Here is a 72,089-nt window from a genome sequence, read left to right on the forward strand (position 1 = left end):
TAAACATGGATGTAAACAGGGCTGATGAATCAGCATTTGAAAGGATTGATGATGGCAGTGTGCTCTTCAGAAGGAGTAATTGAATGGAGCTGTAATGAATGGGTGACACCTTGATGACCTGTTATGACTCCACAGAAAGTGTATATACAGTTTACACTGAACACTGGATGGTTACACATCACGTCACTGAGTGAAGGCATGGATGTGGCTTGTTATAGAGTGTGTATGAGCAGGGTGGGGGGTGGAGCTGGCAGACTGGTGGAGCCTCAGGCTTCCTACTGCATTAATGCTCACACTACTACAACTGCACTCATTGACCCACATCATGCAAAGATAGAGAGGAACGAGGGGGTGGAGCTACAGATGAAGGAAACAAAGATCACCTGATAATGCCATGTTTTCAAAAGGGGAATGTTTTCAGTGAGTCAACATGTCACTCCTCACTGATTAGTGATAAAAGCAGAGTGTGGATTTGTTTCATTTTTATCATGCAAACAGAGTCCTGAGCCACAAACGTCAGAAATGTAATCAAACCATTACTGTGGACTGTTTGCTTCAGATTCTCTGCTCATTTCATGCGTCACTGTGTTTGTTTCTGGATGTGTGCTTTGGTCTATGTCGTGTTTTATGTTGTACTTTTGGTTATATGGTTATGTCATTGTTTTGTTCATAGTGCTTATGTCCTGTCGTTTTTGTTTATGTGCCTTGTAATGTGCTTTTGTCTATGGTTATATGCTGATCTGTGCTTATGTGCCCTTCTGTGAACATGCCATCAATCTGCTTTTATCTGTGCTTCTGAGCTTTTGCATGTTATTTTAATGTCTTTTTCTTATAAACAACTTTACCATGAGCCTGTATGGCTAAATCTGGCACAGAGATCATGTTAATTAATGTGCACTGTCCCTTTCTAAATACAATAAACATAAACGTACAGACCAAACAATAACTTGATATTTGCTTATGCAGATGGATGATAATTTGATGCACTTAAAAATTAGAGCAAATAATGGTTATTAGTCCACATTGAGTCTTTACATAAATTTGGTCATTTAACATGATCAACTTTTGCTGGTTTAATAACATTTCAACACCTCAGTAAATATACCAAGGCTACAGGAAGAACAGAAGACCCAGTATTAACCGTTAGACATAAAAAAATTGGTCATATGATGCATCCTGACCCAGTGTTGATTCAGACCTCTTTTACTATCTCTACAAAATAAACTGAACTGAAATTGCCTCCTAATTTAAATACAAAAACAATGTGTTAGGCTTTTAGAATTAAAACGGTAAGTGTAAGATTACTGAGCATGGAGTAATTCAACACAACATATACAGTGAAATACGGACAAACACCAAGTCAAAGAGAAGACCACAATAAGAACAGTTGGCAGTAACAGTCCAGTCCCCTCCTGCCATGGTGGAAACTTAACAAAATACTGTTATTAGCTGAGAACAGTTTTGAGGTTGGTGTTCTTGAGTATTTTAAATTTTATGCAAACCCCGAACTGTTTTAGCTGCACTACATTTTAGAGGGAAGTAACCTAAATACATGAATGTGTTGAGTGATAATACACACTGGTTATACCAGCATGACCAGCATATCAAGGGGCAGTGTATTGACTTTGTGGCAAGTTCAGTTTGTGCAAGATGTGATATCTATCTATCTATCTATCTATCTATCTATCTATCTAAATTTATTTCATATTTATGTATAGTTGAACATCTTTAGTGATGGTAAAACTGATTCTAATTAGATATTACTGTTCAAAAATCTTTCCCAGTTTTAAGCTTATTTATTGTCAGTGCATTTGTATGGAAATTAAGTCTTTGTTTGTAAAGTATGTGCTGTATTTCAGGCAGGTGTTTCAAAGAAGTGAATTTAATCCTCTTGCACTCAAAGATGTTGTTAACTTAATTTTCATTTCAGTTCTCTTATACTTAAATAATTCATTCAAGGGAGTTACAACTTCTAAGACAATGTATTTAAAGCACTGGCTGCAAGACCATGCTGGTGGACCAGCTTCACCAACACTAGACCAGTATAAACCAGACCCAGACCTAAGTACTAACCGTTTTAGCCAGTTTTGCCATGATGCATAACAACACCACTATTTAACCTCTTCTTTTATACCTTTTTAAAGTTCTTTTGGTCAAATACAAAATTAAAAGACATGTGACTTCCCTAAAAACCTGACTTTTTAATCACAGTTTTCAAAAAACAAGTGTTACCCAAACAAATGGGACACTGACTTACGTGTACAGGCAGGTGGCAACATCGAGCATAAAAAGGGAAATACTGCCACTGAAAGTCACGAAGAAGAAACAGCAATCATTTCCGGTTCCGGGTTTTGCCTCAGAAACGTCGTGTGAACGGCGCGACTAAACAAGAAAGTTTTGCAGACAACCTAGCAGTTTATAGTGTTTCACAAGTCTTTAACTTGGTCGTTTGTATTTGACTTATAACACGTTAGCGGTGTGATACAGGATAAAAGCAGAATCTCAAGGTTTGTAGATTTATTAGGCGGTTATTCGCTTTTGTTGGTAGCTCGCGGACAGCAGTGTGCTAACGGTAACTAGCAGGTAGCCGGGGAGTTTTGGCGGATGTAATTGATTTTAGCTTGTGTGTTGCTCCTGGTTAGCACATTTGTCCGCCAGTCTAACATTACAGCTGTGAAATGACTAACTATACCAAGTTCCGGAGTGACTGTGTGAATGGGATTTTATTAGTAAATAATATGACGGCTGTGTGCGTGTGTCTGTCAGTGGCTGTGAGTGAGACAGCAGTGGGTTTGTGCTCATGTAGCTCATGTGTTTGGGACCGTCACGTCATAATTCATGGAGATATATAGTTAATAAAATCATCAGCGTATGTGAATGATGATGCTACATGTTGTAAATGTCATGATTTTCCGCAGGGTTGGAGGATGTCTCTTCCAAAACGGGAGGTGGAGGAGCTGAGGCCATGGGTGGAGCGCACTGTGAAGAAGGTGCTGGGTTTCTCGGAGCCCACAGTGGTTACTGCTGCTTTGCACTGTGTTGGAAAGGGATTGGACAAAAGGAAGACCATAGGTAACTACTGACCATTTGAAACCTGCTGTGCTTTATTTATATACAGGTTTGAATGAAGCTTTAGTTACATGCCTTTTGCACAACACCAGCTATCAAGCTCTCAAGCAACCACTTGTGATCAGTGAACGTCACAACCATCCATCCATCCATCCATCCATCCATTCATCCATTTTCATCCACTTATCTGGGGCTGGGTAGCTGGGGCAGCAGGCCAAGCAAAGCACCCTAGATGTCCCTCTCTCCAGTGACGCTTTCCAGCTCCTCCTGGGGGACCCCAAGGCGTTCCAGGGCCAGATTAGATATGTAAACCCTCCAGTGTGTTATGGGTCTGCCCCGGGGCCTCCTACTAGTGGAACGTGCCTGAAACACCTCCAGCAGGAGGTGCCTAGCTAGGACATAACCATAATTCATTTTATTTATATGGAAGATGCAGTAATGGCTAAACAGAAAAAGACCAAGAGTGCGGGAAAGATTCACTCTGTGACCTACAGGAAGTTATCCAAATGATTTGGGTAAACTATGCTCACCACAGAGTTGATCACATAGCTTTTCAACTGGATCAGGGACAAATTAATACTTACCAAATCATTATTATTGTTGATACTAATATCCTTTCAAACTGATTTTGGCCATCAGTATTATGGCTAGGTATCATCTGAAAAATTAAGATACCAGTACTGTTACCCTTCAAGTAATACTGATATTAATAATGTGCTTCTTTTAATACCTTTTTCTGCATTATTCGGTGCTCATCATGTAAATGGAAACATTCAGTTGCGTAAAACTTCACCAGGTGCCACAGGCATATAGTATAGCCATACTTTCAAATTCTTGGTGGCATCTCTTGTCATGCTGAACTGCCAACTCTGTCAAATACACAGTGTTTGACTTCACCACACCACAGACTGTATGGTTTGTAGCTGCTGCTGCAGTGGGCCAGTCACATGTGCATTGAATTGAGGAATGCCTGCAGTGATTGGCTGCAAGCAAAACATATGAATCATAATTTTGATCCAGGTCTGGTTACAAAATGGATCAAATGGCTGGTATAATTTGACTTTTGATACTGCTTGGTTCTGGGTTATTTCACTACCTGGCCATAATCATTAGTCATTTTTTTAATCTGATTTAATTTTGATTTGCTTTCGCTTTATTATCAGGAAAAAAATCTGAAATTTGTCCTGCACCTCAGGAGGTCAGCTGTTTTACATAAATACAAAAATAAAAATCCATAATACTACAAAAACATCACATCAGACATTATGAAAAGTGGATGCAGTGTTACAAATGAATCATTCAGTGTTGACTGAGGTTACTTAGAAGTCATATTCTGATATAATATATATATATATAAAAGGTCCCTGTTTCTCTTATTTATTCATATTTATTTGATCAGAGAATGTTCTAGCTGTAGTGTACTACACACCCTTCTACAAATTGAGACAGTGATCAAAGGAGTCCTGGAGTTGTGCTAATTATTGGACACTCATTTCCACCACAGACCAGCTGCGTCCCTTCCTCGATGACTCTGCTGGAGGTTTTGTGGAGCGTCTTTTTGAAGCTTTGGAGGAAAGCCGCAATGCACGTGGCAACAAAGGAGCAGGAGAAAAGAACCGCAAGAGAGAACTCAAGGTAAGCAAACACCCTCGCAAACTAGAACCAGCCATCTCTGTATTATCACTACATACTGGGGCTGCATGATATTAGGAAAAATATCATTTCTGATATTTTTTCTACAATACACATTGTGATTTGAAAACATACAGAAATTTTCACCAGATAATTTAATAGCTTCTATCATGATTGGAGGGATTTTTGTAGGGGTGCGTATCTTTATTAGAAATTGAAGTATGATAAAAGCTTGAAAAGTGCTTTTTACTTTGAAGACTTTTTGGGTGGTGGTGGAGGATTGATACTCTTTCATCAATCCAGGCTAAAGTTAATGATCCAAAGTGTCACATTAATAATGCATGTTACTTATAGCAAATTTAGGGGCTTCATTATGTTGCTCCCCTCCTGTTTGTTGCTCATTTTCAGGTTGCGGTTGACTACTGGCAGGGCTCGCTTTTGTTGTTTATCAGACAGACTCTGGTAGATTAATGTCACAGCTTTTAACTTGCTTTTACAGTCCGACAACTCTGTGGTGAAGAATGGCCAGGAGACGTCTTGATAATGTTGCATTAAACAGACGCTTTATTTCTTCTGTGAAGCAAAACAAAACGCAGCCGTTTTTACTGCCATTATACTGGAATGTGAATTTCTCTGGACACTTTCTGCTGATGACTGTAGCTTCAGAAAAGCATGAGTTAAACTGTCTACAGCACTTACCAGTCCAGTTACATTGCTTCTCTACACACATGCAGAAGAGTGCCTCCGCTCATAAGAAACGCCACCAGACTACGTCACATACACACATGATCAAGCAGCAAAGAAAGTTGTAGCATGACGTGTTTAAATCAGTTTGCTTTGCTTGACATTGAATGTCGTGACTATTGCACGTGCGCACACTGCAGTGTTGATGCTAAAACGATAACATTGTGCAGCTTGATTGCATATCTGAATATTTAGACCAGTAGGTAACAGCGACCAAATTTATATGAATAAAAATCTAGTTTACTCATTGTGTGAAGACTGACAATTATTTAATCATACTGTTTGACGAAGTGTAAACACACTCATGTTTGACCTAATGCATGGCGATGTGAATTTGATGTTTCTGTTTTGGCTGGTTGGTCTCAGGATGTGTTTGGTGATGAGGCTGAAACGGGTGCGATGCGAGAAGCTCCAGAGACAGGAGATGGGACAGTTGCAAAGAGGAAAAGGGTGCCTCGCTTCGAGGAGGTGGAGGAGCCTGAGGTCATACCTGGACCTCCATCTGAGAGCCCTGGCATGCTCACCAAAATGCAGGTAATCTTAGTGACGGTTAAGATTGTACTTCAATAAATTGTTCTGAGTTTTTCCCATGATAAACTTCCTGCATCTACTAACCTCTTCTTTGTATTATCAGATAAAACAGATGATGGAAGCAGCTACCAAACAGATAGAAGAGAGGAAGAAGCAGCTGAGCTTTGCCTCTTCAGTCCCTGCCTCACAGGTAAAGAAACAACTATACTTTAAGACATAACACACTGAAAAACAAGTTATAGTAATTTCAAGGCGATGCACTCAGTATGACAGCATTTTTACTCCTCACTAACTTTAGCCGTTGCTTCTCCCACCACAGTCACAGCTGGAATCCCCTCCAGTTTCACGGCTTCTTGGCACATCCGCTGCTGCAGCTGCGGGTGGTGCCTCATCTATCGCCCCCTCCCAGGCTGCCAGCTTCATGAACGATGCTATTGAGAAGGCCCGCAAGGCTGCCGAGCTCCAGGCCCGCATCCAGTCCCAATTAGCCATGAAGCCTGGCATCCTCGGAGCCCTGGGAAACACCGGGCCTCACAACATAGTGGCACTAGCTAATCTACACGCTATGGGAATTGCCCCACCGTGAGTAATGTCACAGTATTACGGATTTAAAAATCTAAAGAGGAGAAAACTCAAGGGGGCGGTGACTATTCTTTGATGTGACAGTTTGAAATTAGACTTCTTTCTCTGTGTTTCCCTTTTATAGGAAAGTAGAAGTCAAAGAGGTGAACAAGCCAACACCTCTCATTCTGGATGACAAGGGAAGAACTGTGGACGCTAGTGGCAAAGAGGTTGAACTCACACACCGCATGCCCACACTCAAAGGTACGTGTACTGTGGTTTATTACCTGCACACTCACACACTGAGGATGTTGGGATGAATCGGTTTTCCTACAGCTGCAGTTACATAACGTAATGGTTTCATACAGGGTTCATATGGTCGTGAAAACCTGGAAAAGGCATGGAAAAGTTTCAGAACAATAAATAAACCCAGTACCTCAGAGTTGAGTTTTGCGCTGGCTGAATATGGGTTTCTGCAACTGCTGACTGTGGTTTGTCATCGGAGCTGCTGTCCTCTCTCGTCACAACGATGTATTTTGTAGCTGCAGGGAGTAAGGCAGAGGACACAAGGTAATTCCAGGCTATAGCTACTGATAGCTACATAGATGTGAACTTGAAGCTGCAGCTGTGAGTTTTGGCTCCGGTTAGTAGAAGACTATTGGCAACATTTTCTCTCCGTCTCTGAAAGGCTTCACCAATATTGACACGTGTTTTATTCGTCGTCATTGCCAATTCTCTGATGGCAACTTTCTCTGCAGGATTCTCTGCCACTGAATCAGGCTTTTACCAAAGGGACCTAGATTTGCCTCTGTATTTGTATATCAGCCAATAGGCCTCTGGTCACTTGCTAGATTTTCTAAAGCCTGAAAGCAGAGCCAAGAGGAGGTGCAGACATCTAGTGTTCCTTCAGACCACTTGAATTACAATATACTCAAAGGTTATTATGGGATTTTTGCCCAGTGATGCCAAAATTCAACTGCCTACCCCAGCTTTAATCATTGCAACAGATTTTTAAGTAGCCAAACGTTACACTATAACAACCAACTGGATATAGTTGATGATGATAATGAATGAAATATATTGTTTTTGTGACACTTGCATGTCAGTTACAGCAGCATAACAAAATAATAAGAGCTAATGAAACAAAAACTGCTCAGGTAAATATACATTTTTACACCCTTAAGGATTAGTGTTTCTATTGATTATTATTATTCCAGTACAGTGTCGTCTTTTTGAGTCTTGTATAGAGTCCATTTTTCTCATTTTATTTCCAGTTATGCTTCTTGTAATCTCAGTATGTGTGTCAGTTTCTTCTTCGGTTGTTAGCCATAGGTCCTTCATCAGTGGTGTTTCTTTACCCCAGTTCTTAATGATAACTGTCTTGCTTGCTACTAGCAATATTTCAATCAAATAACTATCACTCCTAGTATGTACTTAAGCTCTTTACATACCATTTCCCAAAATACAGTTATTTTCTGACATTTCCAAAAAACATGAGCATGGTCTACATCAAAAGACTCTTGCCAACATTTCTGGCAACTATAGAGATGCTCATGTTCCAGTTTTGGTGTAATAAAGAAACTAATCAGATTCTTCTATGAGAATTCCTTCCAGGTTCGCAAATTAGTGGTCGAATGGTACAGGCACAATCTTAATTACTTGTTTTTGCTTCTCTCAGTTCATTTTCTTCTGTCTTTGTAGCAAACATTCGAGCGGTAAAGAGGGAGCAGTTCCGTCAGCAGCTGAAGGAGAAGCCTGGGGAGGACTTGGAGTCCACGTCTTACTTTGACCAGCGGGTGTTTATTACACCGGCTCAGCGCCCTCGCCGGGCCTTCAAATTCCACGACCAGGGGCGGTTCGAGAAGATTGCTCAGAGAATCAGAACCAAGGTTGGATTTCACTCCTGAACTGTCACGTGTCAGCAGTTGTCTCAGACATTTTTTGACATAGATGTAAAATTACACAATGGTTCAAAACAACTTGTCTTTTGTCCCCTCCTGTGTTGTTCTTCACCATAATCAGGCCCAGCTGGAGAGATTGCAGAATGAGATCGCCCAGGCAGCAAAGAAGACAGGAATCCAAGCATCCACCAAGCTGGCACTGATTGCCCCGAAGAAAGAGCTGGGAGAAGGGGAGGTTCCCCACATGGAGTGGTGGGACTCCTACATCCTGGCCAACAACATGGACATGTAAGAAACTACAAATAAGCCAGGAACTCAAACACTTAGCATCTCATTTTCACTGCCACAGTGAAGCTGTAGAATAATGCAGTCTGAATGATCAACTCTCTGTAGTTAACTGTCAAGTTTTTTTTCTCTTATTTTATGAAGATCATCCAAAACAGACTTTGACAATGTGGAGTTGTTTGGTGTGACCAACCTGGTTGAACATCCTGCCCAAATGAGCCCTCCAGGTAAGTGTATGGAAGATAAGAAGTCTGCCAACTGTTAAAGGTGCTCCCAAAGTATGCATGTTTAAAAAAAGATGAACTTTTCACTCATAGAGAGAAACCCTTTGGTGTTGAAATTAACATAAACCTGGTGAGTTAATAAGTATTATACAGGGCTTGACTCTAACTTTTTTCCCAAGGAGCACATGTGCTCCTAAGTTGAAAAAGTAAGGAGCGCGCAAAGAACTTTAGGGGCACAATGTAAATTGATCAAATAATGTGTTTTCCATAATAAACGTGATGCAAATAGACATTTACAAGCAAAATTATTTAATGAATTTGTATACAAAATGTACAGAAAGGTAAAATCATCAAGTTTTGAAAAAGTAGGCCGATTGCAATTTAATTTTGTCTTTAATGTTATTATCTTATTATCTTTGTAATATGATTATCTTATATAATGTTATTACTATCCTAAAACATTCTCCAGGTCCTCTGAAACTCTGCAGGACTTAAGCCTCTTTCACACAGAGTGCGATTTTCGCGGCGCCCACCGAGGGGTAGGGCGCAGAGGACATGATTTGGGGGAGTACAGGCTCGTTCAGGAGCTACAGCTCCATGGTGACCGCTTCCGGGTCTACTTCAGGCTCTTCTCTGCTATTGGACGCGTGGCGGCGAGGTGTCGTCACAGCGCGCAGACGCCGCGACATGCGCCCTCTTGCGCGCCGCTCAGCTCGGTGGCAGAGCGGTGCGCACTTGCGCCAAGGTAGCACATACACAATGAATGGGTTCGTCGGCGGAGGTATGCGCTTTGCGCGCTCTGTGTGAAAAGGGCTTCATTTCCACTCTGCCCAGCAGCGGTACCGTGGCAAACGGTCCCTAAAGGCCTCTACACATGATCAGCTGTAAAACCGCTTTGCGCTGGCTGTCCCATTGTTTGTCTATGGAGAGGACAGCAACGCCTGACAAAGCGGCACCGCTACCCTTGGCGTCGCGCACCGCTCTGATTTTCTGCCCGAGCGCTGCGCTCAGAGTTGAAATTATTTGAACTACGGGGAGAACGGAGCAGGCTTCCCCGGAGATCCGCCGCTTAACCCAGTCCATCTCCTCCACACTTTGACTTATTTCCACGCTGCCGACAGTGGGACTTAAGCCCTTTTCACACAGAGCGCGCAAAGCGCAGACCTCCGCCGACGAACCCATTCATTGTGTATGTGCTGCTGCGGCGCAAGAGCGCATTGTGCCGACAGTGGCTTGGAAAAACGCCCATAACCGTGTCACACGGGGAAGAGGGAAGGCGGCTGGAGTTCCTCCAACATTTGTGGTTAGATTATCATATTTTTTTATTGACAAAAATATAGGCTGCTTCGGCTGAATTTTTTATGCGCACATGTGCCCCTAAATATTTTTTACAGTTCGCACACATCTATTTTTAGTCGCAGATGCGAGTGAAACACTCGCACTGTCGAGCCCTGTTATAGTTAAAGCTCCAGTGTGAAGGATTTAGGGGGATATATTGGTAGAAATGTAATATAAATATGTTTTCTTTGGTGTGTAATCGCCTGAAAAAAGAATTGTTGTGTGAGCTGTTTATATGTAAATACAGAGCAGGTCCTCATCCATGGAGATAGCCGTGTTGAGATGGAGAAAAAGGAGTATTTGTCCTCAGTAGGTTTGTGGGCTTACAAGATACTGAGCATTGGAACTGATTATCCCCCAAAACAAACTAATAGGAGGATCTTTGTAGTGAACAGCTTAGTCTGATTCTAAAGCCCAGTCCAGACCAAAGATTCATGATGAGACAAGGTTAGTTGGAAAAGGCAGCTGCTCGCAATGTGCCGTCCTGCAGCGTTCTAAAAACCTGCCAGTTCACACCAATGCAACTAGATGAGACGGTGCATCATCTCTATGCAACAACTCTCTGTACCTCTGTTCTAACGTCCAGCTTTTCAGGCTGATTTTATGGCTGGCTGAAGCTAATTTGTAGCTTCTTAAAATATGAATGAGGATAGTGATAGTGAGATACTGGCTACAGTGAAGAACAAAACGAGCATCAAATGGACTGTGTTCATAATAAATACACCACAATAATAGCAGCAGCAGCGACCCACCGTCCAACACTGGCACACCGTGAGAACGGAAACAGAGGGCTTGGCAGGGACAGAGCACCTGCTGCAGCGAGCAAACAAGCTGTGTGCAGTCATTTTGACTTGACCGAACAGGTGACAAGCTTTACGGTGTAAAACCAGTTGCCGATGATTTGACCAGCTAAGTTGCAGGTGACATCATCAGCCAGCTTGAGTTGAGCTCAGACGGCCAGTTCACAATGCCGCAGCTTTTCTATGCAATGTTCGAAAATGGTTTGTCTTGTCGTCAATCTTTGTTCTGAACTGGGTTTAACAAAAAAATTGATTCTCAGTTGATACAGATAAGCCCGTGACGCTGGGTGTATACCTGACAAAGAAAGAACAGAAGAAACTGAGGAGACAGACACGAAGAGAGGGACAAAAAGAACTTCAGGAGAAGGTTCGTTTGGGATTGATGCCGCCACCAGAACCCAAAGGTACCCACACACCAGATACTGTTATCACAAATTACTACATTTAAGATTGAACAGAAGGTAACTGATGTTTGTTTTCATTGTCTCAGTACGCATCTCCAATTTGATGAGAGTGCTGGGGACGGAGGCGGTTCAGGACCCGACAAAGGTGGAGGCTCATGTTAGAGCACAGATGGCCAAGAGACAGAAGTTAGTAACACTTTACTAATTTCTTGCACTGTGATGAAATTTACATTTAACATTGTTTGATAATCAGTGAAGAACAAATACTTTCTATGAGGTTTTTCTGATCGTGTCCCCGTCTGTGCAGAGCTCACGAGGAGGCCAACGCAGCCCGCAAGCTCACAGCAGAGCAGAGGAAAGAGAAGAAGGTCAAGAAGTTAAAAGAAGACCTCACTGATGGCGTTCATATCGCAGTATACAGGTGTGCATTTGTAGTAAAAGAGCATCTACTGTAGTTCAGATATACAGTGCAGCATGTGTGTGTGTGTTACAGTGTAGAAGTGTGTCTAATTTAAGCACCTTACCTTCCCTGTACAGGATCCGTAACCTGCAAAATCCTGCTAAGAAGTTTAAAGTGGAAGCCAATGCCAACCAGCTGTACCTGACAGGCACAGTAGTTTTGCACAAAGACGTCAACCTTGTTGTGGTGGAGGGAGGTAAGGGGTGATACTGACAACGTTAACATGCACACTAACATTTCACTATTATTCTGAATATGATGTGGGTCATGTAAACAGCATATTTCATGTGAATGTTTATAATTAGGCCTCATTTTGAATGTATCTTTTTCCAATAAAGATATGTGGTATTATTTGGGTTTTAGGGGCATTCGTTGGACATGTATGGAGCGCATTTTGAATATCAACATTAATAACTTAATAATAGTTTCCTCCTGCATGTGATAACGTTAGCGAGTGGATTTCAGGAGACAGGATAGGTCTGTGGGTTATCTCGAGTAACTTGGTTGTGACTTATGGAACGAGACATTGCTTTCAAGTTTTAGTATTTTTTTGGCACAAGCAAAGTGTCCTCTAGTCCTATTATGGTGGAGAGAAGGCAGACATCTCTATGACTAATATCTGCAACACGCAGCAACTCACACCAAAACAATCTAGATTGTTAAATAGCACTACAAGTAATAGGAAAAAAAATATTTATTTGATTAGAGATGCACCATCACGAGCATCACCAGCACGTCATCGGTATCGGCCATTCTTGGCTTTAAAATGAAATAGTGGAATCAGCCAACATGCGTTTTCTTAATTTGCTCAATGAATGAATAATTTTCCCACGTTTCCACCAAACACTTTCAGTATGGTACCTTTTTAGAAGCAGAAAATAACCCTTCAGATATGGTACCTAGACCCTAGGTCCGTTTAGCGTTTCCACCGCAAACAGTACCCTTAAATGTGGGGGGAGTTGTTGTCACTCACTGCTCCGTCCAGCACTCACTGTATTTCCTTATCTCTGGTGAAACAGAGGGAAGTCTGCACCTTGTTTATCGTCCACAGAACGAGTCTGCACACTGACATTTTCAGAGCAAAATAAAACAGGCTGCAGTGAGAGTCTCTCTCCATGGGATTAAAAGTAGCGGTTTTGTGCATTTAGTCCTTCTCAGGCAAGATCAGGGTTTAGTGTTGCTGGAGCCCACAGGAACGGTGCTCAATGATACTTTTTTTTTCCTCCAAGTGAGGATTAGATTATATGCAGTTCACATGACCCAGTAGAAATTAATAAATTTAAACGCTTAAAGATCCACTCGTTACTAAAAGTGTATGTCATATAAAAACTAAAGTAATGGTCAAAGTTGTCACAGTTAAGTTTCAGCTGATGGTTTCACGTCGTCAACTCATGCATTAAGTAACATCACAAGTAAACATTCCACCTTAAAAGTTGCCGGCAGTTGGCCCTGTGAATCAAGTTATTTTTTCTCCGACTACAGCTGCTGCAAGACGCAACAAAACATCCTTTCATCTGATAGTGACAGTAATAGAACTCTCCACGGTATGAACAGTGGTTACATGAGCCTCAAAACCAGCCACAACTCAGCCCTGAGCAGAGTGACCGTCCTCTACTGACCAATCAACAGACTGCAGTGTTCACAGCTCCACCTTTTAGTACCAGATCTGTGTGCTAGGTACCCCAACAGAGGAGGGACCAAAAATGGGGACAGTACAGAACGGTTCCATTGGTACCATCCACAACTTTTCACAGTGGAAAAAGAAAAAAAGCATACTGAACTGTACCGTACTGCGCAGTGGAAACGGGGCTTTACATACATTGTATGTAGTGTATTTCATGTCTCCATCTGTTGGTTGGCCATCACAATAAGAGTATGCATGTATTATACGATGTTAATTCCACTACAGAAGAGACATGATGGTCACTAACATTATGTAGGAATAAAAATGGATATATTATTGGTATAGCTTATCGATCAAATGAGTTGTCATGTATCGGCATATCAGATATGGGCAAAAAATCCATTATCATGCATCCCTATTTTTGATTTTGGGGTTACTGTCCCTTTAAGTCAGCATAAATCGTTAAAGGGTTTTTTTGGGGGAGTTTTTCCTTATCCGCTGTGAGGGTCCAAAGGACAGAGGGATGTCGTATGCTGTAAAGCCCTGTGAGGCAAATTGTGATTTGTGATATTGGGCTTTATGAATAAAATTGATTGATTGATTACATTAAGGCTAGCCCTGTCTGTAAATATATACTCGTTTAATTCATGGAGATGTTGCATTCCATTGTAAACTACTGACAACATCATGAATGGCTACATGATGCTTGGACATGTTAAAAAAAAGAATTTATAGCTGTACTTAAATTAGGCTTGAAAGGCTTTTATTTTCTCTGCTACCCCTTAAGATATTAAAGAAGTGGGATACTCAAAGTCATACCTAAAATCTAAAATTATCCCTCTTTTTTAGGCCCTAAATCCCAGAAAAAGTTCAAGAGGCTGATGTTACACAGAATCAAATGGGAGGAGCACAACAGTAAAAGAGATGGTAAGAGTGGCTTGATTCTTGTGTCTGTTGTCATGCCTGTTTGCTCATTTTTGTGATACTAAACTCTCATTACCTTTGATTCTCAATTAGATCCAGATGGTGATGACGACACAAAGAGGAACAACAAGTGCTGGTTGATTTGGAACGTGAGTATTCTCACACACACACTGGGTTTCTTAAATTTCTCTTTGTGTGATCTCATTCAAGTCTAATGATTCCTCTTGGTTCCCCAGGGCACAGCCAAAGAGCGCAGTTTTGGGGAGATGAAGTTCAAGCAGTGCCCGACAGAGAACATGGCCAGAGAACACTTTAAGAAACACGGCACAGAACACTACTGGGATCTAGCGCTCAGCCAGAGTGTGTTGGACAGCACAGACGACTGAAACCTCACTCGACGCGCCCCCTCTCCAAGCCCACCAGACCCACAGCCCTCACAGCCAGTTGGCCCTCACTGCCGACCGGCTGCCTTTAACTGAGGACAGACAAATTTAAATCAAGAGACTTGAACATAGAAAAGGAGGAACAATAAACTTGTGTGGATGTTTTTGCAAGAATGTGTGACAGACGATTGCGTGTGTAGGACGGTATGTGTGTATGCCTGCATCAGTGTTCATCTTTTGTTGGTAGGCTACTCTGTCAGATATTGTGTTGTCTACTGTTGAATACGCTCTGACAGATTGCACTGTGATGTACATCACTTACCCAAGGCTTTTTGTGATGACGAGAAATGTCAGATTCTGTTATGACTCAACATTTGTGATGAAATCCCCATGTATGCCGACAACAATCCCTGTTTGGATCAAAGCAGTTGATAAGAGCCACCCCAATGATAAATGACTGCACTGCTACTGTGCGAACACATTCAAAGCAAACCTGTGAGGACTCCTGGGTGATGTTACAATACTGTTATAAGAGTTATTGTAGTCATTAAAGGTACATTTCACAGAAGTTAAAGTTCCCAAATGCATTTTTTCTGTTAGAGAAACAAGCAAATCTTTGACTGACCTGTAGCTTTATTACTCTATAACATTACAGTAACTTAAATTGACAAAATGAAGCCAACTTTATGTACGTTGTACTCCACTTCCGTTGATATTCAACTTGCTTTAACAATAAACATCAACTATTACTGTTTTTATTCGGTTTATTCAGTGTTTTTATTGTACTTACTTGCATTTATTTATATAGTTATGTCTCTATAATACAGTATAACATGGGGGCGTGTTTCCAGTCGTCCTCATTATGTTAGCTCCTTCATCCGCACCAGCAGCGAGCGATCAGCAGACATAGCTGGAAAGATGGCGGCCGGTTCAGGGGCTGCAAGCGGGCACGGAGCCCGCAGCTCCAACGCTGGTCTGGAAGCGTCTTTGGACCGACGGTTTCAAGGAGTATCCAACACAATGGAGTCAATACAGGGACTTTCAACCTGGTGCATTGAAAACAAAAAGCACCACGGCCTTATCGTGCGCCACTGGATGAAGTGGCTCAAGAAATGTGAGTAGTTAGCTCGCCGCTGTGAGGCTAACCCGCTAGCTAGCTCACTTACGCTAATTCAAATGCATATTCTGCGTTCATCGCGATTAGCTTGCCAGATTAAGCTAGTTTTGCACGGAGTACAAGGCAGTTCAATGCATCATGTAACAATTATTAATAAAGTAAATCATAAATGTGTAATTGATTGTACTTTTGAAAAGCTGGCGTTGTAATCGCTACTTAAAATTAGCCGCTAATAGCAGCTAAGCTAACGCTAGCATTTCGCTGCTAGCTCCAACCTAGCAGTGTTTACAGTTGGGCCTCCAGGGGTTCATGATCTGGATTAGACCAACTGTATTTTCACGAAGAATTGCCATGCACTACACTGCTTATCTTAAAGAATAGACACTCGAGATAAAGGTGGCTACAGTGTGTTTAGTTAGATTTAGTTACATGTCAGCTTTAGTCGGTGTTTTGTAGTTTGATGTGTGTGCAAGTTCAGTTGTGGCTGACGGGGAGTGCTTCGTCTAACATGCATGATTGTTGATGCGGTACAGTGGCTAGTGTTTTTGTAGGGTGCATATTTGATCAAGACAAATAGAGATCCACCTCTAACTGAATTATATTGTCAGTTTTCTATAGAGGAGTAACACGCAGAGTTAAAGCTCCACAGTCATTGTGAATTATTGATGCACTTTACAGAAGCTCCATCAACACTGCCCACTAATATGCAATTGCTCCATGTTGCTTTCTTACCAATCTGCTGCATATTCCTGAAATACCACACTGATGGCAGGTAAACTTCTTAAGTGAATGTAATTGTTATAGTTGTTCAAGCTTAAGTTGATCAAGCAGGTCTGCACATTCAAGCAAAGTTGGTGTTGCTGTGTGGTTGTGTCAAACTTCAAAGTTTCTGATAAATGTCCCTTGTCAGTGAAGTAGACTGTCAACAGATGGTCCGTACAACCTTTTGCTATTACTGGAGTCTGACACGTTTGGTCTCTTTTTTTAGTTCAGAGCAGTTGTTCATTCCTCATTAATCTGCATTTATCTGCATCTACATTATTTTTGCTTCATGCTTTTAATCACAGTCTGTCTGCATAGTATTGACAGGCAGCATCACTGTAGCAGTCCTGCATTATAACTACTGAAATGTAGGGCTGCAACGATTAGTCCACTAATCTATGACTAATCAACTATTAAAATAATTGGTGACTATTTCAGTAGTCGACTAATCAGTTTGAGTCATTTTTCTTAGAGAAGTACTATGAAAGTACCCCAAAATACTCTTATTGCAACTTCTTACGTTCAAATATTGGCAGCTTTACACACTCTCCCATGACGGTGAACCAAAACTCTTTGGCATGAGTACAAAACAAGACATTACATGACATAATTTTGGGGTTTGGGAGAGATAGACCGACATTTTTCAACATTTTAACACATTTTTCGATAAAATGCTTCGTCGACTAATCGAAGAAATAATCGACAGATTAGTCGACAATGAAAATAATTGTTAGTTGCAGCCCTACTGAAATGTTTATAGATAATACAACACAGTCCCCTGGCCCCATCTTACAACAGTGCCAACACATTTCCTCCTTGTAGCTCCGTCTTGTGAGGCTTTGTAAGTCCTGCATGCAGCATTTGAAGTACCACAGTGGTGATAAGACATCCAATTTGGGATGAGATGTAATCCCAAAATTACTTTCTGCAGTCTACATAACACCTGTGCAGCATCTAACTTCATTCATACAGATGTACAAGTATGTGGCCTATTGAGGTAGCACAGTGATAAAAGCCACCATACTGCTCTTACTTTAGACCACAGAATCATCAGTTTATTGGATATGTCTTCACTTGTTTTGTGAAATCAGAGGCTATTTTGTCCGTTGCTCTGATCTCCATCCACTCTAAGAATCTGTCTTCTTGATAATATTTCTGATGTCACTTGTTAGTCTGAATGATGATATCATCATTTAATTTGTAACTACAGTATGCGTTTAGCTGTCCGACATGTGCATGGTCTCTAACTAACACCATTTGGAAGAAAACAAGAAACATCTGTATAGGAGTTATTCTGTTTTTAAGATGACAATGTCGATTTTTCAAACCTGGGAGTGATGAATGCTTCAGTAGATTTACAGATTTTATCAGCTTGTCAGCTGAGTGTGGGCAGGAGAAGGAGATAGCAGAGTACCTCACATATTTTGTGCTTTGGCTGTCGATGTTGGTGAATGCAGGGAGGAGATATGATGGATGTCGCGACTGCTCGGTGGAAGCATAATTTATCATTTGAGCTTTTGTGTTGTTTTTGCTAGAGTGAGAAACTGGAGACAAATCAAAAGGTGAAAATTGTTGTCTTTGGGTTGACTGCTTGTTATTTTTCTGTTCTGTGGAGAATAAGTTTTTGTTCACTGTTAAGGCTCGGGCTCACTGACGGTGTCATGAAAGTAATCTTTCTATTTTTACTCACAAGTGGATTTTGGAAAGTTAAGCTTTCTGGAAAGAATTGCAAGCTGGTACATAGTTTAATTTGTGTGAAGATGAATGGAATCAAGAAGTAGATATCAAAAAGTTTTTATATACCAAATTAAATATTTGTTGTTTAAGTTAGTTTAAAGCAGGAGTCAACAGATTGTAGGATTGCATTTGCTTGAATTGTGTTACATGATGCTAATTTGGATATGTAGGCCTATGAAAGACAGTGTTTGTGCACATGATAAACATTATGATCATAACATCCCATAGGAACATGCACATGGAAACAAGGTGCAAGGAATTGTTTTAATGACAGTGTCTTCAAAATACATTTTGTCAGTACCTGTGGTTGAACTTTATTGCATCCTGAAAAACTCGCTGCAGAGATTTGGGGAATTATACATCAAGGAGTTTCATTTAAAATTGCCAGTGTCGCAGACAAATCATCATGTAGGCGTTTTTTTTTATCTCCCCTGCATCACTGCACATGGCGTGATAAAGCTTATGCTGACAGCACATGGTGAGCTGCTGTGTGCCGGCAGAGCCATTGTTTTCTGATTCAGAGCAGTGCCAACTAAGAGTCAATCTACCGATCATCCTTTACTGATGGCTGTAGACCACGACATGTTTGGTTTGTCTCTTAAAAGTCTGCAAATGTCTTTAAAGGAATTAAGTGGATGCATTTTAATCAAGACAATCCATGCTAGCTAGTTTACAAAGCAGACAACAGTTTCTATGTTTTTCCTACCGTGCAAAGATCCATTACTTTGCATTAACTTCAGTATGGTATGCCATCTTTTATGATTTATGAATGGTGCTGCAGTTGAGAAAAGAGACTCTCTGTGATGAAGAAGCTCTTCAGATGTGTGGGGGAGTGTTGGAAATTATCTAAATGCCTGCAGCGTATCTCTGAGCACCACTGCCGGCAAGCTGTTTCTGGAATATTTGTAGCATAAGTTGTGTTTTGTGTACTCAAGTCTAAACTGTAGTATCAGTATCAGTGCTTGGGGCTAATGAACCTGCTTGTTTAATACTCTATTAAAGTGCTGAGATGTTTATTACATGGGATAATAAACATGTTCCAGTGTTAGTGGAGAAAAGTGTGGTGTAAAGATTCTTTATTTTCAGTGAGGGTGATTAAAAATGCAGGATGCAACCTTTTAAGGTGCAGTATAGTTTTATTTGTAGTGTGCATTAGTGCATAAGCACAGTGTTAGTTTAGGATAAACTGACCATACATGTATAGCATTTACTTCACATCCACAAAAATGAACAGTAGAATAGAGTGTACCAGTAAACCCGGAACTCCGTTAACGCTTTTAGCACTTCCGTTTCTCTTGTCTAAAAGTTAATACGTTTATTGAATGGGATTTTGGTAAAATGCCTCAAATAAGCTCTGTGGTTAACAAAAGCTTAAGCGAGTTTCAGGTTTTGTTCTACGACATTAAACACGTCAGTAAATACCCTACTTGTGAATTTTGAAGCTTTTACGTGTCGTAAAAAAGGCGGTTGCTAACAAGTTGCTCAGTACAACTACAAACCCTGTCGGGGACATTAAACGTCATCACCCCCGAACAGGCGAGAGTGCTGGCAGTCCGCCATTACAGCTTCTTATTTAGCTTAAACAGTCCGATTTCCCCATTATACAATGTTTTTAAAATAAAGTGGCCGAAATCTGTTGAAAGCTTAGTGGCGGTGACGTCAAGAGTCACGCGACCGTGGAGTAGTCATGTAGTCCGTTAAAGCCTAACGTTAGCTTTTTACTTCTGGCGATCGCATTTAAGCTTCAAATGCGGTATGAAAGGTGTTCATATGTGAAGATTATCTCGCTGAACAAAACCTGTAAGTATCATAAACTTGTGTTAGCCACAGAGCTTATTTTCTGACATAATCCAAAACGCAATGCAAAAATTGCATTCACTTTCTCTTCCGGGAACCAGCGCGATGCTAAACTTGCGGGTTTTAAAAACTTTTTAAAAATAGTCTGTTTTGTTTGTTTTATTACTTCACTGCTAAGTTTTGAATGTATTCCTTGTATTTTAATGACTCTATCGATTTTTACACACAAATTGACAATAATGTTAAAGCAGCTGTAAATGACAGTGTTACAACGGTGTAGTAGGGGAAAATACATACAATACATAGGACCTGCACAGAAAATCCTTTACTGATGAAAGTATTAGGTAAAAACTATAATTAGGGAAATCACTTTTTAAAAAGTACTTGACACAGAAAATGCACAACAATGATTACCAGTGATAAATGTTGAACCCAGGTAATAGAGTATTAAATTTAATTAGTATTCTTTGTTTCTTTTATGATGTGAAGGGAGGCATACATCTAATATAATCCCACAAACATATGTTGTTATTTGTAGTTTGTGTTCATTAAAGCCCTCCTTAGTTTCCTGTGCAAAAGGCACCTTTGGCACCTTGAAATATAATGACAAAAACAGAATTTAATAAGGATGGGAATCACCAGAGGATCGATTACGATATTATCGCGATATTTAAGTCATGGTACGATATTATTGCGATTTTAAATATGTTGCAATATGCTGAGTATCGTGATAAAATGTATTGCAGTATATTGCGATTTATTACCATTCATTCACGATTCATTCAGTCCATTTTTTTGCAGCGGTAAAACTGTATCTAGTGGACTGAAAAATCAATTATTAAAATATATATATATATATTAAAATATAATTATCTATTATTCTAGTAGGCTACCTAAAGTTTAATTTGTATTTGTCATATTAATAATTTATTTAATTAAAAAAAAAAAAAAAAAAAAACAATACTCAGCACTGTGTGATGTTATGATATTGCCACACAAAAATATCATGATACTATGCTGGTGTTGATGTTTTCCCCCCACCCCTGGAATTTGAGTTTTTCCAACCTGTGCTGTTTCAGTGGGAATGGAAATTAAAAAAGCATTAACTTATACAATGTTAATCTGATCATACATGAGTGACACTAACTTTTTGAAAGAAATTTTTCATGTTGTTTGACGTTCATGTTAATGGGAAGGCTTGAATGAAGTTAAGCTGCATTAGTCTGTGGATACATTCTAAATTAAAAGGCTGAACAACATGATAATTATTTCATTCAGAATCTTTTTAATTGACTTTTTGCAAACTCTGTTTCAAGTATAGATACTGTTATTTCAGGAATTTGCTGTGTGGCTGTCATGATATTGTGTTTTCAAGTGATCAGTGCCACTGCCATGTGTTTGGCTCTGTGTATGAGTGAGTGTTGACTTGTAGCAAAGTGTCATCTGTTGTTGTTGTTCAAGGCTGTTTAGAAACTCAAGGGGCTGTACAGTATGTACACCCTCTTATCATTTGGGATGTTGTTGTGAATTTGTTTGGTAAAAAATAATTTAATGCCAGCCCAGGTACTACTGATTATTATTACTGCTGATTGTGGTTTTAAAGACGTCCTCATATTTTGTAATTTGTTTGTTTTAAAAGCCTCAGAGATTCTGACATGTTGCAGTTAATGCAGATTCTGATATTTAGCAAGGATGTCTCAGTGTGTTGTAGACAGTTTATGTATTATTGGTATACTGATGGGACGTATTTGACTTATGTTAATATTAACTTTCTTAGATAAATGTAGGGCTCTAGTTTTCACTGCACATGTTCTTTCTTTCTCTACTTTTCATCTTACTTTTTGACTTTTCACTTATTAAAATCTTGTTGACCATCAGATTCAGTTAACATGCAGGTTTATACAGTTTCTTTGTAGACTATAGTAATGACTTCCTGATGGACCTGGGATATCAATCTTGTGTCTTTTAGACTAACTAAGATGCTGAGCTCTGCTAAATTGTAACAAACTGACATAGTGGAATGAGTTATTTTTCGCCAAAAATCCTGCTGACTGACTGCAATTGAATCCCGCCTGGTAAAACCAGGGCACTGACCTATTTGAGGAAGCAGCAGAAATCATTATGTCCTTGCCAATATTGTATTTCTTTTGGAAATGGAAATGTATGACAGATACTAAAGTTATGAAAACAGATGTCTGGATCTCTGACTGAACTAGTGGTACCAACAAAAACAGACAGTCTTCAGCCTCGTGTTTAATCAAAGCTGTGGCTTTTCACTGACAGTGGTTTCATAGTTAAGAATACCTTAAAAGCTTTTGAATGAATCTCAGTTGACACTGAAGGGCTGATATTGTTGGGTAATGTGATGGATGCATTTGTATCGCTGTATATGATGGTGCATTTACAGTAAATTTAAGAATAGATGTCATTGTAAGATGTTTTTATTTGGTTTGTTAGTTGTTTTTTAATTTCAGTAAATGATACAGATTTTCTTCATGGTGACAGCCATGGCCAGAGGCTTTATCTTTTTGGCTTGTTAACATAATATCTCAAGAACATCTTGAGGGAATAGCGTTGAATTTGGCACAAATGTCCAGTTGGACTTCAAGATTGAACTGATCTGATTTTGGTGGTCAAAGGTCAAGGTCACTGTGGCCTCACAAAACATGTTTTTGGCCATAACTCAAGAATTCACAAGCAATTTATGACATTTTGTGCAAATGCCTGATGGAATGAATTAATGAAGTGATGACACTTTATTTCAACAAGGTCAAAGGTCAACTTCACTGTGGCATTGTAATATTTTGTAAAAGCACTTTTCTGGCCATTATTCAACGCCGTAACTCCGGAACAGAAGGGGAGACATTTAGTGGGATACTAAATACGTGATACTAATCTCGGGTGTTCACCTCGAAACAGAGCAGATTTTATCACCTTATTCCTAGCTCCCACAATACCTTGTGTTAATTATGGATGCGACTTCTGGTGCTGAACTGGACCCGGCGTTTTCCAGTGGTAACGGGCAGTTAGCCAACTGTACACTAATCTTCTTTCCTAGAGCAACTGGGAAATAAAACATGGAACACTGTGACACTTCAAATAGGATCATACATCTGCCATCTCAAAGCGTTGTTTACGGTTTTTAACCAGGCGGGTTAGCGGTCAGCTTGCCTTGCTCTGTTAACAAATGTTAACTCTAACAGAGCTCTGGCTAGCTTACAGTCAACATCTACTCCTTTTTAAAGATGATTAAGGGTTTCTCATGACTCATAAATGGACACTAACACATTTGGCGAACATTTAACATAATTCTGTTTTAATTTTAGCTCCATGTAAAGTGAATATTGTGATGTTTTCCAGATAAACAGTCCACTCATCTGCCTTAACAACGCAGTTTACACATTTTTAGAACTGCTGATTTAATAGATCAGAGTTTTATTGAGTGAACATGATGCTGAATTTAGAAGCAATCCCCAGTATTATCAGTAACATGAAGTAGTAGTAAAATAAATAACTTATGGCATTCATTTTCATATGAGATATGATATGACATAAGTATGGTAAATCGGTAACTCTTTGTCAGCCTAGATGACTAAGGTAAAGACATAATTCAAGGTATGCTGCTGAGTTAACTTTTATAAAGGGGAAATTTTCTATTGTAGGTTAAGAATGCAGTCAGACAGGAAAGACCTGTCACTCTAGATCTCATTCTCTTCCACAGATTTTGACTTAATGCCTCTCCGCTATGCCTTGTGGAACTCTTCAGGTTTATTATATCTTGTTTCAATTGTAAAACAATCTATCTTTGTTCTGGTTGCATGTTCAACACTGGCTATGGTTACATGATAGCTTCTCATTCAGAATGAAATAAATCTGAATGAAATCATTCGGAATTAAAGTTTTTCCAGGTAGCTTACATGGGAAATATTCATTCCGAATGAGGGTTTACATGGGAGGTCAGTTCAATCACCTGCGCAAGGTTTGGGGCAGGGAAGGTTTCTGATTGGATAGGGGGCGGGGCGGATGTTACGTGTTTACGTTTACCGGAAGAAAACACTGTAGTCCTCGCTCCGGATAACAAGATGCTTGACAACGCCATTCTTAGTGCCTTTTTGTGCGTTTTGCTTATATTCTTGAAGCAGCAGTACGACAACAACCTTGTTCTGCTAATGCTTCATCTGTTGAGGAGGAAAAGGGAGGTAGAAGACCGTGCTGTGGCGAATGGAAACTGGTGAGTGCAACGAGTCCGACTGCTCTGTCTCAGCCCGTTGCTATGCAGCCCATTGCTATGCAGCTCGTTGCTATGCGTGCTATATACGTCATCGCGCCAGAAGGGCAAGGAAACGAGCATGTGCAGAAAGACCAGAATGAACTTAGAGGGGAATGAGTGTATACATGCACACAAAATTCTTTCATTCGGAATGACAAACGGAATAAACCACCCCCTTTAATCGGATTTAATTTTCAATCGGAATGACCATTTTTCAATCGGAATGACCGTTTACATGACCACTTTTAATCGGAATGGCCTTTCATTCCGATTAAAAGTGGAATTAAACTGTCCATGTAAACGTACTGACTGTTGAGAAAGCCATAATTTTAGCTAAGTCTGGTTGTTGGTACAGCTGCGGACAGCACAACAGGTACCAGAACTCCACAAAGACGCTTTAGAAAATTCTAATTAAATATTGGTTAAATATTTGTAAAAACAAACATGTATTTGCTAACTTGACGACAAATTACTATTAAAAGGAACCGCTGTTGGGGGTTAGCCACCATGACTAGCCACTGAGACTAACCATAGACAGTCTAAGACAATGGTTCCCAAAAGTGGGTTTCAGGTCCATTCTGAAGTCTGCAAGTGACCTACAAATGGGTCATGTTTGTAAAAAAAAAAAAAAAAAATTCTGGCACAGAGCTTTTATTTTGAAGTGCCATATCCTGCTGTAGAGTAAGTGACTAACAGACAGCTGCTTGAGAAAGACAGCAAACTAGCTTGACGACATGGTATGACGCCGAATGTATTAAGCTGTCTGGACTTTGAATTAATGACTAAGGAGATATCTGAACCCCGTGGCTGGACCAGTTGGGAACCACTGGTTTAAGGGACTAAGTAGCTTACTTCTACTTCGCTATCTCACTGGAACTTGCACCCATAATCATTTCTACCGTAGTCCCCCCAGGAATAAGGTGGATAGATCTGCCAGGTTGAAGATCTGTGTGAGGCATCAACATTTTAAAATTTGTAGCTTCTTCCCAGCAACATCCATATATGACGAATCGTCTACTGTCATAGCTACATATGAGTCTGGTCAGACGTGGATGTAAACTAAAACTTGAAAACACAAAATGGACATTTTAAAGTTGAAAAATGAACTGCTGTGGACAACATTGTGATGACATCACAATAAGCTCAAACAAACAGTATCCAGCATATACGCCAATGAAGTACATCTGTGATGAGCTAAAATCAGAAGACAATATCGACCCAATTGATTTGTCGTTCAGCTATAAAATAATCTCTTCCTGGATATCAATTCTTGCTCTTGAAAGTCTTTTTAGTTTTTGAAATGTTTAATTCCCAAATATCCGGATCAGCCACATAATGCTGATAAAGGTTAGACTTTTTTAATTGTTTGTAAGATTTTCAGCTGTAAGAATTTTGTCCTTATCCTTTTTTCTTGTCTTATTTTCAGCTGACAACAATCACCGCTTGAATCTCTTCTACCTTGCCAATGATGTGATACAGAACTGCAAAAGAAAGAACGCCATTGTCTTTCGTTCAGCCTTCGCAGAAGTTCTTCCCAATGCTGCCCAGTTCATCAAGTGAGTACACAGTTTTTCATCAGCTGTAGTATTCGACCAAAATTATTATTAAAATGTCTGAAGTAAGAAATGCTCAGGCTGTCTTTCCAAGCTTCTAGTTTCAAGATGTGTCATGTTGTGTTTCCATTTTGCATTTTTGTCAGAGACGGGAAGGTCCGCAAGTCAGTGGAGAGGATTTTTACCATATGGGAGGAGAGGAGCGTGTATCCTGAGGAGGTCATCGCCCAGTTCAAAGCCGGCATGAACCGAAGAGAAAAGGAGCGAGAGAAGCAGAGGGAAAAAGAAAAGGAGAAGGAAAAGGAGAGAGAAAAGGAAAAGGAGAAAGAAAAGGAGAAAGAGAAAGAGAGGGAGACTCCAGCGGCAACTGGTCAGTTTGATACTTCAGAGTTTTCGCTCTGCACCCTGAAATAGTAAATCATTTCCAAAAGTGAAATAACTTCTCAAAGATTGAACCGCATGAGCATATATTTCAAACTGTTTACAGGTGCTATTGTGATTATATGTTAGTAAATTCATACTTTATTTTTATTCTTTAGCCTCAGCCAACACCAAAGCTGCCCTCAAGTCCAAGATCGTGGCAGAGTTCACAGTAAGTCTTGTTTATTAGTGTTGTCTTGTGTTACTTTGTCTTGTGTTAGGACGTGTCTATTTATTTGCACTCTGTTATTTTTCCAGCCCCACTCCCTCATTGAACAGCTGTCGAGATATAAGCGGGCAGTCGCAGAAGAGGAGTTCAGGGAGAAGCAGCTGGCAGCTCTCAGGGTGGACGTCTGCAGCACGGAGGCTCTGAAGAGACTTAAAGGTCAGATGTCAATGAACTTATTTCTGCATCATCACACATTCATTGTCTTGTTTACTGTAGGTCCCAAGCCACAGACATACTGGACACTTAATACTTTAAGAGTATTAATAAGAGTTTACACACCACTAGTAGATGTGTAGCAGGACTATTTCTGCAGTTTCAGTGAAGACTGTTTACAGTAATGTCTGTGGATTATACTGTGTAAGCAGGACATTGTTTCCAGTGATGGTGGGTACATGTCCTGCGTCTGTGACACATTAAAATCAGCTTTTTTTCCCATTTAATCAGTACAAAAGTTCAAACAGACATCTTTAAAAAAAAACAAAACAACATGGCATCAGTTCATTACAATACATGAGAAACTGATATAGCAAATAATTTAAAATAAGATGTAAAATAATCAAAATATTTTGTATAAAAATAGATAAGCTGTCATATACAAGTGTCTGAGTGAGGGGATTACTTAAAATATACAGTTATTCTTTAAGTCAAGTGCTTCAAAAACAACAGGAGATCTTTTTGTAAATCATATTTAACCAGCAGATTAAAACGGTTTTACATGATATTCAATATATCAATAATTGTGGGCATGTTCTTAGTCTCAAACATAGCTTTAGCTTAGGTTAGTTTAGTTTTTTTTCACAATTAAAACACAAAAAAGGCAAGAAAAATTGATTAAAGAAAACCCAGAGGGCTTATTTGGAGCCTCGACCTAATACAATTTTCACAAAGTTATTAAGAACTCCAAAAATATAGAAAGATAAAGAACAATATTTAAAACAATACAAGTGATAACAAACTACTAATAGCAAAATATAAAGCTTAACCAGGTCATGTGATCTGCTACTTCAGCACACAAACAAATACTACTGGTACCAGAGAAAATTGCAGATGAACATTTGAAATCCAGGAATTTACATTATAAACACAACTGACTAACCATAATTGTAATTTTACACATGCATGTGTATGCACATCATCAGGGTGGTACCATCACCTAGGGGTCGCATTAACCGGATATTCTTGGTCATTGACCGTTTTTTTACAACAATGACCGGAAAATCTGAAGGCTGTCGGTCATTTTGACCGGTTGCAATTACCACCCCTGCCCACTTGGCGGCAGAGTGCACAGTCAGTGGTTTAAGTGACTGCCGTTTTCACACTGCAGAGAAAAAGTCATTCATCTGCTTCATGTAGCGTTGTTGACATAACGCCCTGGACACACCGGACGCGGAACCGAAGTGCAGCGCCCAGCAGCGGAGGCAATTTTCAATCGGTGCCCATGTTAACCTATCTGACTGTCCACACAGGCTGCTGAGCAGAGCGGAGCACCCGCGGAGGCAGCGCTTCAGTTCAGCGTCTGGTCTATTTTTCATGCGAGCCGCGAGCGCTTCTGTCAAGCTGGATAGAGCGGATCGTACCAAACAGGAAGTCGGACACAGAAAAGACAAGATAATCCGGCCAATTTTCAAAATGAAATAACAACAGCACGCACTGTGGAACATGAGGAGAAAATACTGTGTTTATAATTCAAAATAACACAATAGTGCATAACCGAACACATTTTTCAATACCCTAATCACTTCATTACAATTTTAATTTTGTGTCACCGAGCCTACAGGCCTAACTACATAACACCCTGGACACACCGGATGCGTTAGTGCCGTCCAGTGTGTCCAGGGCGAAGCCTAATGGCACGGGTGTGTGGATGTCTGTTCATCTTTTCGTTCATGTCCTTATTAATGCACACTTTATAACTTGCTTGTTGGATTTATTAAAAACGAATGAATGAAAACTAAATGTCTTTGAATATCTTTATTATCATTTAAAAACGAAAATTAAAATGACCGGTAAAAATAGATTATGTTATGTTATGACCCTGTCGGTCAAAATGACCAGCGATGAAAAAGTCTAGCGCAACGTCTGCCATCACCATTTCATTTTGAGCCAGGAAAAAACCCTGCAAGTCCATGTTGAAGTCATAGAAATAAATCCAATAAATAAATAAATAAACGTATTTGTTAAAAAAAAAAAAAAAAAAAGACAAGTTGCCCCTGCTGCAACATGACTCGCAAATTTCATTTCAGCAATCATGGCTAATAACTTGGTATTATTGGTCAGTGAGCTCACATCACTACTGATTGATGCTGTTTCAATTCATGTCATTGATGACTCGAATAAGATTAACTTTCCAGGAGACAAGCCAAAAAATGTTGAACAAATATTTTCATTTGCAGGCCGTCATTTTCTTATCGTCTATGCATATATCTTGTGCAAGTCTCACCGGGTAAAAGGAAAACAAAAAATCTTCTCAGACAGAAAGAGAAAAGGCAAACTTCTACAAATGTTGAACTATTAAATGTATGATATTGAATATGAGTGTCACATTGCAGATTATAAAAAAAAAAAAAAAAGACTGCTTGTGGATCTGGGGAGTCACTGCATTGAAAACGTATCAACATGACTGTGTTTCTAGAAAGAGACGTTGCTGCTGAGTTTTTCTTTTTTTTTTGTTTAAAGATATTTTTGGGGACTTTTTAGCCTTTAATGGATAGGACAGACAAGTGTGACAGGGGGAGAGAGAGGGAGTGACATGCAGCGAAGGGCCATAGGCTGGAGTCGAACCCGGGCTGCTGCGACAACAGCCTTGTACATGGGCGCCTGCTCTACCACTAAACCACCGACGCCCCGAGTTTTTCATTTTCTGATGCGTTGAGCACCACCAATGACCCTTAATTGTTGCTGTTGGTTCAATAAATGTGTTCATGGAAGTCTCAACAAAAGTTTTTGTGCTGGTTATGTAGTGAAATAGTCGCGTGTCCACCTAAATGCTAATGAATCAGCCAAACCCATAATATCCAGTTGTTGGTCACAGTCCTTTTAAACGTAAAATGTGATCTGAATTTCATTTTGGCTTCGACACTGCCTTGTATTAAACCACATGAAATGTTTATGAACCATGCATTTAACTTTTTGCTTGTTTGTCAATTGTCTCTTACTCCAGATAAGGCAGGGGGGAACAAGTTTGCGAAGGACTTTGAGGACGGCAGTCTGAAGCTGCAGGAGTTTGTTGGCTTCATGGAGAAAGAGTTGAAAACGGGGCCTCCTCTGCTGGAAGCTTTGGGAAACGCAGACATCTTCTATGAGATGCAGTACAAGGAGGTTAAGATTGTGGCCAATGTGAGTGTTTGGTTCAAATGATGTCATCACTTTCCCTACTTAGAGGGTGTGTCTTGTTTTTGTGGATTGAAATTGAAATAGGTTCAGTGGACAGTTATGTGGTACTTGATGTTCTATGTTAAGTTCCACTGTTTCTCACAGACATTTACATCCTTCTAACAACTGATCCTAGAAAACAATATGAATGTTAATGGAGACAGCTGGAACATCCTTTTTATCTTCCCCATATCTCAAATTGTTTCCTCTCTGCTCAGGCGTACAATGCCTTTGCCAACCGTGTGGCCAGTCTTAAAAGGAAATTGGATTCCCTCAAGTCGACTCTACCTGGACCTGAGGACTCTCCCATTCCCTCTCCCTCTGAAGACGCCCCCTCTCCCACTGGCTCTGACTCACCCTTCCTGGGACTGGGGGGGAGCAGAGCCCAGGTGGATCCAGAGCTGGATGGCAAGGCCATGGATGAAGGAGAATTACCCAGTGACCACAGAGACACGGAGGACATGGACTTGTCTGATGAAGAGGCTGTTGCCGCCAAAGAAGGGGGTTAGTGGCTCGGAGTGTTGTAATGGGGTGATAACTGTCCTAACCATATAGATCCACATTGGGCTGCCCATTTGGTGTTGTGATTCAGATGTATCAGCTCTTTGATTATTCTTTACTAGCAGATGACAAGAAGGACAAGACATCCACTGCTGTTGCCAAGTCAGATGCAGCGTCAAAGCTTCCCACCACACCTACGAAAGCTTCGAAGACCAACGCTACTGCTGCTGCCCCGGCAACCCCAGTGACTCCCACCACTGCTGCCGCTCAGAGCGCCTCAGTAAACCCACTTGGAGTCAATCTGGAGAAGGTGGACCTGGGAAAGATCAGCTCCATTCTCAGCTCTCTCACATCTGCCATGAAGAATACAGGTGCGTTCAAGGGTTGGGCATGGTGGGTTTATTTACATGCCACATTTCGGTAACAAAGCAGTTCAAAGTGTTTTTCATAAAACATCAAAAGCATCGAGACAAAGTGCAGAAGAAACGCATTATAAAAGGACATTGAAATGCAACTAAAAGAGCTAAGAGTACAGAAGACAGAGAAGACAATAAAAGTTGTAGTGCAGTGCAAGAAATGAATAAATATTTGATTTAATAAAAGGCCGCAGAAAACAGAAAGGTTTTCAGCCTTGATTTAAAGGAACTGAGAGTTGCAGCAGACCTGAAGTTGGGGTAAGATGAGTGTGACAATGATTACAACCTGCAGCAAAAAGCACCTTGTTATACTGTAGAAGTCCTCATGAGAGAAAATGTAACAAATTAATATATTCACTATATGCTCTATATGAAATTCAGAGCATATGAGTTGTCTGGACGTAGTAGTCAACATGGAGTTGGCTGAGCCAGTGGCTTGCAGCTAACAGTGATAACAACAACAACAGTGCTGACAGAGCTAACTGTGCTAACCTAATGGTGTTAACTGAAGGGCGGGCGCTGTGACGATGCTGGGACGGCATCGTCACAGCGCCCACAGTGTGCAGAGCAGCGGGAATGAGATAGCCAGTGGGATACACACATGCACTGAAATGCACGCATGGCTGGGCCAGCTTACCACAACACATACAGAGGTAGCATGACTCCATTTTCTGCTCAGGACACCATGACTCCACTATATCTTTATGTAGCAGATAGAGGTTTGCTGCTATATTAATGCTCTGAATGTCGTGTACAGAACTTTTAAATACATGACTCAGTGTGTTGAATGTAGTGGCACTTAGCAGTGAAGTTGAGAGGGCAACCACCTGAATACCTCTCCCCTTGCTTATCCATTCCCAGGCATGTATAAGAGCCACTGATGACCTTAACTTTAATTTAAAAATGCACAAGGTCCTGTCTAGAGCCAGAGTTTGTTTTGTCTTTTCTGGACTACTGTAGAAACATATACATTTCGGCCAACAGGTTACCCTTAATAATATGACTTTCTTTTACCTTGAAAGAGCTTATTCAACAAAAATTATTATCATTTTTACAAGATAATTACAAACAACATTTTTATTGCAAAGACCTTGATATAGTTCAGTCCCTCCAGGATTTCACCGGCTTCTTTCAGATTGTTGCTGCCTAAAATGCCTGAATTCACTGCAGCTTTATTAAAGAATTTCTATGCATGTTGAAGCATCTTTTTTGTAATGACATCTTTTTTTGTAATGACGTTGCAGAAGCAGGTGAAGATTGCAGAAATAGTTACTTTTTTCCCCTCTGTGTAATTCATTGAAAACTGAAGGTTAATTGTTCCAGTGAGAATAAAAACCTCACTATTCAAGAAGGCTGAATTTTTACACCATGTTTAAACATGTTTTTTGAGACTTTCTTTCCCAAACTATTTTTTTTAATCACACAGACGTTTGTCTGCAGTTGGTCACGCAAACACGCACACCTCTATCTGATTTACACTAACCTAATTTTACAACTAACCATGCATACTTACTTTAACTCACCTTGATTCTCACAGCACAGAAATGGGTTTAGATGCAACAGTCTTAGTCATGCTGATTTGTCTATTATCAACGCATTTCAGTCGTCCTCCAGTTGTGTTTTCTGGTAAATAAGTCTGAATGTTCTACCACAACATTGCATGCCATGCAAAACAATTTAACCCCGCTGTCATGCAGAACACCAGCGAACTGACTTGCACGGCCTTTAACAGCAATTTTCAATGGAAAATATGAGACGTACATGTCTCACAGATCTGTATCTTTGCAATTAAAATGGGAAGTGGGTTCAAAGCGCTGTGCAGAGGTTGCTGTAATTGGTGAAACACACAGGAAACTACTCTAATTGGTCAAATTGGTGGAAAAAATGTCTGTGATTGGACAAAATTGCAATGCCATGCAGAATTTGCAGGGATTGTTTGTCTGAGTTAATTGTTTGCAACATCCTGGGGGCTGATAGTTAGTTTTAAATGTTAGCTATCAGACTAAAGTAAGTATAAAGTTAATGTACCTAAATGCAGTGTTGTTTTGACAAACAAAAACTGGGTATTTCAAGATTATGTGCAACATTTTGGATCAGATGGTGTTTGGAATAGAGAGTTGAGAGACCTTAATGGTGTATGAAGCACAGGAAAATTGGAGGTTTTGTGTTTTAGATTTATTTAACAGAGACTTCCTGTGCCTGCCTTTGAACCAATCCCTCTTTGTCTTTAAATTGTTCCCTGCAGCGAGCCCATCACCTCGGCCATCTCCAGGAACACCCACCACTCCCTCTGGCCAATCAGCAGCTGCCAAAGCGACCTCTTCGAGCCCTCACCTGGCCAGCATCCTGTCACGTGTTGACATCACACCTGAAGGCATACTCAATGCTCTGTCTAAAACAAACACCCCATGTAAGACACATATACAGTACACTTGACGCTGATTTTCACTGAAGAATGTTTATTTATTAAATGTTACTAATCATTTATACTTTTCCCTATGTCATCACCTCTGTCTCACTGACCCCACCCTGTTTCTGTCCTTGTTTAGCTTTGTCCTCTCTCCTGCAAAGTGTGACAAACACCACCTCCGCCCCTTCCACCCGAACCTCCCCGGAGTCATCAGCAGTCAAAGCCCTGCTCAGCCCAACCGCCCCAAAACCAAAACCCACACTGGGGAACAGCCTCAAACGAGACACGCCTGGGAGAACCAGAGATTGGGAGAAAGAGAGACAAATGTCCCCTCCTCCTCCTCCTCCTCCTCCTCCTCCACCCCCTCCTCGTCCCTCAGCTCCTTCTATCTCTCCCCCAAGCCTAGAATCAAAAATCAACAGTTTCCTGCAGGGTAATCCAGGTTTCAGTCTCGCTCTAGGTGATGTCAGTCCCGATGGGGTGGATGGGACCCCAGTGAGAGACGAGGCTGCTGGGACCCCCACCCAGGACGAGATCATGGACACACCTGGGAGTGTGTCAGAATCTTTAGGGTCATCTGGAGGTCATAACCTCTCACCCACAGCCTACCGCAGCGAACCATGGGATGCTGTGATCACTCCGTCAGGAAGCAACAGTAATGGAGACTTTATGGGCACTTCCTCGTCTTCCCGGTATGGAGCCGGGAAGAAGAGCAGCACAAAATCAAAGGATGATGAAGTGAGGAAGCAGGTTCCCTCTTCCCCCAGTAAAGACATGAAGGGTAAGACAGACAGCCAGTCAAGGGTCATGGGAAACAACAGAGGGGTTGGAGAAAGGAGACTCTCGGCCAGCTCTCGTAAAGCCAGCAGTGGCTCAGATGACGGGGGTCTGAGTGGGAAAAGAGAGGGGAAGGAGTCTCCAGGTGGGGGTGGGAAGGAAGGCCTGTACCACCGCATTGAGACACTAGTATCGCCCTGCACTGAAGGGGCACCCATCCAAACTCTATGCTACTCGAACCGCCCACTCGAGGGAGAGCGCATCAAGACGGTAGAGAGCATCCGTGTGATTGGCCGAGGCTCCCGGCGAGGGGGAGGGGCCAGTGGTCGGCCAGGGGGAGCCATGTGGTATGAAGAGGAGGAATACATGGAAGCTCAGCCTCCCTCACCCCGTGGTGTCCCCCCTCCTCTTAACATCGGCACTGAGGACATGACCCCCTCCATGCCCCCTCCTCCCCCACATCTCATCCTCCCACATATCCCCCCTCCTCCGCCACATCCTCACGCACAGCCTCCTCCCCAAGGTCCGTTCCAAATGCCCTACCACACGGAGAACATGCAGACTCCTCCTCCATCACTCCTCCATCAGCATCCTCCTCCTGCATCCCATTTCTTCAGCCCTCCTCCACCGATCCCTCGCCCCCCTCCGCCTCCCGTACCGCAGCGCCCTTCCCCTCCTCACCATGCAGTGCCCTCTGCAGTCATGGTGGGGGGAGTGTTGGTCCCCGTTGACCGTCCCCTTTCTCTTCTTCCCCCTGTCAGACCTGATGGTGTAGAGCGAGGCGGAGGAGGGCCCAGAGGAAGCAAAATGGTCCCTCCACCCCTTATGTCATCGTTGCTAGGCGAGCCCCCTAAGCTGCCCCGTCCTGGCACAGTTAAAGAGCCGTTTGTCCCCCGCCATGCACCCCCTCTCCACCACCCAGGCAACCCCGGTGTTCCTCTACCCTTACTGGGCAGAGTGAAGGAGCCCCTGCATCTACCTCTTCCTCCCCCCTCTCCCACATCCTCCACTCCCTCTCCCTCCACGCCTAATTCCCCTGCAGTCGACACCGCCCCCGCTCGCCTCCCTGCGCAGTCCGCTGGCCCTCCTCTCCAGAAACCCCCCACTAGTCCTCCAGCTCAGCCCCGCAACCAAACCTCCAACCCAGTTCCCCTCCTTGCCTTGCCCACTCCTCGACCCCCGATCCTCCCAGTCCCCATCCAACAGAGACCTCTGATGCGAGGCAGAAACCCCTCTCAGCAGTTTAACCCAGATCACCACAAAGGGGGATTTCGGGGAGGCAAGCGGTCCGGTCCTCCATTCACAGGTGGTCCCTTCCATTCGCAGAAGAGACCCTTCCTACCCCCACGCTACTGAAGCGGTCATCTAACACATGCTGAACGAGAAGTGCAAGTGCCCTGCAGTGAAGTGCAGAGTGTGTGTTAGCCCTGCTGGTATGAGCCCAGATATCTTTACTCTGTCAATTAGCTTGAATTAAAACTAACTTAGGTTGTGTGTAAATAGCTGATTAAATCTTCATGCTTCAGCGAGGTAGCCAGCCTGTCATCTCACACTGTATAGTGCAGCTATGAGGTTATCAGTTACATAGTGCAGAGTGTTGTTTAACAACCCTCAGTCTGTTCTTTTTTTTTCCCCATTTCTTCATACACCGTAGATAAAAGTTTCATTAGGTCTGGTGCCATGACCTTAGGAAGATGACACAGACAGTTCAAGCAGGAATGAAACTATACTTTATTTAGAGTTTGCCTACCTGTGTGATGTTGGGTTACTTTACCTGAGAGAGAGCAGGAGAGTGAAAGAGAGGTATGGGTCTCACTTAATACATAAGAAACTAATAACAATAGTTTGACATTTTGAGAATCAGTTAATTTGCTTCTTTACTGAGAGTAAAATGAGAAAATCAGTACCATCTTCATATCTGTCCACTAAATGTGAAGCTCCAGCCAGAGCTGGTTAGCTTAGCATAAAGACCAAGAACAGAACAGTTACTCCATCTCTGCCCGAAAGCCAAAAACAGTCTTACTACTGACACCCCTAAAGCTCACTTAACACATAACGTGTTTGTTAAATCTGTACAAAGACTGAAGTGTAAAAATGATAAGTTGTGGTTTTACGGGAGATTGAGTGCCAGACATTTCCTGACAGAGCTGTTAACTTGTAACACTCCGTTTCTATGTTCAGCCTGAAATTGCGTCAGCTCTAATGTCATTCACACAAGTCTGCAGTGATGTGTAGCCAAGCCAACATACCTGTTTTGCTGGGGTTGTAGGAATATAGCGGAGAGAATTCAGTCACACTACAATGTCGGGCAATATTGAGAGGACATGGCAACACATCTTGTATATAGTGCTCGCCATTTTTGTTATTACTCCTAATTGATTCCGGCCATAGACTGTATTTAAAGATGGACAACATGTCCACACTTCCTCCCACTGTATAAAAATGAAGCCAAAATGTCCCGAATACGGTTGCTGCCATCTTGTGTTGGTGACGTCATTTGGAGCCAGACCCATTGCAGTAGCAATCTATGTGGTTTAGAGTTCTGGTCCGACCAATCACAAGCATCACCATTGATTGTGAGCACATTTATTGGCACACAGAGCTGTCAATCATAACGGCAAACCCTCTTTGTATAGCATCAAATAACTATTTGAAACCAAACTAAACCAAAAAAACGAACACTTGAATAAACATCAATGTGATAAGAATTACCTAAAGTGACAGGAACCATCTTTGGAAAAAAAGTTATGTGACGTGTACGTTGACCTTCAAACAATAGTGCAGCCATTCACCAGACGGCGATCGAGATGTTATTGCTTCATTTTTTGGGAGCGTTCATGTCATCCATCTTTGTTATACAGTCTATGGGTCTGACACATTGCTTGACATTAGCTTGACAAAAGCTTGACAATGGCATTAGTCCTGCCCTGGTGCTCATTGATCATTTATTATTTTGACGGAGAAACTGCTGTTTGATGTCATGATCCTGGGCGGATTTAAAGGTCCAGACCCAGGCAACGCCAGACACATTAGTCTCTGCTGGTTGCATCACAACCTTGAAGCAACAAGACTCCAGGAAGTTGTGCTCCCAGCCACAAAAATCATGCAGATTTTGTTACCTCCAGACAGAACCAGGCTGGCAGTCTGCCCTAGTTTCCAGTCTTTATGCTAAGCTAAGCTAAACAGTCTCCTGTCCCTAGCTTCATATTTTAAAGACAGACATGTTGTCTCACTCTCATCTAGAAAGCCAGTAACCGTATTTCCCAAAATGTCAAATTATTCCTTTAAAAATGTTCGATAAAAAAGTTCCAAAGCGTTCTCTTCTTCCATGAGTGCATGGGTGTGTGCTGTGTGTCCTAACATGGTATCTCTCATTTGAAGTGATGAGACTTCGTGCTGCAGCGAAGGTTAACACTCTTCCCTTTCTCCAGAGTACCTACTGTATATAATACTCTTCCCTTACTCACTCTTTTTTTTCCACCCTTCCCCCTCTCCCACTGTATATTTCTAAGCTTGTAAATATAAAAAACTGAGATGATACAGCCTTTTTTTCTCTTCAAGCTCTTGTTTCTGTTAACGAGGACAATGATCGTCACTCTCGCAATCCCGTCTTTACTGTGATTGAGGCCTTGGATAAGCTTTAGCACCAGAAGAATTTCTCTGCAGTGTCTGTCGCACCCTTTCTGTCCTCCTTTTGAAACCACCACGCAGAAGAGGAGGGCGAAGATATTTATGTCTTTTTTTTTATTCCCAACACATATGTCTGCCTGTGCGCGCTTCAAGTTAGACTGAGTCATGAAGATGCTCGGTAGTGGATGGCAGGCAGCGGGGAGGTATTTCAGTTTTGAACCACACTTGCTAGACTCCAACATGTACTGACTTGAATAAAATCCAGAGTTTCAATTCAACTTGGGGGGGAGGTATTTTATTTGGTCACTATTTACCACTTGAATTGCGCTGTTGTAAGTTATTTGCGCTGTTCAGCTGATTTTTTTTTTTTCTTCTGCCTGTTTTCAGAGGAATTGTTTTCATATATTTACACAGCTGCTGCCATCTTCACATTGCATTAACATTTAATGCCCTTTATGTTTTTTTGCGCTGTATTTTTCTACTAGACAGAATTGGCAATTTCCCGTTTGCAGCAGCGCCCACAGATGGTATCAGGGGGGCGGAAAAAAAACATTTGAGCTAATTAGGATTGTTTTGAAAATGGTTTATTTGAATACTCCAGTTGTTTGGGCCCCTTCCTCTGTTTTGTTTCTTTGCTAATTTCATGCTTTTGCCCCCTCTGCTTACCTTGTGCTCACGTGGCTTCGTCCAGAAACACTTGTGCACCTCTCAACACTTCTGAGAGTAAATCAGAAAAGTTGGCACAATGGCAGTGATCCTTCATCTTGTGCAGGAATCACTTCCCTCTGGTCTACACTGATGTAGTTTCCCCACACAGTGAGAGGTGCACGTCAGGTGTTGCTGCCCAAAGCCTCATGTGTCCTATGTTTGTCCGATCATGGAGTGTGTGCTGTCTCCTGTGCTCATTTACAGCTCATCAAGATACACTGAGCACCTGCAAGCACGTAACGTTAGATACATTGTAGAAATGTAACCACAGAGAGCGTATTTGTCACTACAGTGTTAGCACATCATCAGAGTTCTGATGTTTTACTGAATGTTATACAAGTCTGTTACCACGTCTGTAAACTGTGTCTTCTATCTGATCACTGAAACAGCTAAGTATCAACGCAGATCAGTTTGGTGTGTGGATTTGCACAGAGAGAAAGCTATATTGTTATAAATAATTATCTTCCTAAGCACCTACCAAGTTCAACATTTCAGTTGTCCCTGTAAATAACCCCTTCTTCTGTTTCCTCTTTGACAAACTGAGTTTGAAAACTGACTGAAGATGTGACAAAGCTGATGGTCTGTGTATATTTGACAAGTTGAATTGCTCTTACTGCTGTTTTCATCAATGATGCTATATCACCGGTCTTTGAGTGTCCAGTCCTTTCTGGTGTGATGAACATGCACTCATTCTATTGTCACAAGTAATATATGCATACTTAAAGAGGTGAATACATCTGTTTTTAAATCCTTTTTTTTTTACACAAACATACTGCAGAATCCATTTTTAGTGTTTTGATGAAGTGACTTGCATCCATTTTCTTCACATATTTAATGTATGCGGCATTTTGATTGGTCACACCTTTGACTGTAAGCAGTCGGTGCACTGATTTAATTCAACCAGGGAGTTGATTTGCTGTTTTCTGACTTTTTTTTCCCTCTTGCTAAAAACTCAACCTTTTCTCTCATAACCTCCTCGAGAAGACTATTTCTTGTTTTGTTTTTTTTTTTGTTATTTTTGTTTTAATTGTTCCTGCACATTTGCACACTACGATGCACACTGTTGTTTGGAAGAAGTACATTTCAGAAATGCGATTCAATAACTTTCGTCCACTTTACACAGAGGTATTGACCACTGCAGTTCATGGGGCGCATTTGCAGAGTTCACTTACAATACATCGCGACATAGAGACTGTTTGATGACCCAGCCATAACCTCAGTCACAACATCAACGGAATGACACTTATTGAACACTTAGTAGTAAATAATAACCTTTTAATTTACTTAATTAATATAACCTACGGATGAATGAAGTTAATGCACTCATTTTGTGCCAGCATCTTTTCAGCTACACCTGACATTCAAAGAGAAATGCCACTATTATATTATATTATGTCCTTAATGTTAAACTCTGATACCATTCGGCAAAACTACCAGCTTTCCTTTTTAGCCAGCTATCTGACAAGTTAGTAGCTTCTTTATACACCAAATGTCTGCATATTTACTTGTGTGCTATCCACTATATTTCATAGAGATAATGAAATAATAGCAAATACTAAAGGTGGTCACACATCAAAGTTTATCAGTTATTAGGTCCAGCCACAGCGAAATGGTCTAGGTGTGTCCAGATAGTGATAGGTGAGATAAAAACGTAGCTGAATGCGCATTTTTAAAACAATTACATACTTAAATGTACTTTAATATTGATAATAGATGCACTTCTTTACCATGTAGATGGGCCATATTTTTTTTGATAGTGCTGTAGCTCCCCCAAGTGGCTGTTCAGTGGTACTCCAGCTCTTAACTGAGACACCTACATCTCCACCATGTACCACTGTGGACATATCCTTCTTAAAATGGTCAAAACAAAATATACTCACGCCTGTGGTCCAAACTAACTATTAATTAGTTGTTAACTTTGTAGTAGCAGTGAGTTTTACAATTATTACTTGTTACATATAATATTCAGTGATCAAAGCAGATGTTAACATTTGACTTTATACACTGCGTCTTTGTTTTAATTGGTCTCCCGTGATATACTTTAAAGTCTCCAATATTTGAACAGTGGCTGCAGTGAAGATGGTTTCCATGAGGGTAAAATATTAATTGCATTAAGTCAGATTTTCCTCATTTACTTGCTGATCTAAAAGACTAATGCTTCGGGGGCTTTAAATGCAGCTATAGTTGACAGCAGATGGCTCTAATGCGCAGCTCCATCATGGAGCACATCCACCCTGCTGCTCAGCCCTGTTGCCTGTCGTGATGCTCTAACGTGAAGTCTCTGTGTTTAAAATACTTTGGGGTTGCACACCAGTAGATCACTGGACTCCAGCTTAGGTGATGCCCTGTGATGATGGGCGCGCTTTTGCCATGCGTCACCTGTCGCCAGCTCCCAGAGTACGAACTGTTTCTTTAAAATCTCTGCGTATTTTAATCCTGAATCTGACTTTGCATGGCTGTAGGTGTTAACACCGAGCTATCAGCCCCTCTAACAACTGCAAATGTCCCGTATGTGCAGCTCTTGTGTGGATGCGCCCTCTGGTGCGGTGTGGACAGCCCAGGCGCGTGGACGCAGCTGCGTAGTAGCGTCATAGGGTTACGTCTTCGGCGTCACCGCTGCTGTCCTAAACTGTGCTTCCGGTGTTATGGCTGCTCGCAGGGAAGGGTGACCGTAATGTGGGGTATTTGGGAGATGAGCGGGTGTGTATAGGCAGGTGTGTTCAGGATGGCGGTGACACAGCTGTTTCGGCTCGTTGTCTGCCGGTCGGCAGCTCGTGCGACGCTTCGCGCGCACAGGAGGTACAGCAAGGTGCGCGAGCTTGTCAGTACTGCAGTACGGCTAACGTTAGCTAACAGTACAGTGTGTTGATAGTCGGAGGTGGCTGTTTGTTGTTTTACAAGTGTGTGAAGGTGTTTTGTGCTTTGATAACCAAACTACCTGTCCAGTTAAACCTTTTTTAGCTCTAGTTTTATTGCAATTATACAGGATATGGTCTGGCTCTTGGTTTTTGGCAGTGGTGAAATGTAACTAAGTACATTTACTGAAGTACTGTACTCTAAGTACAGTTTTGAGGTGCTTGTACTTTACTTTAGTATTTCCATTTTATGCTACCCTATACTTACACTCCACAACACTTCGGAGACAAATATTGTACTATTTCTTACTCCATTACATTTATTTAATAACATTACCTACTAGTTACTTTTGTAGGTTTAGAGTAACACAAAAATATAATCAACAAAATATCTGTTATTCTAGGCTTAGGTACCCTGAAATTGTGAGGTAATTAGCTTCATCTTTACTAGCTGCAGTATTAAAGTGATAAACATAGTATTGCACCACTTATCATACAGTAATATCATATAAATTATTTAGAAATTGGCCATTCTGCGCAATAACAATTTTACTGTGGGCACTGCAAGTGTATTTTGATGCCAATACTTATTTGCTTTTACTTAAGTACAATTTTGAAAGCAGGACCTTTAGTTGTATCAGTAGTATTTTTATAGTGTACCTAAAACAATACTTTACCTCCCCAGTGAACATTTGTATGTCTATTAGTCCACCCACGGCACATGTGCATACCGTGTTACCTTGAATCCGTGAAGATGTTTTTCTCACATGCCTCTACAGAAAATAGCAAATACATTGATTTATTAACTGATTGGGGACCACGTTTAACAACAGCAAAACTATTTTAAAACATCCGTTTACAAATTCTCACACTCATGCAACCCATGCAGCATAACGTACATCTCATTTATCCAGTCGTGTGCTCAGTACTTCTAAAACACATACATTTTTGGTAAAAAAAAAAAAAAAAATCTTTTTGAAACACATTTTTGAAAAGCACAGATGAGTTTCACTATCTAGCAAAAGGTATGTGTTTGGGAAGCATTGAGCATACAACTGAATAAATGAGACTTTGATTATACTGCATGAGTTTTGTGAAAATTTGTAAATTGATGTTTTGACATAGTTTTGCTGTTAAATGTAAAGACATGTATTCCGTGGAGGCATGCAAGAAACGCAGAGGTTTTTTTTTTCACAAATCATTTTAAGGCAACATTCCTTATTAATATTAATTCGGCATACAATATACATTTTGTAGGTGAAGTATCCGTTAAGTAAAAGTTCTGAATACTTCTTCCACCTCTGGTTCTTGGAAATACCCAGGTTGCAGTATATATACAGTACATTGTTCTGTATGAGTGGCATGGTCCCTACCAAACCCTCCACTTCTTTTCCCTGCTCTCTCTCATTTGGTTCCCATGTGGTTCCTCACAAAAGAAGAAGTGAAGTTGTCACATTTTTTTCACTGAATACTTCCAAAGTCATAATTTTGGTTATGGCTGTCAGTATTTGATATACAGTTTGGTGTAAACTAAGAGTCAGTGAGATGACAATCCTCAAGATAATGTGTTTTAAAGGCATTTAATTTATTATTTTTTCCATTCACTAAATTCACTTAGGGATGAGGTATCACCTCACCATAGTGCAGTCATTAAGCTGAGGAAAAGACAACACTGAATCTGTATCACATTATTTCAAGATAATATTGATATAGGTGTATCAATATACACTGCTATCAGTTTATTGGGTACACCTAATTAAAACAAATGTAGTCTAAATCAACAGCTCATCAGTAAACCCAACTGTCTTGAAGGTCATTTTGTTTGGTTTGGGTTTAGAGAGGTGTTTATTTAACATCATGGCTACTTTAAAGGCGATAGTATGTGTAGTGCTGTTGTATTGCACTTGTCTGTCATCATCTTATCTTTAATCCTGATCTACATCTTTCTTTTCCATCTGCAGGTGTGCCCAGCTTCATCTGAGCGACTGCAAATCTTTGAGTCCCTCAGAGAAAAACAAGGCCATAAGAAGAGAGCTGAAGCTACAGAAGCTCGCCTTAGTATCCGACTGGCTGATGGCCGGACAGTGAAGGGAACAGCTGGCGTCACCACACCTCTATTTGTCGCTCAGAGTTCTCGGTAAATACATTCTATAGATGCATGTTCTCTTTATGTGTTTGTTCTTATTTATGTTATATAATGGGGTTATTGCGTCTCTCCTTGCAGGGTGAAAGGAGTGCTGGTCAGTAAAGTGAACGGGGAGTTGTGGGAGCTTGGGCGGCCTCTAGAGGCAGACTGTGAACTACAACTGCTGGGGTTTGACACAGTTGAAGGAAGACTGGTAATCACACTTGTTTTAAACAATGCTGTTGTGTTCTAGCTTGGTTGCATTACCTTTGTGGTGGATCTTAAAAGCAAAACATTTATGTTAATTTTTTCTTCTCCCAGTCACTCCTCCTTTACTTCAGTGGAAAACATCCTGAGGTTACAGAAGGACATACTGGTAGAATGAATCATAAGTCGGTAAAGGAAAAAAGAAATGCCACGAAGACATTACAAATAAACTTAGAAACAGACAGTGAAAGTCACATAAGATAGCCAGGTCTAAAACCCAGATATTGTTAATCGTGCTTGAAATGTTGCTGGAACAAGTACTTCAAATGATGGTTCTGTGTTTCCGAGGCCAAAGGAAAGAATTCAGGAGGAACTGAAGCACACGTCCTTAGTGTTCAGAGAATTTCACTAGCTGTTATTTAGATGTTTCCAGGTTAGTCAGAGGACTGTTCAAAACATGACTGTTTTCCCTTATGCTTGAAAGTCAGTGCCAGACTGATACATAGTAAGTGCTGGTATGACTGTGCCCGTGGTTTGAAGTATTTGAAGTGACGATGAACAAAACAAACTATTAGAGATTGGAAAAGGTGGCTGATTAATTTTCACACATTAATTAACATTTGGATTAAAGTGCACTATACATTTCTATTCATTTTATACACTGTGAATGGTCTCAAATTTTTTTATGTGTCCTCGAAAAGTCATGAAAAAGTTTTGAAATTTTGTCTATAAAAATGTGTGTGAACCCTGATTTACTCTGTACCACCTTCCCTGTCTTAGGCAGCCTGGAGGACAGGAGCGTGCATCCTGGGCGGAGTGTTGGAGAAGGTATTTGGTGCCGAGGTGTGCAGAGAAGGAGCGTCAGAGCTCGGGCTCTACTGCGACCATCTGCTGGACAACAACAGGTGAGAGATTCATGTAACAGTCTCTGATACAGGACGTCTGGTGCAGTCTGTTCTGGAAACGTGATCCAGTGTGTCTGGTTTTTAGGAACAACAATGTATTCTGCAGAATCTGCCAAAATATCATCTGGCATTGTTTGGGCCAAATGTGCTTGTAGAGTGCTTAAAACAGTACTGACCTACACATAAAGCAATAGATTATTTCATTAATATTTGCCTCCCTCTCCTGCCGTAGGCCCCACGATCATACAGAGCACATTTTAACTGCCTTGTTTTTGGAATAGTTTCTGACAAGAGTGAAGCGTTTTGCTCACTGCTTTTACGTTGCAGAGTACCTCACGTTTATCCTCACTGTGTGCCTCAAGTTTTTGGAGGAAAAGCTCCTGAAGTCCTTAGCCGTTTTTTTCCATTTTGTCTAAACAGATAAATTGAGAAGGGCTGTTCTGTAGTGGCGATGACAACAAGTGTGAGAGCACATGGTTTGTTTTAAGCTAATATTAGCTCACTTTCATCGTCACCCTAGGGAAGCTGCAAGACATGTGTGAACAAATTGTAGCCTCAACTACTGTAATTAGGCCTGGCAACGACAGCAGATTGTCAAACTGTCCCCACTCATCCTAAAATAAGCTTTTAACTGACCATCATCCAGGCAAAGCTCCTGGATAAGCTGGTGATTTCTTCTCTTTCTGAGGGTCTCATGCTGACATGGATCCGTGTTTTCTCTGTGACCAATCCACAAGTGCCCTTGGCCTGTCCGTTGTTACGCAGATTTTAAGATACAGATCTGTGACTTTACGTCATAGCAAAATAGCCAGGTGCCTAGCTGTTTTGCCTAGGTTCGCAGTGTTTAACTGCTGCAGATTTTCCTGCTTTCAGTGTTTTACTTGAATCTGTCCTCTCCACACACAGTGTCTTGTCTCTGAGTGATGTGGAGGAGAAATGTAAACAGGCTGCAGCCCTCAAACTTCCTCTGTCCAGACTGGAGCTGAATACAGAAGAGGTCCGAGAGCTCTTCCGGGTCAGATATACCAATGTCTTCCATTTTTACAGCAGACAGTTTGACTTGTCATTGTAACTAAGGCCTATACCACGCTCTTTGATCTGGCATAACTGAATAGACTGCTGTTGTTATTAATATTATTCATTATAATTGTGTTTTCCCTTCAGTTATATGCCCTTTAGCATATAAATCTTCATGTAGTGTTTGTGAATCTTTCCACACGGGCACAGCACTCTTTGTGACTCACAGTGCAACTCAGAAGTAACAGAATAATAGAGTATGGCAATGAGAAAACAAACACTGTGTGCTCTGGTGCTGAATGTTATTGTCACCATTCTGCCATGCTGAATCACCCTGTACCTGTCGCAGCTTGTGTAACTGAGTGTTTGTACATGTTGCTTTCGATAACACGTGAATAGCAATGACATTACTCACTGTGTAGGAGTGGCTCCTGTTTATGGTGTGCTGATATTTTCTACTGTCCCCGTGTGTACTTACTGAGGTCAGGCCCCTTCCTATTGTCCTGCTGTCCACACTAAATGGTGATAGATATGAACTTTTTGTGTGTTTTATGGGTCGTACTTTTTATAGAACAGTAAGCTGAGACTGCAGCTTGTTGAGGAGCAGATGGACGGCCCCACCGTCACAGTATACAGGTATTAACACACACACCTGTGGACTTACCTGCAGTGTCTTTTGAACTCTCACCGCAACATTTAACCTGTTTCATGCTTTCTTTGTGAGTCAGGTGTGGAGATAGCCTAGCTGTCTGCAACGGCCCCCTCCTCCCACACACTGGCCTCCTCAAGGTCTTCAAGACACTCCAGGTGTGTGTGTGTGTGTGTCTTCTGCATGTAACTTTATGGTTTTATGTACTCTGACTGTTCTCTCCTTTTGTTTCCTTAGATTTTTTGTTACACAACTGTCCCGAAAACCTTGTACATTAGCCATTTTATCCAGTCATCTCATGTCTGGTCCTTTAAAAGCCAAACCCAACATATCTGTCATTTTTTTGCTGCTGTAATAATAATAATAATAATAATATAGGGATTGGGCTGGTGTTAAAAATTTCAGACTGGTCAGGACAAACACCAGACTGGACCGTTGTATTAAATTTTACCAGTAGGTGTCGCACTTGAATCAGCAGAACTGTGTCCCAGCAGCAAACGCTCGTCTATTGCGTTGCACTACGTTAAGGTTGCTCTCTGTCCACACGGAGTCCATTAAATATGGACCTCTGTTACTTCATGTAAACAAACTATGTAAATATCAGCTGTGCACTCAAGATCAAATTGGAGATGTAGCCACATACTTACTCACTCAGTGAGTACTTGCTATCTTCCTACCTCTGTGCTTTTTAAACAGAGAGCACATGCTTTATATTGTGATATTTACCGGCAATGATGACAAACAATATAGCCAACAGCAAGGACGTTGTTATTGGCGATGGTCATTTACCAAAAACTTTCAGCTTCCTGGCGATCTCCAGTCAGCTGCCACCTCATTTTGGTTTTGGTAATGAAATGAGAAGGTATCATAGAGATAATTCCTCATTTCAACTTAATGAATCAGCCTTTTCCTCGTCCATTGTGGCACTTTCAATGCATGAGGCAGGAATGAGTAGAGACAGAGGTCTGACAGGTCTGACAATCCTGTAGCTCCAAAAGGCACTTGTGGCAGGTTAAAATCCAAACTGTTGTTGCAGTTTTAGTTTTCTTAAAGAGATACTTTGCCTATTTTCACCCAAGTTTGTGTCACCGTGGTAAAGATAGTTTGAGCAGTGTTAAGGCGCCCTCTGTGTCTCCAGCTCCTGCATCTCCCTACCCATCCAACAGCCAGAATCAGCTGGAAATGCCGTGTTTCACATCATCCAGCTGATTTTGACTAATGGCATGGGCAAGGAGTTCTCTGCGCTGCTGGCAGGTGGAGCGCCTTAACACAGTTCATTTACGCATACTTCCGACACCGTGGTGACACAAACCTGGTTCGAAATTGGCAAAGTATCCTTTTAAGAGACTAACTCTGGCTTGTCCTCCCAAAAACACATGAACTTTTTATCCAAAACTGGAAATCGACCAAACTCTATGATAACAATAACAAAAAAAGAGATCCCAACAATACCATTAATATTTTGTTTAATACATGATGATCAAAGGTGGCAGGTTAATGTCATCTAATCTGTAAAATGTTTTATTTGGACCCATTTGACACTTTCTGTCCTGTGGGACACATGCTGGGTTAAATGGAATTTTCCTTGACTTTAATGATGCAGGCAGAGGGAGTAGTTTCCATGCTGGGCTTTCAGTGGGCAGACTGGGATTCCATGTTAGCCGGGCTGGAAATATCAGCAGCAGGATGTTGTGTTTGTCAGAGGCCAGTTTCCTGTTCTCGGCCCTAACAAACACACTGCCATCCATCAGACGTGCTGTCACTCTCATCAGCTCACCCTCCCTCTTCCAGCTGACCCTCACTCTCTCTTTCTCTTTTGACTCCTCTTTGTTCACTCATTATTTTCTCTCCTCCTCTTCTCCCCAACCTCTCCTCTTCTGTGACATCCCAGCTGTCGCCGGTGACCCTGGCCAATCAGACAGAGTCCTCAGGTTTGATGCGTCTTTTAGGTGTGGCCTTTCCAGGAGAGAAGGACAAGGAGGAGTGGGAGAGGGAGCAGGAGGAGGCGAGGAGGAGGGACCACAGACGCATCGGGACGGTAGAGATGAAATCTAAAATTGGAGATGAGCATAAAATAATATTAAATAAAAAAAAGCAGTTGAAGTATTTCCTGGTCATAAATGTGATCATGTTTTTGCACAGGACCAGGAGCTGTTCTTCTTTAATGATGTGAGTCCAGGCAGCTGCTTCTTCCTGCCAAAGGGAGCCTACATCTACAACACCCTCACTGACTTCATTAAGGTGAACATACACTCTGTGCACAGTCACTGACTATGTGGAAACGACCTGCAATTATCCGACTGTAGACTTAACTTTTATATAATAGGCACAGTTGAAGTTTTATATAATAGAATTTTATAAGAGAAATATAAGAGCAGAATTACATCAGAAAAAGACAAAGCATATTTGCGGTTTCAAATTTTCGTTTTTTCAACAAATAAATACGAGATATACCAGCTGATTGCTCTGTAACTCTACTCTTCATATATTCTTAATATCAGTGGATCTTCAGGTTTATAGAAATATTCAAATCATATTACTGCTTACATGCTGTAGATCAGCCTTAGACTATAAAACAAAAGAATGGATGTAGCCACTATGACGTTACCTTTTGGGTTGTGGACTCCCGTTTTATAGCCCTAAGTTTGGTATTTTGGACGACCCTCATCTTGGATTTTTGGAGCCAGCAGTGATCATATTCAAAAGAGAGGATGGACATGACATAATGCTAGCTGCTAGCTCTGTTGGATCATTTACAGCTATGGTTAACTGAGACAATGTTAAACCTAATTTTTGCTATTGAAAAACAGGGTTAAAACCATTAAAATGAATTAAACTTTCCTGAAAAACGGAACAACCGACTCCTTAGAGGGTCATTAAATACAACCAAACACTAAACAAGATTTTTTTAGGAAACAAAAATGTTACAGTTAACTTTCATGAACTGAAAACACACTGAAATAGTGATAGCTATGCCTGTACTCTATGAATCTGGGGTTATGCCATGGTTACGTTTCCTAACCAACACAATTATAGGGACTTATCAATTGACAGCACCCACCTGTCACTCAAAGCTGCCACGCCCTTATTTATGCATAACTTTAAGCCTTAATAACATTTAAACAGATTAATCGTAAGACAAAAAGGGACAAAATTAAATGGTTCTGCTGGTATCAGTCACAACTTTTGACAATGGAAATGAGGCTATAGACTGTGGTTAAGCCTCGCAGACAGCCTGTCACTCAAAGCGGCCATGCCCTTAATCATGTATAACTTTAAGCCTTAACAAACATTTAAACAGGTGAGTTATATAAAGATCCTCTTGTACAGTTGTCACGAGTGGGGAAATTAGCCATAGAGGCCAAAACCATATTTTGCACCATGCTGTAAACATGTTTGTTCCTACTGTAAAAAAGTCTGGCATTTTAACCTGGGGTCTATGGGGACTAGTCTCGCTCACCAGACCTTTCTCAAGAAAAGAAAGGTCTGGCTGGGCCGACTCTCACTGTGAGATTGGAGAAAAAAACGCCCCGGCTGCTTGTACTTCTTTCAACCAATCACAATCGTTCTGGGCGGTGCCACAGCAACGGTGCGCTTGCCAAAATATTGCCGGGGGGGAAAAGGTTTTGGTGTAACACGCCCACAAAAATATCACCTACAGGACGCGAACCATGGCAGAAAAATGGCTACATCCCCACAAGATCAAACACCGCAAAAGTTAGTAAAGGACGTGTTGAAAACGGTTGAAAACTGCTACACAACCGGAGGTGGTAGGGCGGGACTTCAGCGGGTGGCTCGTTCCGCCCAATGAGAGGCTGATCTCTGCAGCAAACTTCCGCCCACTCAGACTAATGGGGACTGACTCACTTCTGGAGCCAGCCTCAAGTGGCCCTTTTAGGAACTGCAGTTTCCAGTATTTCCAGGTTGACTTCATTTTCAGCCTCAGAGGTTGCTGTTTGCAGAAATTTTATAATCCAATTCAGCACAGCTTGTGCAACTAAAACAAAAGTACCCCACATGTCTTAATTTGATTTTGCAAACAGTGAGTTCAGCATGTTTACTTCAGTGAGTAAAAAATCATAATATCTCACATGCACACGTTAACATACCAATAAATTAAGCTGTGTTGGTTGTGTCCAGTTGACTGTGTCCCTGGGATGTTCATGTTCATATCAGCCGTCAGGATATTGCTCTTGTTAGCCTTGAATTATTGCATTCTTGTAACAGTCTGCCCCAATACTGACACTCATTGTCACACACATCCTTCCTTCCTGCCTCTGTCTTGTAGGCCGAATACCGAAGGCGAGGATTCAATGAGGTCGTGACCCCAACTCTGTACAGCACTGCATTATGGGAGCGCTCGGGCCACTGGGAGCACTACAGCGAGAACATGTTCACTGTGACATCAGAGAGCTCTCAGACCTACGCTCTCAAACCCATGAACTGTCCTGCTCACTGGTGAACACACACACACACACACACACACACACACACACACACACGCTCCTACACTTGTGTCTTTATAGAGACTAGCAGTGTCTCACTTCCCTCTCTTGTGTTTAGTCTCATGTTTGAGCAGCGTGTTCGCTCGTGGAGGGAGCTTCCCCTGCGATGGGCTGACTTTGGAGCGCTCCATCGTAATGAGCTCTCTGGAACCCTGGGAGGTCTGACTCGTGTCCGAAGGTTCTGCCAGGACGATGCTCACATCTTCTGCGCACCTGAGCAGGTACACATAACACACACTAACATACATATATTGTTTTGTTGCAGAATCTTCTTCTCTACGTCAATGCATGCTTTTTAAGGTGCTGTAAGAAGGCTAAGAAACTGTGAATGGGACACACGTGGAACCATATTACAGTGATTAGATGGGCTGTACAAATAACTCCGGAGACATTCCATGAGGCCTCGGCCTGGATGAATGAAGGCCTTTGTCCTGTTCAAACATTACACCTCCATATGTGCATCTCTGTGGCTGCACAGTCAATGTAATCCTGATCCCATACATAGTGCCCCTGGAACGTTCCCATGATACTGATTGCGCTCTCCAGATCTTCAGCTGGCATCTTGTTCATTCACTGAGATCATAGTCACAGGATCCTCATCACTGTGTTAAGCTTCTGAAATACTAATTCAATCCCTGGAGGCTTCGCAGTAAACATATCCACCCTGGTCGGAAGTTCCCTGTCTTAAAGGAGCTCCATGAGAAATTCAGAGCATATGAGTTGATGTGACAAGGTTCTCAACATGGCTGGCAGCTAACGGTGCTAACAAACAGCGCTAAACAACAGGAACAGTGCTGACAGAGCTAAGGATGTTAACCAGGGGCGAACCGGAAAGTGGGTGCTATGCTTCTGTGACAACACCGTCCCAATATTAGCAGTAACCACCCGATGAGCGATTCACTCATTCAAAAAAACTGGTCTGGGAACTTGGTCAGTGCCGATGTTCAGCCCAGAATATTCGTTAATGTGAGAGGTTTACAGATCCTGTCTTCAACTTCCCCAACTGCTCACAGACTCCTCGGGGCTGCCAAACATCAATCTGGATGACTAGGATTGTGGCTACGTCAGTATTTTAAAAATAGCCAATTCGAGAGACCTGTGATGGTGTTGCCAAGTGACTGCAAACATTTTAGCTCCTGAGCCAGTAAAAATCTCACCTCCAGTTCTCGCTGAAGAACAGACCTCCTGTTTTGACAGTATCTCCAAACCATTTTCTCATCCAGATTTGTTTTATTCTCACTGCAAAGCATTGTTAAAATTAACAGCAAATTGTCGCACCATGTCACTCTCCATTTTGTTTCCCTCCACGTCCCTCTGAGAGCACGTTAGGGGTTGCATTCATACCCCCTCTGGCACGATAATCTCAATAATATCCTGTAGTGTGCCATGTGTCTTTATTTTCAGATCTTGTAGTGTGTGCATGTTTGAGAGTAGAGAGAAGAACATTTGTAAAGTTGCTCCTTGTGTGTGATGCAACCTTATTTTAAAATTCCTGTCATCGGAGCCTGGCTTTAAATGTCATTATTTACATTATTGTGTCTTTTTATTCATTCCAGCTGGAAGAAGAAATTGTGGCATGTTTGGACTTCGTGAGGAGTGTGTATCAAGTGTTTGGGTTTTCCTTCCACTGCCTCCTGTCTACATGTCCTACACCATGCCTTGGGGAGCCTGAACAATGGGATAATGCTGAGCAGGTAAACACATACACTCTATCGTATGTTGTTTTTGACAGGCACGGCTGTTCAAATGCGTATGCACCGTAATCTGGACCCAGTTAATCACAGCTAAAGTAAATAGTCTTCAAACGAAATGACATGGTGTAATGATATTCACATCAGTTATATGAGTGGTACTTTCCAGTAGAAAATTGCTCCGTGTCGGGCTGCTGGGTAGATGTATATCTCTGAATCCCTGTGGATGCCTTTTAAATAGGCACAGCAGCAGTTTAAGCTGATTCAATTGAGTGTAATTGAACATTATGGTTCCAAGCTCCCACACGCCCACACACACATGGAAAAACCAACATGGCAGTCATAATGTGCATTAATGTACTTACATTGTCTACTGCGCCTTCCTACTTACTGTGTTTGTGTGTGTTTGTGTGTGTGTGTGTGTGTGTGTGTGTGTGTGTGTGTGTGAGCAGCAGTTGGAGAAGAGTCTGCAGCACTTTGGTGAACATTGGGAGTTAAACCCAGGAGACGGAGCCTTCTATGGACCAAAGGTCAGTGGTCAACATGCTGATTTCCACCAACAAGTATTAATATTGTTTATCACTATAAGTGCTAACAGCTGCTAAATCATATTAAGTCTTTATGCAAAGCTAATCAGCTGCTGGCTGTTCATGCCAGAGGCAGATTTCTCTGTGCCAGTCAGCAAGCGAGTCTTCTCTCTGCTCTGTTTAAATCACATGTAGAGCTCTGTCTCTGTCTGCCTGTGTCTGTGTGTGTGTCCGCTCGTCTCTCTTGCTCTCTGTTTAGACACAACTGACATATGATATTGCATATGACATGTATGGTATGCATCATATTAAATATGTCCTCTATATTGTTAAAAATAGATTATCAGTGTGTGTTCTTGTCAGATTCACTCGTGGCTTGCAGAAAAAATAGACCAGATGCTTAAACTGTTGCTGCAGATCACAAGCTGGCCAGGGTGTTCGCCACAGTGCCGCATCCAGTCTGAACAGCGCGATCGCTTAACATGGGCACCAAGATCAAGCAGGCAGCGCTCCAGAGAAAATTGCAGCACGAACAAACAGCATAAACAAATAAAAGATGCTAACTATAGTTTCCATTCTGATATGACAGATATGAATACTTGCTGATGTGGGTGCATGACAGACTCTTTATCTGATCCGGGTCTGACTCAGGCTCAAATACGTATGCCTGAATCTCTTTGATGTTTCCTTTAATGATAGCCATTTTGATGCACACTGCTCTTTCACCATTAGCCTAGCACAAGCAGCAATAGTGGGCGGGGCGTGAGGTCAGATCCATAATTTCTTAGTGAGGGAGAAAGGGTTGATGTGCAGCCTCGTTTTAATTTCGTTGTTACGTAGGAAAGAAAGACTTCAAAGACTTCATGAGGGTGGTATCAATCCTTTAATCTAACTTTATTTACCAAGTTGGTAAACAATCAAATAAAGTGTGTACATTTAATGATTCATAATCTTATCCTCCATCTTATCTAATAGATTTCGCCAGAATCACTTTCATGTTCTTACATCATGGATTAAAAAGGACACAGTCATCTTTGTTTTCCTTTTGGCTCTGCAGAGAGACATTTCTGAGCATTAAATGATATAGTTCAGACTGTCCTTTAACACAGGGACACCAATGAAAGTAATGTGTGACAGTTGTTCATAGAGAATAAATAGCTACTTATGTTTTATAAAAATAGAAAGTGGTGTAACTTGTGAATGACCTCGGTTTTCTTGGAGGCAACTTTATTTTCACTCCACAAGAAGTCAGTCAGCATCAAGAGGAAGTCAGCTTGAGGCAGACGTTACATGATGGAGTTCATGTGGAGGCACAGAGAGTGAAGGTAGGTCAAGTCAGGGTGGGGTTAGATACACACTAGCACGCTCCATGTAACAAACAAACATTCCACACAGCCGTCTAGCTAGGGTGTGTTAGCCACAATTAGCTAGATCAGCTTCTCATGGAAATTTATTTTGTTACCATGTCTGTCCACAAAAATGCAGTTTGTCCCCCACAGCGTCTGCAGCGTCAGAGCTCTGATTTGTAGATCTTGGCTGGAACAGAGAGGTGAAGCCCAATGCTAACACACTCCCACATATTTCATCATAGATTGACATCCAGATCAAAGATGCTATTGGCAGACAACACCAGTGTGCCACAATCCAGTTGGACTTCCAGCTGCCCATCAGATTTGACCTTCAGTATGTCGGGTAAGTCAGTCATAAATATTCGTATTTGGCTCGCGAGGTGTTAAACATTCCTACATCTGTAGTGATTTAAATCTGCACACTTGCACTTTTGTAGTATATTCATGTCCGTTTGATGAACCCACATGCCGTATGTGATGTCCTGCACAAGTTAAAATGGCAGAAGTATAACACCATGGTGACCTAATTTGATCATGAAAGATTTATCACTCCATGCTCCCTGTTACTGCCTTAAACAGCTTTCTGCCGATTATTATTATGCCTTGTGTGTGTCATGGTCTCCTTATATCAAAGTGATATGACCACTCTATTTAGGAGTGAGCAGTGAGTATCACAGTTTATGTAACTTTATATTGTAACATTGGTAATTGTCATGGTATAGTACATTTTATGATAAACCAATTTTTGGTTAATCCAGGAAATACTTCACACAAAAATGTACTTTATTGCACAAAACAGTACTGTCCATTGATTTGCATCGTTACATCATGGTGTGATAATCTCAGTGATATTAAAGTGTCAAGGTAAAGACAAGTTGTTGTTTTTTTTTGCTTGAACCTATCGTTATTAAGTAAATGTTAATTGCACAGTTTAATGGCTCTATAATAATGACACCATCTGTGTTTAGATTGGTTCCCTATAAGCCTCACTTCCTTTATGCAAATCTGTCTGCCACTGAGTGTGATCTCCTGGGAAAATTAAGGCTCGATTTATGGCACAAAGGAAGCATGACAAACAAAACAGGAAGAGAACAGCGCTTTTGTTTTCCCCAGTGGCAACCGGTAGCTATCCCCAGACAGCAAAGACTGTCAATAGCCCCTTTTACACTGCCTGTTAAAGGTAGGAATGTTGTAACGGCCTTGCTGTTCTGTATAAAAGATACAAAGACATAACTGATAGACAAGGCAGTGCAGGTAGTAACAGAGCTGAACGGACATCTGTGTAAAAAATATGAGCTGGCAAGATGGGACTGGTGTGAAGTTTTGACAACAGTTATTTGTGCGACCCATAACCGGGAGTTGTAAAAGCAGTGTGTAGCAGTTAGTGGCTAACTCAAAGGAGAAGAATAGAAATCAAACATGTTGGCAAACTGGGGAGACAATGAGGTCTGAGAGCTCCTTATCCTCTAAGCTAGTGGTTCCCAACTGGGTCGCAGGTCTGTTCCGAATGGACGGCAAGTGACTCACAAACTTGTCAAGTCTGTAAAAAAACACACTTTTTTTTTTTTTTTTTTTTAAGTTTGGTGAATTTCTTGCATAGGGCTTTTATTTTGAAGTGCAGCTGCCTGCCGTAGAATGAATGAGAAAATGGACAGTTACTTGACAGAGACAGCAAACTAGCTCGACGACATGGCCAAATGCTAGTATGACGCTGAATCTATTTAACTATGTTGACCTTGAACTAATGACTAAGGAGAAATCTGGACCTTGTGGCTGGGAACCACTGCTCTAAGCAGAGGACGAGATCAACAACCATATAAAAGGGGCCATAAATGATTGTTATTGTCATTTAATGCCATTGTTATTATTTAGAAAGCACTGCCTGACGCATATGTTAGATGTAACAGTAGATGCCAACACTGATGTGTTGCTGGTCATGTCTCTTTTACTTCTGAAACACCAGCATGCTAGCTAAAATCACAAACTGGAACAGGGCTATGTAAAAAAAAAAAAAAAAAAAAAAAGGACGCAAAACATGCGTAACGAAGGGTCGTCATTTGAGCCTTTGATCTCTGTGTAAAAAGGGCTAATGTAAGTTCCTTGCAGTTTATCCCCAGTTACCAAAATGGTGGAGGGTGGAACAATTGAAATAACTGTAGAAACTGTGGTAGCTGCTAGACTCTGACAGAAAGGGAGAGCAATCCAGTTGTCACGGCACCAATGATGATACCATTTGGCAACTCTAGGGTGTGAAAAGTTGCATGTTTCCACTTTATTGCATAGCAGCTACAGTATAAACACTGTTGCAAAATCTCTAATAGAGGCCATATATACATAAGTTGACATCATTGATCGTCTTATCACCCTACTCTTATTCTATTGATAACCCCCTTTTATCGTTTTTTAAACCTTTCTCAGTCGGGATGGACAGTTGCACAGGCCGGTGATGATCCACAGAGCAGTGCTGGGATCACTGGAGAGGATGATTGCTATACTGGCTGAAAACTTTGGAGGGAAATGGTGAGACATAGTCAGATACATTTAGTTGGGCTTTTATGATCCAGTAGCTGTACCCTAACTCATCACCTCTGTGTTTTCAGGCCCCTGTGGTTGTCCCCAGCACAGATCATGGTCATTCCTGTGGGGGGCAGCAGTGAGTCATACAGCAAACAGGTCAGTCTGTGATGAAGATTTCCCTCTGGCACATCAGCAGACCAAGTGTGCTTTCTCTCAGATCTTTTTTCTTTCTTTCTGTCATTAATAATTGCTTGTTAAAGTGAGACACGCAGTACAGATAAAATCTTACCAAGATAAAAAGAAGTGCCTCTTCTCTTTTAAGGTGGTCCAGCAGTTCCGTGAAGCTGGCTTCATGGTTGACTTGAATGACGATCAGGGAGCAACCTTAAATAAGAAGATTCGTTCTGCTCAGCTGGCCCAGTACAACTACATATTTGGTAAAGATGAATAATTGGATGAAAACTGTAGCTACTTACACTAAAGCCTGTCTGTTCAGTTCACTCCCTGTTCATTGTTGGTGATGTTACTATAACTGATGATGGCCATGACTATATATTATTTCTGTGTTTGTCCAGTGGTGGGAGATAAGGAGAGTGAGAGTGGAACAGTGAATGTGAGGAGCAGAGGGGGTAAACAGCTGGGGAGGAGGCCGACAGAGGAGGTGCTGACATCCCTCACACAGCTACGAGACACCAGGAGCAACACAGACGACTTTTGATGGATAAAGTCCTGGAAATAATGAGTCACTAATGTAATGAAATGTTTTACATGTTCAAGCTGTTATACTTCAGCTTCATCTGAAGGAATGGCAGCCACGGTTTGTAATAAAAGTACATAAAACATTCCTCCCTTGTTGATATATACATCAATGGCATCCGCTGATAAATCCTGAAAAGCACAGAGAAGAGATTTAAAGCTATTTTAAGATCATTATCAGTCAGCATTACTCAGCTACAGTTGCAATTTACTCACTAAAATCCATTAAATATGCGAACCTCCCGCTTACGTAAGTGTGTGTCATGATTTCAGAATAGAAAACCAGGCATACCTTTAAAAGACTGGAAGAAAGGGAGGATACGGAGGGGGATTTGACTAAAATAGGAGAGGGAGCAGCCATGTCAGGGCTGTGTGTTTTCATGTGTGTTTAGTGGAAACAGTCAAGTCAAGGTAAAGGTCAAAAGGATTGGAAGTTTTTCCTTTTTAATTGAGAGAGGGCAGCAGGATGGAAAAGACATCAGTCACAACAGTGACATAGAGGGCGAGGGCGAAAGGGAGGTGTCTGCTCGGAGAGGATAACCCGAGTCGACTGGACAAAAGCGGCCGCTTCAACAAAGTTGGTTGTCAAACAGGTGGAGGGGATTGTACGGTTAGTTCTTTTAGAGGTCTATAAGTGGGCCAGAGGGAAAAGGTGAGGCAAGTTCATGATGAAACATCCTCTGTAAGTCACATCGTTCACCTCAGGTTGAAAGAAGATATTAATCAAACTGATTAAAACAAACTCAATGGTGTCCACGTTTCAAACCCACAGTTGAAATCGTTAGTAGTTCGTAGTAGTATCATAAATACTTTCAAAAAGGAGGCTTGTGTGTAAGAAATGCCACAAAATCTTAATGTCTTTACAGGCTGTAGCTGCTAGTAATGCCAAGTGGGGAAATCCCAGAAGGCCATCAGAAGACCTGAGGCTCAACAGTACTATGTTAACTGGTTAGCTAACCCAAATAAAAATACAAAACATCAATCTCATGTAGTTTATTTAGGTATGCAGGCACTATTTGTGTTTATGTCAGCGATATTTTGAGATGTCCGTCTGAGATTTCTGCTCGAATCTTACAGACAGGATGTATCAAATTTAATTTGTGCTGCTCACAGTGTTGAAAAATGACTGAAGAGTCAACAGTCATGTGAGACTGAATTCAGCCACAGTAGTGCTTTGAGCTAAATGTTGTTCAGGGGGTATAATGCTTGTCTTGTTCACCATCTTAAGTCAGTGCAGTGGTTCCCAAGAGAGAGATGTCATGTCATATTTTCTTGTTTTTGTTTTGGTAGATGTGCTGTTTGGTGTTGATTCATCATCTGCTTTATGTTAACCTCGCAGTCCTTTCACAAACTGGACCATGCATTGGAAGTGGTGCAGAACCATGCATCATTTCAGTTGGGGAACCACTGGTTAAGCATATTAGCAAGCTAATTTTTGCTAATTAGGAAGTTCATCAGAGGCTGATGGAAATTACATTAGTTCTGCAGGTATAAACTATTGGATTAATAGAAATTTTGAACTGATGATGGCACTAAAGAAAATCTTTTTTAGGGTTAGTAATAGACAAATACTGTATTTACAGTGGTCTATTTTAAAGATAGAGCTGCTGCAGATTGGTCGCGTTTAGTCTTTAAATGCTTATTTGTACATTATGTGTGCTTAAACAAATAATTACAATACACAAGTCGGATCAGTGCCATCTGAACACGTGACAATGGGTGGGCCCCTCCAACCAAAACCTGCTTATGGTCCTCAGAAGTACATGGCAGGCCCTGCTCAATACTGTTTCTTAAATAAAAATAATTGTTTAAGTTTTTTTAAGCACCAATGCCAAACATTTATTGGCTACAGCCTCTCGGAAAATCCGAATTTGATGCTTCTCTTTGCCATAAATGGTAGTAAACTAAATATATTTAGGTTTTGGATTGCTGTTAGAACAAAACATGACATTTGAAGGCTCCAGCTTTGGAAATTGTGTGAGACATTTTCTCTATTTTCTGACATTGTATAGGTAAAATGATTAACAACAGAAACGCCAACAGGTAAAATTTACCCACAGCTGTTTTTTGAGTGTATGTAACTTTGTTACAGTAAAATATTCAAATGCCCCAGTCTTCAGTTTTTCCTAGAAGTGTCTTATCTAGCGCCCCCTATTGTTAAAAATTGCCAAGATAAAGCCAGATTGAAAGAATTGACCATCTATACCTGCAAGCAGCAGTGAGTAAAATGTGCCCACATAGAGAATGCAGTTGTTTTCTCGCTATTAATTTCACATGTTCAGATAAACATTCTGCTGTGCGTAATGGAGCGGCATCATGAGACATAACCTTCACTATGGATAAGAAAAAGAGGCTAATGGACGTACATTAAGCGTTAGATTTTTTCAATATTGTTTTATTATTGTATGGTCATTTTGTGAGTAGCAGAAAGGGACTACAACTAAGACATGGGTTTTTTTTTTTTTTTGTTTTTTTTTTGGCCTTGAAAACCAATGCATTCTTGTAGCAGGTAGATTTTAGTCGACAGCGGTTTTAGGTATGCAGAGACCTCTGACTGTTCTCGTGTGAATTGAGCAAAGAAATTGGCAGATTAAAATGAAAGTAATTGTTAGTGGCAGCCCTGATGAGAGTGTCCAAACAAACTACCAACTGCCATCAAATCCTGACTGGTGCACGGACATCAACTTTTACCAGTGAAAAGAGTACAGAGAAAAAACAAATTTCTCATAGCCCAAACTGTTGTTACTTCAGCAGGAAATAGTGCACTCGTGTGAAACTCCATCACTTGTAGGAAGAAGCTAATTAAAAAATAAATTTTTAGGGCCTTTAACTTTTAAGAGATGGTCAGTTGTTTGTAGTTTTCCCATGAGGACTTCTCTTACATTACACCGCAGATATCGCTCTATGCCTCCCTGAATGAATTCTCTTTATTGTCTCACTACGTACTGTAGTAAAAAGCTTTTTTCACACTGCCCCCACAGCAGCTCTCCTTTTCGGTAAACCCCTTTAGCTAAAAATAATTTCCTATGAACTCTGTGCGACTCCACCAGTTGAATGAAGGATTGCTTTGTGTGAGTGTTTACGTGTGTGTGTATGTATGCAGAGAACAGATAGTAGGGGTAGAGGGTGGGAGCACCGAGGAAGTGGAGAGGGTGAAAGGAGCCTGATATTGTTATCTATTAAGTAGAGATTTCAGTGTTTACTTGAGCAAATGGTCTGTGTCATCACTACACAACTACTGTGCAATGCTGGCTGGTAACTGTGCTGTATTTTATCTTCTCATTTAGCACAAAGCCGACAGCAGAGCTAGAGCACAGGCTCTCTACAAGGAGTACTATAAATACTAATGTGGTATGACATCAAGAATAAATCAGTAAGAGCTCAGATTTGTTCCCAAGGCAGTCTTAAAGGGTCAATTCACCCAAATTCCTAACACATATTTTCTGTCTAACCCCTTCTGGTATCTTGCCATTTTTGGTTTTGCCTGCCGTGTGCTTGTCTTATTAAATTTCTGAGTGAAATATCTTAAAGGATTACCATTACATTTGGTACAGACGTTCAAGGTCCCCTCAGGACGAACTGTAACAGCTTCTGCCGCCTCAGATTTTTCATCTGCAGCAACACTGTCGTTAAACTGACTACAGTTAATACAGAATTTTTCCATAACTCTCAATTACTAACCCTATGAATGATTTTTTTAAACCATAGTATTATGGGAGAGCTTCTTTCATAGGAGATAGTCGATTACTCATCTAGTACATCTACTTTGTCCACTTCATCCCTCTCTGAGCTTTTTGTTTTGTCACTATTTGTTGGCAAAAATGACACGAAATGTTTGTATAATTTTGTTCAGGAAGTTTAGTTCTTTTTCGTTATCGCCAAAGCAACTGCTTGTAACGCTTAAAGCTACAGTTGGAAACTTTTATTGAAAAATAATGTGTCATTTTGCTACAACTCACTATATTCTGAAAGAAGTAGGCTACATGTGACAGATAGTCTGAAAAAAAATCATGTCCCTCACTCCTCTTCCTACTACCTCTAATGGTATTTGCTAAACCACAGTGCACTGAAAACAACTGCAGCTGTGGATCATGTCAGTCACGGCTCATGAACTGAGTTCAAACTGTCATACTAGGCAGCGCTGATCAAACATCAATCAAGATTCTGTTACTGCCTTACCTTTTTCTCTCTTCAGATGTTTTCAGAAACATATTTTAGTGCACTGTTTAGCTGTAAACTGAGAAAGTTTGTGATCCGGCTACCATGTTGGATACAGTCGTCTGAAGGGCCTTAAACACCAAACCAATGGTCAGCTGTTGATCAAAGTTGGGCTGTAGGTGAGCATGCAGTGTATCCTGCAAACCTGTTACATGAGGTATGATTATTAGCCATTGAGCTCTTGAACAGAAACAGTTTGTGATGGTTTGTGTTATTGTTCACTGACGCACAGTAAATATTTCTTGTTCCTTAAACATTGGATTGTGTTTTTAATGTGCTAACTAGCATCAAAATGGTCTTCCAGTTTTCCTTTTTAATGAGGACTAGTCCATACCCATTGAGTACAGCATACCATGCCATGACTTAGTCATACCAAAAATTAGAAAAAAACAACAACATTCAGCCACAGGGGGAGCCACAACGATCGGTTGCATTTTAGCTATTTTTAAGGATTTTTCTGTTGTTATAGCGCCACCCAGTTGCCAATTAGAGTTAAATTTCTCCAGTCACCTTGAGGTGTCCTGTTCTACATATCTACCAAGTTTGGTAAAAATCAATATGGCGGTTAGGCCTAGATAAGAAATTAGCTCTCTAGCGCCCCCATTTTGTTTGATGGGGTCAATAATGGAGGGGTCCCCTCAGATTATGTGTGGTCATATGCCTACAAAGTTGCGTGGTGATCGGTGAAACCCTTGAGATGTTAAACACCTTTATGTGATGAGCCACGCCCTCCGCAATATTCATTGCCTTATAGAAGCTCAGTTTTAGTAAGTTTTCCAACTTTTGCCAAGAGGGAACTTTAGATATTGGTCCCTAGATTATGTTGATCGAGTTTCATGCAGATCGCTCAAACTTCCTAGGAAGACATCGATTTTAAGTGTTTTTCAAGAAATTCAAAATGGCGGAAAATCTGTATAACCGGAAGTTATGGGTCCTTGAGGCAAATTTGTTCCTCATGAGGAGAGGCATCTCTGTGCAAAGTTTCATGTCTCTACGACATACGGGGCATGAGATATGCCCATTCAAAGTTTGCATTTTCAGTCGGTTGCTATAGCGCCCCCCTTTGGCCAATTGATGTAATATTGCTTCATTCACATCCTCCCATGACCCTCTACCACTGTGCCAAATTTCACATGGATTGACGTGTCAGTGAGGAGAAAAACGTGGGACAGACACAGACAGACAGAGTTTTCATCAGTATATAGTAAGATAAGATTACAGACTACCGTTGTCTGCTGGTGGGAGGGTTATTTCCTCTCATGCAGGTGCAGAACATACATGCTGGTTGGCCATCAGTTGTCTTTGCAGTGTGTTCACGTGCAACTTTTTTGGCCATGACAACAGGCGACGCAGCAGGGGCCTTCTTTGCCGCTAGTTTTCTCAAGTCAATTTGGTGTTCTCTGGGCCTTAAAGCACCAAAGGTCTGTATTTTAAACATCTAATCAGTACACTAAAATATGTTTCTGAAAACATTTAGGTGAGAAATAGGCAATGCAGTAACATAGTCTTGATTCATATTTAATCAGCCCTGTCTGGTTTGACAGTTTTTTTAGTGTTTTTTGTTTTATAAAAATTACAGACTACATCTTTAATGGGTATGGCTGGCTTTGCTATTTAGTCATAAGTATCTGAAGTATCTGATTTGAAGCCAACTTTTCAGGAGTTTTAGTGTTCACTACAGTCACAGAAAGTATTTCCTAGAAGCATTTTGGGAGCCCAGCAGCAGTTGTAAAGCAACAGATTTTGAGATAACTTTTGTCCTGGAAGTCCAGTTTTCCTGGAGGGATGCATGGTGGTGGTGACCCAGGCGGGGAGGCAGAGCCTGACGGGAGGAAGATAAACAGGCCGCTCTGTATTGTTCTCCTGGTATCACTGAGAAACTGTCAGCCTGACTGATTGAAGGCTGAACCTCCCAAAATAGGCCCTGTGAGGCCGGGCTGCCTTTCCCTTCCAGCCCGTTATAAATAACCCCCGTGTGTGTGTAGGTGGGTGTGGGTCGGTGTGCTCATGCGTTTCATGTTTGTGTGTGTGTGTGTTTTAGAGAAGGGGCAAGAAAGAAAGAGATTGTGTGAGGAGAGTGAGAGAGAAATGTGAGCACTGCCATGGCGGCTTTAGAAAGTGAAGCCACTGAAAACAATAACAGGAGGTCTGAGGGGCTCAGAGCCAAACAGTGACAGGGACCCAGTGGTCAAGACCCTCTGCTGACCCTTTCTAAACACACACACACACACTGATTTGGACTAATAGTATACTCCCTCTCCATGCCTTTGAGTGTATGTGTGTGCTGAAGTCGGAAATGTTTGGATAAGGCTTGTAAATGACCACCTGAGGGAATATCACTTGATCATTTGGACTGTTTACTCGTTTCAACAGGTGTGCTGGGGCTAAATGTTTTTCATGCAAATATGTGACAGCATTGCAGCGCAAGCTCGCATATAAAACACGTAACTATGCAGCTGGATGGGGACTGCTTTGTTTGCAGCGCTGAGCAACAATCAAGCTAAAAAATCCTTTCTTTTAGATGTAAACCAACAGAATAAAGTTGTCAGAAAGCTTTCTTCTTCGACCCCAAAACCTCAGCCCACCCGCACTGCCAGGCCTAACAGGCTCGGCTCTCTTTCCCTTCTCGCCAACTCCCTCTCCGTCTCTTCTTTCCTTTCCCCCCTCACTCTTCTGGGTCCAGTAACTCTGCTCAGCTCCGTCCCAACTCTCAGTTTATACAGAGTTTTTCGGGGTATGTTGCTCCTTATTTGATCTGGCTGCTCTCTCGACCCGTCAGACGGTCTCCGCTTTAATCCACCGGTGTGCAGTTCACGCCTTTGATTTAGAAGTGTGCTTGCACTTGGCTTTACATTAATTTAAAGGTAATAGATGCTCCTGCATGCACGCACTCACACTGAGCTGGTGACTGTGCCAGACCGGGGAAGTCACAACTCACAAAGATACACAGATAGCTCTTAACGGAGCACAGTAGTGTACAGTCTCAGCCTGGCCTCAGTCTGCTCCCAAGTATGTCTGCTATGCTCAACACAGGGCTGACCTGATTTCCTATCCTGCTCTCATCAGAGTGGGATACCTAGAGAGAAGAGAGAGTAGACAGAGGCCAGAGAAAGAAAGTCGCTCTGTGCAAAAGAGGCATTCGGTTTATTGTTCTAGCCAACCTGTTGAATTGCTCTCAGGAGGGAGGAGTTTATGGGTTCGGGGGAAGGTCAGAGGTCATGTTGACTCTCAGGATGGTTTAGTAAGCGAGGGGAATAAACCAAACCCCCTCTGTAAATTTACAAATATTTACAGTGGCCATTCTCCTCCTGCACACTGTAAATTCTTGGTTTTTCATGAGGAGGAGTAGAAGGGAAGGCTCGGGAGGCAAGCATCAGTTTTGAATTTGCTTGCGTGACTCTGTGCCAACCCATGTGGAAGACGCCCGTGCTCTGATATCCCACAGTGCTGCTTGTGTTGTTTAAATGTTACAAAACGCAAAAAAAGCCAAGGCAGACTAAAGAAGTCTGACAGAGAACCTGAGGGTGGGGCAAACATCCAGACTCAGAGACTTCCAAGACGCAAGTTAACTATTCGAAAGTGAAAGCTGATAGCTGCAAGAGTTGATTAACTTTTGCTCAGACAACATTTTGGGTGTGAGGGAAATGAAAATGATGTGATAGTTACTGGAAAGTCATTTATCCCTGCACAGGCATGGAATAAATTATTTGCAAACCAGACGTTTATTGTAGCACGTTGATCAAATAATTGCTCCTTTTCCAACTATGCTATAGCTGTAACTGAAGCCGCAGTAGAAGCGCTCATTCAGAATTCAGCACTACACAATCGACTGTGCACGTTAAATAAACTTTCACTCCCCTCCCGCATCTCAGTATGCTGTGCTGGGACTAGTGAAACCTTTGGGAGTAAGAGGAGGAGAGGCTGACCTCAGAGTGTGACCTCAGGTTGTTTTCAGGATTCCTGCTTGTGGAGGTAACTTAAACCTGGCTGAGTGAAGAAGAGACTGGCTGGACAGTTCACACAGGGCTAAAGGAGGGGAGGAGGCGCTGGAGTACACGGCCAAATCTCTTGACGTAGATGTGGCTCAGGGCGTTTTTGAAATGTTACAGTGGTCATGAAACTCTATTTCCAAACTGTTTCTGTGTATGATTGATGTCCAATTATTTATTTTCTAATATCTCTGAATGTAAATACATGTGGCAGAGAGTTGATTTGTTGTTGCTTAAATATTTGACAGAACACCAGCTTAACCATTGGTGTGCATGTGTGTTTTTGTGAGTACAGCATACTTCAGTACAGAAGACATGCATCTGGCCTCTTCTAAATATTCAACATCGTCTCACTCCGTACTCATCAAATGCCAACACTTGGTCAGTGGCCCTTGGTGTCAGACACTGACGCAGAGAGGCACCTTTTTAAGTGGCGGATGGCGGCAACTACTGTTGTATAAGGAGCAAGACAGTCCGTACAGAGTGGGACGTTGGGGAAGTGGAGGGGTCAAACACACTCTGGAGTTTCACCTGGGAGCCCGCTGTTTGTTCCCTGTGTGAAAACAAAAGTCAGTCAAGCTGTTTTAGTAACAACATATTGTGCTAATATATGTGGCATACTAAACACTGACATATAACATGCATCGTTATATTAACGTTAGCAACAGTGTACTTATTTTAAGCTGAACCATAATGTTTTTTTCTAAGCTTTACCACATTATTTTGCTGCTTAAAACCGAAGGAAGTAAACCTAAAAACAAAGAGTTTTTTCTATGCTTTAAGTTTATTTTGAGAAAGACCGTATTAACGAGCAGAAACTGTAAGTTTCCTGTAAAAAGGGAAGTTAATTTTGAAACGGGACTAAACATGTATTGTAAGGAGTGTAAACTGATGGCCGTCTCTGAACATCCAAAACTGACACAGGAGGGTACCTAGCGCGGCATATTTTGACATGCAGGGACACTGACCGAGCATCAGGATTTGACAAGTTGCGAGTAAGAATGTGTTGCAATATTTAGGGAGCTCTATACAAAACTCAGAGCATAAGTTGTCTGGACACGGTTCTCAGCATGGAGGTGGCTGAGCTGGTGCTAGCAGCTAAAGGTGCTAACTCCATAAAACGCTAAACAACGGCAACAGTGCTGACAGAGCTAACAGTGTTTGAATTTAAGGAATAGTCCAGCAATTTGGGAAATTCGCTTATTTGCTTTCTTGTCAAGCTTTAGATGAGAGAATCAATACTGCTTTCATATGCAGTACAGCTTAAAGCTCACAAGGCAAGACTAATCTCCTTGATTAATCCTAGTGGCGGACATAGCACATTAGGCGCCCAAGAACCCTGCCCCCCAATACTTCATTATTGTCATTATCTTTTATATTTATTGTATCTATTACAACAAGAACAACAGTTAAAAAGAAGTCAACACAAACGACAGAGTGAAAAGGATACGGTATGTGCAAATTTTGTCTTCTTTTTTCTTTTTTTGTTCTGCTCCTCAGATGGCTTTTTGTCTTTTCATTTTCTGTTACTCTCATGCTCTACACGTACACTCCGACACACCCATCTATGTTCGAGCATGTTCAGGCCAGGACTAGAGGTGGCACCCCTTCTACAGGACGACTGTTAGCATCAGACCTTTGGATCATTTTTCCTTTATGTTCAGTTTCTTTCTTTTCCTTTTTTTTTTTTTTTTTTTTTGAACGTAAAAAAATAAAAATAAAAAATGTGGTGCAATTTTGGTGCCCCCCTCTGGATGGTGCCCTAGGAAGATAGGAAGATCCACCACTGTTAATTAACCCAAAAAACGCTCCATGATGGGTTATTACAGACATGAGAGAGTTGTTGATCTTCTCATCTAACTGTTCAAGAAAGCAAAAAAGCATTATTTCCCAAAGAGCTGAACTATTCCTTTAAACAATATTTTGTCTGTATACACATTAACAGTAAGTTCTCTGAGATGTTCCTGCACTTTTTAATCTTCCAGACTGTCTATGTTTCACATAGTGTGCAGCCCTCAGATAATATTTAGGGAGAATAGTTTTCTACTGAGGTTGGATTACAATTCAAGCAAGCCCGTTGACTGCCGCAGGGCCCCAAATGCCGAGGCGCCCTGTGCTCCCCAAATTCACCTTGATTCATTTGTTTTTTGGTTATTTGATTAAATGCAAATTTGTGTGGGAATATGCACTATTCAGGCACAGTATCAACTGAACTGACGGGGGCCTCTCTCAGAGTCCTGCTTTATTGTCCAGCCTTACATCTCTGTTGTGTTGAGATTCGGGCCCCTCCACACAACGGTTGGTGGGGGCTCATGGTACATTTCTGCCCTGGAGCTGCTACAGTAGGTTAATCCACCCAAGGTTTATATGCAGAAATAAATAGTTGGAAAAGAGCGTTTTTGATTTATTTTTGAGGCTTTGGTGGTTTGTCTTTTTAAACCAATTAATATTTTGATATAATAGAGGCATTTTTAGATACTTAACAGGATTTTGTAACATTTTTTTTCACTCAAGACTGTTTCTTTTCCACACCAGCAGCATGGCTCTATGAATGCCAATGTCTGTATGTCAGTCCACCACTTTGGTCCTGAAACATCTCAACAGCTATTGAATGGATTGTTAAGACATTTAGTACAGACATTAATGTCCCCCTCAGGATGAATTGTAATGACTTCTCAGCTTTGTTAGGTGCCCCAAAAATTCTTAACATTTCCTCCAGTCCCATCATCAGCTCAAAAATGTAAATTGTCCCATATGTTAGTTTATGACCACATACTTGCAAAACTAATGACGTTCCCGTCAGCCTCAGCTTTACTTTGGACCAATTTGCAGATTAGCATGCTGACACGCTAAGAGATGGGAATCCAGAGCTGGTTCCAAATTGTCCAATTCATAAGAATTGTATTCGCTCAAGTTTATCAATTCCTTTTAGTGATGCCAGCATATTTTTCCTGACAGTTGCACATTTCAAAACAATGACATCAAACTCAGGCCTCTATGTTGCTAGAAATAGGAAGCTATGGTGGAGAGCAGGCCCCTCGGGAAGTGTGCTGGACTTTGAAGCCAAGTTTTGTTTTGCTTTTGCCATTGTGTTGTCATTTGGACCAAGAAGACTTCTCCCTCTAGACTTATTTGTGAAAGAGATGTCTGTAAATCAGCAGATTTGTTTTAAATGCCATACATTCATTGATCAATTCAGTCTACTATTGTTTGGAGAGTTTAGATTAAATAATTTTATCCCCACTCAAGTCAATGGAGGTCTAAACCCGGAAGTAGTCTCTCATGCTCTTGCTCTGTGGGCCCAATCATGTGGAAGCAGTGCTGATCATCCGGGTAACTTTATATGCTGATCTTATATTTTTTGGCTACATGTGCCACTGAACAGCTTTTATAGGAATGAACAGAGTGCGGCTCCTAATGCTGTATCCAGTTCTCTTTATACATCCATGGTGGAGAGTAAGAAACGGTCCAAAGCTTGGCTTCATTTCTCGAAGAAAGATGACATCAGTGCTTCTTTTTATGTCTGCACTGTAAAATGATAATGCGTTTTTTTCTTCTTTGTTTCTAAACTGCATCTGTTCAGACTCAGAGATAATAAAACGGTTGCGTCGACACTGAAAACCTGTGTAGGATTCCTGTTTTCATCCATCACTTAGGGGTATCGGTAACGAATTAAACTGATAAGCAGAATCAACAATCGATAACGCTAAACTAGGGCAGTGAACATAGTCAAGATTAAACCTGCTAAACATCAGCATGTCAACATTGTCACTGAGAGCATAATAGCATGCTTGTGTTAGCATTTAGCTCAAAGCAAAGTGCCCAAGTACAGTCTCACAGACTTCCCCCGTCTCAAATTAATCTGATAGTCGTGATTAATATTATTAGTTTTAGTGGTAGTATTAAAAGCATTAAAATAGCTTCCTGTGGAGCTGCCAAAAGAAATAATTCCTTATATGTGATAAAAGCCTGCTGCTCTCAGTTCATGCAGCCATTTTTGGGAGTCAAACAGAGCATCCATCTGTTAAATATAGCACGGTAATGTAAAAGTAATGACAGTACATTACTGATAGCTGTCAGATCCATCGTCATCGACCGAGATCTCCTTGAATAAGCATGCCAGGAATCCACTAGCAACGGCAGCTAATTGAAATTCAGGCTGAGATACAATATGCAGTAGTCTATAACCAATCGACCATAAACATACCGCAGCACTTATTATAACCCAGCTGCGCTGTTCTGCTTTTAAAGGTCTCTTGTAGGCCGGTGTGTCCAGTGCCAAACATGGCTGCATTGTGCCAAGCCATACCTTACATGCCCATTCACACAGACATAGATCCTGTTGTTTGTTGTTGTTATGTGTACATATGTGGCCCAGTGGCTTCTCTGAATAGACAACAATTGCTCTTTGTGAGAATAATTGGAACAAGGTTATTTCAGCAGTTTCGTCAGCCAATTAGGGTCCAACTGAGCCGACCTCTCTCTTCCTCTCTTGTCCTTGTCTCGCCACTGTCGACTGTAACTCCTCATTAGAGCGCTCCACCCATCGATCCTCTTATCTCCCTCTTTTACCCCTTTTAAACCCTCCCTTCTCTTTCTATTCTCCTCCATAATGATCTTCCCACCTGAGGTCCGTCAATGGGCCGTGCTTACAGTTCCACAGAACTTCAAAATGCTTTTATTGAAAAAGTATCGCTCTTGATTTTCTTTCTGACTGTAAAGATGTCAGCCGTTTTCTCCTCTGGCTCTCTGCGCCCTTTTCAGAGCACACACGCCCTGCTTTGATCCGGACCCTGGCACAGGATTGGTGGAATGGAGCAAATATTGACTCCATCTGAGCCAGACAAATCGCTCCCCCTTCCTGCGTTCTTTCCCTTTCATTCTCCTTTACACTTGCTCAGTTCCCGTCTAATCTGCCATTACCTCTTTCTCTCACATTCCCTTTCATCCCCTTTCTGCTGCTGCCTTTCTTTTCACTCCCTTTGTGTCCCCGTCTGTCAGTCTCTCTCTCGTCTCTACTCCAGGCTTCTCAGGCTCTCCGTACTGTTATGTCTCCTCCTCTCCTCAGCTGAGTTAGGAGCCCTCACAGAGATCTATCTGTGGCTTTCTCTTTCTCAATTTTGCACCGTCTAAATTAAAATGTGTCACCTTCATGTGCTATATGTTGAAATACATGCTACCGCCTTAAGCCTGGAACATACTTTTGCATCGGTGGGTCTTCTAACATGCACAGGCAGAGTATAAAGACATTCATGCAGGCATGTGCTAGCATACTTTCATGTAATGTACATATGTGCTGCAGCCGGCTGCCACATTTACAGAACCAGATGACCCAGAAATAGAAAACAAAACAAAAAGAAACCCCTTTTCAACCTAAATATAAAAAAAACATTTTGCTTCTTTGTTTTGCCTCCATGTTGTAACAACCCCAGTGCTGCTGGATAACCAGCTTGTCAATGCATGTTTGATGCCCTGGACGACAGATATGGATTATGTGTAGCTGAGATATTACAATAGTTTCCCCATTAGACTAAAGCTGGCTTTAAGCTTCTGCAAATAATGTATGTAAATGTCTCTAATCTAATCTACGCAGACAAGGGTGTTATGGGTAATCCTGTGTTCCACTTACCCCGGAGGTTGGAGCTGGGAATGATGTCACATCTGAGTTGACCGCATTCTAGTTCAACAAGTCAGAAAATCAAGATGTTTACAAAACCAGTTCACGCCAGGTTAGCCACTGTTAGCAATACCAGTTGATAACAATGCATATCACTGTATTTTGTGCACACAAAAACCACAGCAACAAGTCCACAGATAGGAGCTGGACAGGACTGTGACTATGACTGATTTAATGAAACACAAATAAGATAGGGGTGCTAATAAACAGCTTATTACTGCAGTATTGACCCCTGTTAATGCATGAGGCAGCCATCTCGGATTTTGAGGTTAGTGTAGGTGAAGTTCCTTATGACTTTCTGAATTGCAAATCCAACTTCATGGGGCGTTCCTGTTGAAATTTCTGACTGAGAAATTTGGACTTCTCACGCACCATCACTCTACGTTGCAGAGACTTGTAGAGGAGCAAACACACTCCTGCCGAATCCCAACAACAAGTTGTTCAGACCTGTGCATCGAGGAAGGACATTGGTTAAATAAATTCCTGTTGGAAGGCAGGTTAAAAGCAGAGAAGGAAAAAAAAC

At 41.4% G+C, this 72,089-nt stretch overlaps 2 protein-coding genes across 4 annotated transcripts; both read left to right on the forward strand.

The window, feature by feature from the left end:
• The first annotated feature begins 2,336 nt into the window (after positions 1-2,336).
• Positions 2,337-15,635, forward strand: prpf3 (PRP3 pre-mRNA processing factor 3 homolog (yeast)). The gene is made up of 17 exons (XM_033639573.2): positions 2,337-2,507; positions 2,919-3,072; positions 4,574-4,704; positions 5,812-5,979; positions 6,080-6,166; positions 6,296-6,558; positions 6,683-6,801; positions 8,239-8,426; positions 8,560-8,726; positions 8,868-8,950; positions 11,346-11,489; positions 11,576-11,675; positions 11,797-11,910; positions 12,027-12,145; positions 14,423-14,500; positions 14,591-14,646; positions 14,734-15,635. Exons 2-17 carry the CDS (start codon positions 2,928-2,930, stop codon positions 14,881-14,883), a joined length of 2,112 nt encoding a protein of 703 aa, XP_033495464.1. The 5' UTR covers positions 2,337-2,507; positions 2,919-2,927; the 3' UTR covers positions 14,884-15,635.
• Positions 15,636-15,759: 124 nt separating this feature from the next.
• LOC117265410 (threonine--tRNA ligase 1, cytoplasmic) lies at positions 15,760-57,770 on the forward strand. 3 transcript variants are annotated; one of them, XM_033639884.2, is made up of 18 exons: positions 41,207-41,388; positions 43,396-43,571; positions 43,659-43,773; positions 44,547-44,671; positions 45,578-45,686; positions 46,260-46,324; positions 46,417-46,495; positions 48,229-48,375; positions 48,480-48,578; positions 50,626-50,795; positions 50,901-51,063; positions 52,399-52,536; positions 52,986-53,063; positions 54,652-54,752; positions 56,828-56,929; positions 57,010-57,082; positions 57,249-57,363; positions 57,502-57,770. In XM_033639884.2, the coding sequence occupies exons 1-18, from the start codon at positions 41,305-41,307 to the stop codon at positions 57,642-57,644; spliced, it is 2,082 nt and encodes a 693-aa protein (XP_033495775.2). In that variant the 5' UTR covers positions 41,207-41,304; the 3' UTR covers positions 57,645-57,770. The 3 variants fall into 3 exon arrangements, with proteins under 3 accessions (XP_033495774.2, XP_033495773.2, XP_033495775.2); XM_033639883.2 differs by lacking the exons at positions 41,207-41,388; positions 43,659-43,773; positions 44,547-44,671; ... (12 more) ...; positions 57,249-57,363; positions 57,502-57,770 and adding exons at positions 15,760-15,994; positions 25,990-26,119; positions 26,263-26,486; ... (5 more) ...; positions 33,300-33,464; positions 33,604-35,674 and having other exon boundaries at positions 43,396-43,534; XM_033639882.2 differs by lacking the exons at positions 41,207-41,388; positions 43,659-43,773; positions 44,547-44,671; ... (12 more) ...; positions 57,249-57,363; positions 57,502-57,770 and adding exons at positions 15,760-15,994; positions 25,990-26,119; positions 26,263-26,486; ... (5 more) ...; positions 33,300-33,464; positions 33,604-35,674 and having other exon boundaries at positions 43,396-43,534.
• The last annotated feature ends 14,319 nt before the right edge of the window (positions 57,771-72,089 follow it).

This window comes from Epinephelus lanceolatus, chromosome 10 (assembly GCF_041903045.1).
Source record: "Epinephelus lanceolatus isolate andai-2023 chromosome 10, ASM4190304v1, whole genome shotgun sequence".
Lineage (NCBI taxonomy): Eukaryota > Metazoa > Chordata > Actinopteri > Perciformes > Serranidae > Epinephelus > Epinephelus lanceolatus.

Bases quoted from the DNA above. Each gene is read 5' to 3' on its own strand.
- prpf3 (XM_033639573.2), top strand. From the start codon at position 2,928: ATGTCTCTTCCAAAACGGGAGGTGGAGGAGCTGAGGCCATGGGTGGAG. The intron at 6,559-6,682 runs GTGAGTAATGTC...TCCCTTTTATAG, and splicing joins GCTATGGGAATTGCCCCACC to GAAAGTAGAAGTCAAAGAGG. The intron at 8,427-8,559 runs GTTGGATTTCAC...CACCATAATCAG, and splicing joins CTCAGAGAATCAGAACCAAG to GCCCAGCTGGAGAGATTGCA.
- LOC117265410 (XM_033639883.2), top strand. From the start codon at position 15,799: ATGGCGGCCGGTTCAGGGGCTGCAAGCGGGCACGGAGCCCGCAGCTCC. The intron at 15,995-25,989 runs GTGAGTAGTTAG...TCTTATTTTCAG, and splicing joins GATGAAGTGGCTCAAGAAAT to CTGACAACAATCACCGCTTG. The intron at 26,120-26,262 runs GTGAGTACACAG...CATTTTTGTCAG, and splicing joins AATGCTGCCCAGTTCATCAA to AGACGGGAAGGTCCGCAAGT.